Source organism: Euphorbia lathyris, chromosome 2, assembly GCF_963576675.1.
Source record: "Euphorbia lathyris chromosome 2, ddEupLath1.1, whole genome shotgun sequence".
NCBI lineage: Eukaryota > Viridiplantae > Streptophyta > Magnoliopsida > Malpighiales > Euphorbiaceae > Euphorbia > Euphorbia lathyris.
Genome location: NC_088911.1, coordinates 38385202 through 38457290, shown reverse-complemented (window position 1 = coordinate 38457290; position 72089 = coordinate 38385202). Strand labels below are relative to the sequence as shown.

Here is a 72089-nt window from a genome sequence, read left to right as displayed (position 1 = left end):
CTAATATGCTCTCACAATAACTGTATATCTGTACTATGTTTTCTTTCTATACCTATCTAGACTTTAGACTTTCTTGTGGATCTTTTACGATTTTACCAGGTTCAAACCAATGTAAGTGTTCATATACTACAGGGAAGCATAATTGGACCGTTACCTTTATAGACATTCAGTCAACTTTGTTGATAAATTTCATGAAAGTCAGGATACCCAAGAAGAGAGACATGCAGAAATTACAAACCAGCAAGACTGATATAATCTAAACTCATTACCTGGATGGTTTTTCCATGAAATCAAATCCAATGATATCGTCAACACCAAGAGCCTTGAGCTGCAAGATAACATTTGAAAGGTTGCAGCGCTTAATTTCTGGCTTTGTGGAATCCTCAAGTTTCTCGAATTCACTCTCTGGATAGAGTCGAAAGCACTTGCCAGGTCCTTCACGTCCTGCACGTCCACTGCATTAAAATATAACCATTTATCGTCATAAGCAAAATCCTAATTTCAGTAGCCACCAAGCAAAACTCATTCAAACAACAGAGAGAAAAGCACCAATGAGCATAAACAATATGATATGACAACCATCCTATGCATATAAGCTTCAAAGGGAACTGAATAATTAAGACTTTATTTATCCTTTATTGAGTAACTAATCTTATGCTTTCAACCACCTAAGTCCACACAGAAGAATAGGAAGAAAGATTCACATCAAATTATAAAAGAAACAAAAACCTAAGATAATTGAAGCCGATTGAAGATAATGCTCATAGAAGAAAACACCACTCCAGCATGCCACACAATTCCTACAACCTGTCCTATCATAGGTAGTTTAGTTATGGTACAATATGTTTGATAAATAAGGTAGTCAACTACAGAGCACTGAACGCAATGTACTCACAATTCATTCATACACTGAAATCTTCTTGAACATGCTCAACAAACTTTGTTCGACTTAGTCCTTACACACAAAAAAAATGTTTCTTTTTATTCTCCAAGGAATGGTTTGGTGTCTACCTCCTTTGAAGAGCCTGAGCTTTTGATGTTGGAATTATTATCAATGATTCTACTCCTTTGACTGGATCATAGGAACGTGCTTTTACAAATCCAGGATCTATAACATACTTGATTCCAGGAATTGTCACAGATGTCTCAGCAATATTTGTTGCCAAAATTACCTATATAGATCATCAACTGAGTAAATAATAAACTATAGACTAGGAGTATTAATCTTACAATGGAATTTCAAAAGCATCAAGAAATGCAGCATTATAAAAATATCAGAGTGCTCATGGATGTATTATGTCAATGTATGTTCACTTATCTTCATACTTGACAAATAGGCATCAATGGATAAATGGCACATAGCCCTTAATTATGTTCAAATAATGCTCACAGATATCCTGCAATCCATTGCTATTCTCCAACATCACAATAACATAGAAAGTTAAATTCACATTGTCAACTTGACATCATGTTAGGGTAGATATCCAAATTATTGAATAAAACGATTATTTGTATGTCGATGAAGGAACATTTTAAGATATTCTCGTAATAGATTCAGCAAAAGAGGAAGTGCAGAAGCTGCTAACTTTAAGGAAGGCGTACGATTTATACCAAATAAACATTTCCATACTGTCATGGACATCCAGATATAGCATATATTTGTGAATCAGATTATAATATATACCATGTCAACGCCACAGTTACCCCCATCTGAGACTCGATCAACACTTTATGTCAATAAAAATGACAACATTAAGTGCCATTCTATTTGTACACTTATAAAGATCAACTCACGTGCACCATTAAGCTACCTTGCGATGCTCAGGTGGAGCTGGCATGAAAACTTGCATTTGCTGCTCTGATGGAAGAGATGAAAATATGGGGACAGTCAACAACTTTCGGCTGGTTTCAGGTAGTTGTTGAAGCCGCTCAATCACAAGTCTTTCAACAGATTCAATCTCTTCTTGCCCTGTGAGAAATACAAGTATGTCACCAGGGGCCTCCTCCAAGTGAATCTAATAAATCATGGTAAAAAGAAGCATCAGAACTCATTTGACTCAAAAGAGAAAATAAGAACTAATGTGATGAATTACGAACATTATCATCAATTACATATAAAAGTGAGAACTCAACAAGTCATCACAGTTGAGAACATGAAGAATCAAATCAAAGAAAACCAAAGAATGAACAGAACTAGAGTAATCATAGGAAATACTCAAAGAACAACTCAATTAAACTTGAATAAAGCACTACACAACAACCTGAAAGATTGTGATCAAGGCTGCATCAAGATAATCTGGCTCAGCATGAAGAGTATACAGTATATCCACTTGATGTTGGCGTCCTTCAACATGCACAGCTTTGGCACCACCAAAGTACTCGGAAAAAACACGAGCATCCAAGCTGGCGGACATGATGATTAACTTCAGTGGAGGAAATTTTCTGTTGCAACTCTGCCTGAGAAAACTATCATGTCGCACACCATTTTCTCTTTCCTTCAATATCCCATTGTTTACCTTCTCAGTGTCAGTATTGTCATTGTCACTCACAGATGACAATTTCAACCTCGCTTTTTGTACATTTTTAAGCAACCCCAGTAATACATCAGTGTGGACAGTTCTCTCATGAGCTTCATCAATGATGATGACTGAATATCTAGAGAGGTAAGGATCCAATAATGCTTCCCTGTATGTATATGAAGACTGACATCAGTTTTGAACACAATAAAAGATTCACCAAAAAGCCTAAATAGGTATATAAAGAAAACATAGAACAGATATGCAACACATAAATAATGGAAAATCATTTTGCCCATGAATAAATGTTTATGTTTAGCACATAATTTGATAAGTGAATGATACAACAAAACCCTTGATTCCCAACTAGTTAGAGTCTGTTACATAGATTCCTCTTCTCCAATCAGTCTAGTAAAACATACAATCTTTTAAAAGATCCAACAAATAAAGGTAATTGTTAATAACCATAATCGAAGCATGTCTGCGTCTTTTTTCCCTTCCCTTCTTGACTGCAGTTATGTCCATTCTTCACATTTACAAACAAGACTATCCATGGGCTGGTTTGAACATGTCTAAATAACCTTAAAATTCCTTCTCTAACTTTATCCTCAATAGGTGCCATACCTAGCTTTTCTTAGATACAATCACATAATTTGCTACGCCAATTTACCAATCATAATGTATTCTTACTGCCCAACACTTCCATAAAACATATGTTGGCATGATAGTTGTTTATAAACTTTCCTTTCGGTTTTATAGACATATCTCTATCGCATTACACTCCTATTGTACTTTTCCATTTCATTGATCCTGTCATGGAACTAATTGAACTAACAGCTTAAGCTGATAGTTGAAGGCCCAATTCATATTAATATCTTACACACCCCCACATGCGAATGTCAACTGGGCTTGAAGCATGAACAACACAGACTCATCTTACCATGTGTTGAAATTAAATCAACAAATGGGGCCCAAGAATCGAACCCTTGATCACTTGGTTAAAGAGGCTCTGATACCATGTCACAAAACCAAATGAACTAAAAGCTTAAGCAGATAGTTAAAAGGCCCAATTCATATTGCAAGATGCAAGTGCGCGCCTGAGCAACACAAGCCGCACTAAAGAAAAATAAATATATAAAATCATAAATAACAACCACTAACATTATGCAGAAAATACTAAATCATATCCAATTATCCATAATCTTAATCATAAAATACATAAAATAAATTTCAAATCAACTACTAAGTACTAACTCATCCATAATTATAATTCATAATAAAATTATAAATCTATAAGACTAAAGTTCAATCAAATCCTAAGTTAATTAAGTAATAGTCTAATAACTACTTTTCATCAAGACTAAAGTCTCCACCTGTGATTCTTCTAAACTATTCAAAATGAGCAGCATTTTTTGTGTTGTTCTTTGCAATATCTGAAAGATCCTAAGTTGCCCGAATCATTTCGGGACTAAGGCTTTGTTGTTGTTGTTGTTGTATAATTTCAGCTGTAAATCATATAAATAGGAAAGGGTGTAGATGAAAACGTCCTATTTTTAATTTGCTACTAGGCATACCTCCGTCAAGGCACTAGGCTCAGAGAGGCGTAAGCAGGCACGCGCCTCTTGAACAAAGCCTGCCTTTCGGCTTCTCAGGCAACATGCCTGGAGCCTAGAGCCTTTTGAGCCTGAGGCACACCTTTGACAACTATGGGCACCTCTCTGGAGATGCTTGAGTATTTGCATTATCCTTGATGTTTTTCTAAACTTACAATGCCTAAAATTATCACATACGAGATTTAAACCAATTAAAAATCCTAAACTTGACCTTAAAACCATTAATAAAACTATATTGTTTTTAGTAAAATGTATAAGATGGGAATTGTGCAACTAGTGAGAAAATAAACAGCACATTTAGTAAGACATTGCATGACGATAAGTATAACTAACATTACCTTAGTAACAATCCATCAGTCATATACTTTATCTTAGTAGAGCTAGAAGTGGTGTCATCAAATCTAATGGAATATCCAACTCTTTGCCCTAACTGAACCCCACATTCCTCTGCCACACGTTTTGCCACTGTGACAGCTGCAACACGCCTAGGTTGAGTAATCCCAATAACTTTTCCATCCCGACAGAATCCAGCATTAAACAGAAACTGTGGTAATTCTGCAATTACGAAGGCCATAGTTCCAATTTAATTTAGTTTTCGAAATCACATAAAAACAGAGAAAAAAGACCAATAAAAGAAATTGAAACTTACGAGTTGTTTTTCCACTTCCAGTTTCCCCAACAATGATCAAAATGTCATTAGCTTTAACCTCCTCTATAAGCCGTGCCTTAACTAAATAAGAGTGTATAGAAAAAATTAGCATAAGCTTACGTTTAAAACTAAAAAAAAAAAAAAAACAGAGATGGAAAGAGCTTAAAAAACCTGAAGCAATCGGCAAAGACTCCCTCTGCCTCTTAATATTTTCTCTTCTGCATTCAGATGAAAGTCATTAAAAAATCAGAAGAAAATAGAAAATAGAAATTCATAAAAATAAAATAGGAAAAGATGAGGAAGATTGCCTGTCGATAGAGTCGGCGTTTCGAGGTTGATTGGAGAATTTGGAGTGAGGTTTATGGGTTTGAGGAGTGTTTAACGCCATTGACGGCATCTCCTGGGCTCAAAGAGGAAGAGGAATAGTGCAGTGAAGAGAAGTCTACAAAATTCGCCGACAGAATTGCTCCACAAAATAGACCTACTTTTTCTCCCAAGTCACTGCACTATAATTTTCATAAATATTGAGTTTATGTAAATTTCACTAGTTTTAACTTGGTAGGTGATGTTTTCCGATAAAAAAAAAAAAAGAACTTGGTAATTGATGGTTTCTTTTTTTTGACAGAGGTAATCGATGGTTTCAATTCAACTAGTTTTAACTTTTTAATTTTTTTTTTTTTTTTATTTTTTTTTTTGACAAACTACTTGTTTTAACTTGGGGAAAATATTACACCCATGGCCACGGCCACTCAACTTTATCCGTTTTAATATTGTGGCCACTAAACTTCAATTCTTAATGGTATGATCACTGAACTTTACACTTTTTAACACCGGTGACTACTCAATTTTAACTAACTCCTCAAAGTGACCGTTAACAACCTTAAAATGAAAATATTCAAGAATTAAAATTGTTCAAAATGACATTTACCATGAAACCATATTTTTTATTTTCTAAAATCACATTTTTCTTAGCTTTCTCTCTCTAAAAATTCACTCTCTCCTAACAAAACAACACCTAAATGACCTCAAAACGAAAATTTTCAAGAATTAAAATTCCTTAGAATATTATTAACACTTTAATACTTTGGATTTTTTATTTTTAGGCCGTCAATGGTCGTTTTGAGGCGTTGACTGGCCATCGGTGTTAAAAGATGTAAAGTACTGTTAAGAATTGAAGTTCAGTGGTCATAATGTTAAATGGATAAAGTTCAGTAGCCATGGGTGTAATTTACCCTTTTAACTTGGTAAATGCTTTTAAAAACAAATTTGGTAAGTGTTTTCAGCCCGTTACAATTCAACTGTGCTTAAACTTTTTTTTGAAAGGTTAATTACAAATAAATGTGATATGGTTTTATGGATTTGTAGATTCATACATGTAGTAGTTTTCGTTACAAATGTAACCATGTGATTTGCAAAAAAAAATTATTTTTTTTTATTGATTTTGTCAAATTTTACTGATAACAATTTCAAACTGAAAATTTTCAAGAGTTAAATGATAATTTAACCAACTTTAATTCTTCAACTTTTTTAGATTTGACATTGACAATGTCAGTAAAAAATAAAAAATTTGCAAATTATAGGATTGCGTTTATAACTAAAAATACCACAAATATCAATCTGCAAATCCATAAAACCCGTGGAATCTATTTATAATTAACCCTTTTTTAAATTAACCTTCTTCCTTAATTATTTTTTCTCATTACACTCCCACCATCAGGAAGCTTTCAATTTCTTTCATTAGTTTGATAGGCGATCATTCTCATCCCATTCACACACTAGCTCCAACCGTTAAATTAAAAAAAGTCACTAAATTTGGAAAAGAATATGTTTGATGTAAGAATTTTGAATTTTTTTTTAAAAAAAACTATTTAGTTTTAGGTCTAATTTAGCTGAAATCATACTTTAATTTTCGTAAATTATTACTTATTACTGTACAAAAAAATCATTAACTTGAGCAAAAGTAAAATCTTACCTAACTTCTATTTTTGACATAATTTAATGTAAAATGTATCTTAATTTAGGTAAAGTTATTATTTACAAAAAAAAAAAATCATTAACTCGAATTTCACATGAAATATTTAAATTTTATGTAAATTTTTTATTGTTAGACATAATTTACGTGAAGTGTGACTTAATTTACGTATAATTGATATTTTACAAAAAAAAAATTATTAACTTTACGAATAAATCAATTTTCACGTAAATCTTTGAATTTACACAAGTTCTCTATTGTTATACATAATTTATGTAATGTGATACTTAATTTACGTAAATATGATATTTTACTAAAAAAATTTATTAACTTCACGAAACATCAAATTTTACGTAAATCTTCTATCGTTAGACATAATTTACGTAAAACGTGACTTAATTTACGATCCAAGTCACTGTGAATTCTTATGAGTAGTATAGGAAAGACTATGCATATGTAACTTGCTTGATGCTAGCCACTATGGTCCCTAAGCTGCAAAAGCAGTTCATTGACCAACAGGCTTTTTGAGATTATGAGAAATCTCAAGGAGATGTTTTAGGAGCTGGCCCGTTAAGAATGGTTCGTGACGACCAAGGCACTTAATTCATGCAAGATGGCAGTAGGCGCTCATGTTAGTATCCACGTGCTCAAGATGAAAGGATATATTGATATCCTTGAGAAGTTTGAGTCACTCATCTCAAGGGAATTAATTGTTGATCTAATTCATGGGTCTTTACCGGATTCTTTTGAACAATTCATCCTAAATTAGTATAACATGTCTGAGATGGATAAGACTGTTGTTGAGCTTCACGGGATGCTCAAGACAGCTGAACCATCGATAAGAAAAAATAGGAGTCTGGTAACGCTGGTGTAGAGAGGGAATGCTCTATAGATGTGTTAAATGCTAAAAAAACTAAAAAGTTCTCACCCTAAAAGAAGTATATATATTTAATGTTTTATAAATCCAATACTATTTTTTTTAAAAATTATACAGCTTTTATCCTTTTAGTTTACTTTATGAAAAATAATAATTCAAAAGGTTAAAAAAATAAATAATTAATGATGATAAAACACAATTATTTAGAAACGAAAATTCAAATAGATAAATATAGAAAGTAATTAATGACAATAACATAGTTAATTAGAAAAAAATTCAAATAAATAAATAAATAAAAGTCTTTAATATATGCAATTGTTCCACCTAACTTCAATTTGCTATATTCTTGTATTTTTAAAAAGGCTTATTCCTAGGGTTTCTTCTTCTCACACCGCCGCCGCCGCCGCCTATAAGATGAAGATTTTCCTCTTGCCGCCGCCGTCTGTGTCGGATCTCTTGTCGATTTCATGCTCCTGTTGAGAGCCTACTCCTTTTGAGAGTGTTTTTCGGTCTCTGATTTGGTTTTTCCTCTCGCCGCCGCCGCCTGTGTCGGATCTCGTCGCCGCTACCGCCGTCTGCTTTGTGGTTGTTTTATTTCCGATTGATGTTGGGTCTGTTTCGTGGTTGTTTTATTTTAGATTGACGTTGGATCTGTTTCGAGATCGTCTGGCCTGGTTGAGATCGGCGCCGCCGCCTGTTCGTGACCGACCGCCGGATCTGTGAATATTCCGTTCTTAGGGATCTGTGATTTATCTCTAGCTGGCTGTACCGGTTCATCGGATTGATTGTTGAAGATTCACGTTTGTGTAGTTTTCTTATTTGCTGATTTTGACTCGTGGTCGGCTGATTATATGCTGTAATATTGGGATCTTCTTTCTTATGTTGCTGAGATCTGTGAATTCTAATTCAGTTTACCTAAATTTTTCATTGAAGTCCAAAGGAATAACGGGATTCGGCTTCGATGTATTTCGCCCGCTTCCGTGTCTGATGAGGAAATTGTAGTGTTGCTTTGCTAGGAAGAAGGAAGGGGAACAAGAAAGAGAAAGAGGAAAAAAAAATAAGAGTTCAAACTTTGTATTCCTGTATTTTGTTTTGAGTTGAGTTCAATATCAAGCCACTTTTGTGGTGATATGCTACGGAGATAAATTGAAGAAATTCTTAAGTAACTGAAGAAGATAAAGAAAAAAAGAAATAGAATTCAAACTCTGCATTCCTATATTTTGTTTTGATTTGAGTTCATTATCAGGCCACTTTTTGTGGTGATATGTTTTGGTGAATTCCCCTATGAGAATTGGTAAAAAGATATGGATTGGTAAAGAGACGTATAGTCATCGCTGTTCTTTCATCACTCAAGCTGTTCTTTCATCACTCAAGCTCTGAAGTTCCTTTCCTCTTGCTTTGTGGAAGTGGTTTCTTCTCTTGGAATCGATTAGTGGTTTTTTCTTTTTGTTGATCAGAAAAATTTCCAATTTAAGATAAGATAATGGAAGACCAGATCCACCAATTAAAAATTGTTGACGATGGGTTTGAGTTTGAGGCAACAACCACCGAAGGAGAAGCGACCGATTATAAATGGTGCTTGGTTGGATCTCTTGTGACAAACAAACACTTTAATTTTGAAATTTTTAAACATCGAATGGCGAGTATATGGAGATCGGGGAAGGGTTTAACGATTTCTGAAATTGGAGGAAAATTGATTTTATTTAGATTTTATCATCCGTATGATCTGAAATGGGTTAGTGAAAACGGTCCCTGGACTTTTGATAATCAATTGTTGATCTTGTACACTTTGAAGGAGGGGGAAGACCCATCTGCAGCTCAATTGACTCATACAAACTTCTGGGTACAGATTCATGGTCTTACACAAAATTTGTTTACTGAGACAGTGGCACGAGCACTGGGAAATTTCATTGGGTCTTATGTATCTATGGACTCAAAAGCAAAATGGATAAATGAACAGAGCTATCTTCGTGTGCGAGTTAGCGTGGATATCAGACAACCATTATAAAGGGGAAAGAAGGTAAGAAGAGCAGGAGGTGATTGGTTGAACTGTGTTTTTAAATATGAAAAATTACCAATTATATGTTTTATCTGTGGTCTAATTGGACATCTAGATAGACATTGTGAGATCTTTTTTCATAGTAAGGAAGAAGACTTAGTGAGGCCTTGGGATGCTTCTATAAAGGCTCCCTTACGCCGTGCTAGTGTTATGGGAGGAGAAAGATGGTTGAAGGAAGATGCCAGGCCTGAAGGAAATATGGTGTATGGTTTAAATAGAGAAGCTGGTAGTAGTGCAGTAGGACAACAGAAGGAATCAACTCATAGACATAATCTTCGGCATCTATCAAAGAACTTTGGTGTCAGCATTTATGATCAGGAGGTTATGGAAACATCTCCAGTTAATATCCTGCAAGCAGAAACCGGACTAGAAGTAGGAGAGGAAAGGAAAATACGAAGGGGAGAACTTGCCTCATTTCAACCAAAACCAATTGAGAATATTCAGGAGGTAACTATTCAAACTATGGAAGTTGATGATCTATCTCCAAACCAGGAAAAGGACAATGATAATAGGGTGGGTGAGCAAGAACATAATGTTCAAAACAAGGCAAAACAACAAACAGGAAAGGCAGGCCAAAGGGTCTGCCCAGAGCAATGAAAATCTTTAGTTGGAACTGCCAAGGTCTGGGCAACACTAGGACAGTTCCCATTCTGTGTGAGCTCATCAAAGCTCATAGGCCTGCTATTATTTTTTTGTATGAAACTCTGGTTTGTCAATCTCGTATTGAAGCTATCAGGGTACGCATTGGTTTCGAAGGTTGTTTTGTTGTTGATCGGATAGGGAGAAGTGGAGGAATATGTGCTTTTTGGAGGAAGGCTAGTATGTGTTCCTTAAGGTCATTTTCATCAAATTACATTGATTTGACTGTAAATGACCATAGGGATGGAGACTGGCGCCTTACTGGTTTTTATGGGTATCCGGAGAGAGCTAGACGAAGGACTTCTTGGGATTTACTAAGAAGCCTTGCTGCCGCCTCTTCCCTCCTATGGGCTATTTTGGGGGATTTTAATGATTTACTTGTTCATAGTGATAAAAAAAGGGATACATGAGCATCCAGAGTGGTGTTATAAGGGTTTTAGAGATACTTTGACTGATTGTGGCCTTGCTAATATTCCGCTGCAAGGTTATCCGTATACATGGGCCCGACACAGAGGTAAACCAAATGAAATTCAGGAGCAGCTTGATCGAAGCCTATGTACAGATGCGTGGGGGAGACGTTTTCCTGGTAATATTTGTGTTAATTCTATTGCTCCCATTTCAGATCACTCCCCAATAATTTTGCATACGTCAACCGACTCAGCAGTTCCGAGGCAAAAACAGTTCAGATTCGAGCAACGGTGGCTAAGGGATGAGGAGATTCGGGATGTGATTAAGGAGGCATGGGGATCAGACAGGCGAATGGTACTGAGTTCGCGTTTAACACATGTGGCAGAAGCGCTTATGAGATGGGGCAGAAGTAGTGATGTCAATTTTCGTCAGAGAATTAAACATTTACAGACGAAGCTAATACAACTACGTGATGTGGGGGATCCGAATAATAGTGATGAGTATGAGTCGACTCGAGTTGAGTATGTGAGAATTATGGTTCAAGAGGAAGATCACTAGAAACAGAGAGCAAAAGTTTTATGGCTTCAGGAAGGAGATTTGAATACTCGTTTTTACCACTCTTTTGCCAATGGAAGGAGGAAGCAGAATAGTTTAACAGGGCTCAGGAATAATGCAGGAGAATGGATAGATGATAAAGATGGGATGGGGCAGATTGCAATACAGTATTTTGAATCAGTTTTCTCTGACAGTAATAGCGAGTGGAATGAAGTGGTAGATTTAATGCAACCACGCATCACTGTCCAGGACAATGAGCAATTACTACGACCACTTACAAAATAGGAATTCAAGAGAGCATTATTTGATATGCATCCTGATAAGGCTCCAGGACCTGATGGATTTAATCCAGGATTTTATCAAAAATTCTGGGACATAATTGGGGAGGATATCTTCAATGCTGGGTCAACATGGTTTGATCAAGGTATGTTCCCCTCTGAGCTTAACAGTACTATCATCACTCTCATTCCAAAGTGTGAGAATCCTGTTATTATGACTGAACTTCGTCCAATAGCACTGTGTAATGTCATTCTCAGAATTTTCTCAAAAGTCTTAGCAAATAGATTGAAAATACTTTTACCTAGGATTATCTCTGAAAATCAATCAGCTTTTATTAGAGGGAGGTCTATTCATGACAATGTTTTGATCGCATTTGAACTTATTCATAGCATTAACAGTAACGTTGCTAAGAAAGTAGGTAATGTGGCATTAAAAGTTGATATGAGTAAAGCATATGACATGGTGGATTGGAATTATCTGAGAGAATTGATGCTGAAGTTGGGTTTTGCAGATAAATGGGTAAATTTGATAATGCATTGTGTATCTTCTGTGCAATATATGGTTAGAATAAATGATCACTTGGTTGGTCCTGTTTGCCCAAAAAGAGGACTTTGCCAAGGTGATCCACTATCACCGTACTTATTTCTGCTTCGTGTTGCAGAGTTAAGCGAGGGGCGCCTGCGATTTCACATTTGCTCTTTGCTGATGATGCATTTTTATTTTGCCAGGCTACAATTTCTGAAATTAGAATGTTAAAACAATTACTCAGATCATATGAATTAGCTTCGGGGCAAGCTATAAAGTTTCAAAAATCTGGAATCATGTTCAGTAGAAATGTGGCAGAAGACCTGGCTATGGGAATTTTTAGCATTTTGGGTATTACTAGTTCGTTGAATACGGGAAGATATCTAGGTCTGCCATCATTGGTGGGCAGAACAAAATGAGCAATCTTTGCACACTTCAGAGACAGGTTATGGCAACGGCTACAACGCTGGAGAGGGAAAGGAATATCAAAAGCTGGTAAAGCTACACTTATTTGAGCAGCTGGTCAAGCCATCCCAATTTATTTCATGAGTGTATTCCTGCTTCCTATATCGACGGCTGAGGAATTACAACGAATGCTGAATTCATTTTGGTGGGGTAATAAAAAGTCAGGAGGGAGAGGACTGAATTGGATGGCATGGGACAGATTATGTGCGCCAAAATTGATGGGAGGACTGAGTTTCCGAAATTTCACAGCCTTTAATCTTGCTATGTTGGGAAAACAGGGATGGCGGTTATTTACCAATCCATCTTCGCTTGTTAGTAAAGTTTTCAAAGCTAAATATTATCCAAGAGGGGATTTTATGGGAGCCTCATTGGGGCATTCACCAAGTTTTATATGGCGAAGTATCTGGAGTTCTCAACTAATTATTAAAGAAGGAGTCCGGTGGAAAATTGGAAACGGTCAATCTATAAATGTGTGGAGTGAGAGATGGTTGCGTGATGAGGAGGATGGATATATACGAACCCCTATGGTGGAAGGGTTGGAGTATTTGAAAGTTAATGATTTGTTTATCCATAATTCCAGGGATTGGGATGAAGAGCTGTTGGAGGAAATTTTCGAGCATAGAGATATTACGGAAATTCATAAACTGTCTGTTGGTACTTTGAGTATTGAGGATCATTTAGTATGGCAATTCCATTCTTCAGGACGATACACGGTGAAAAGCGCTTATCGACTGGCTACAAAGATGGAAGCAGGAGAGAGATTTCATGTTCAGGGAGTATGGAAAAAATTATGGTATGCTGAAATTCCACACAAGGTCCGGTACTTTGGCTGGCAACTAGCACGCAATTGTCTCCCCACGCGTGTAAATCTTCAATTTCGCGGATTACAGGTATGTAGTAATTGTGTGATATGTAATGAACCGTGGGAGGATGGATGGCATCTTTTTATTGAATGTGCAGGAGCTATAAGAGTGTGGCAGAAGGCGGGACTTCTAGATCGAATTAATACTGAGGCAGCGGTGGCTGAGAACTTGACAGCATGGTTTCATAATATAATTAGAGTAGCCCCGGAACAAATTGTTAAATCATTCTTGATGCACCTCTGGAGCTTGTGGCAAGCTAGAAATACCCGTCTTTGGAAGTATGAGATTCGCACAACAGATCAGATTGTGGCTCAAGCTTGTACTGTGCTTAATGATTGGTCAGAAGCTAATGCCTTGAGGAATCGGACTGGTACGGGAGAACAACAGATCGGAAATACAGCAGTAGGAAATATTTCATCTGCTGATTGCACGGCTTGGCATCCGCCATCGGAATGAGTTCTCTCGTGTTGTGTTGATGCCGCATGTTTTAACGCTGATGGTCGTGCAGGGATGGGAGCAGCAGTACGGGATGCAAATGGGAAGTTTGTAACAGGGAGATGTGCGGGTCTGTTATGTTGTCCGACAACAAGAGAATGTGAGGCCGAAGCTTTATTACAGGCTATGCAATGGCTAGAAGAAGGTGGAATAAGGAATGTGGTCTTCGAATCTGATGTTAAACAAGTGATTGATGCTATAAATTCTACATCTGTTGATGATTCTGAATTTGGGGATAGAATTATTCAAATATGATCGATTCTCACTTCAAATGACTCTTACTCAGTCAAATGGATACGGCGGCAAGCGAATGGGATGGCACATGTGTTAGCACAGTCTTCTCGTTTATCCACTTGCCCTTCTTTTTTTAATTTATTACCGAGTTTTGTTTCTGTTTCATTGTTACAATTTTGCCAAGATTTGGCTCATTAATTTATCGTTATCTTTGATTCAAAAAAAAAAAAAGTCTTTTAAAAAATAAGGCTTAAGAGATTTGGACTCGTCATCTCTTGCAATAAAACATAACCAACTCAACCATCTTAAAATATTGAAACTACATTACAAAAACGGTATAAACTAAATTTAGGATAGGCTAAATTGATAGCCTAGCTATCAACTTCAAAATCGATATTGTTGTGACCTAAGGAAGACGTTCATGCGATATCGTCTCGTAACGCCATCGCTTCAGCCAGCTTGAGTGATATCAATCCATGGGCTATAATAAGTTAGAAACAGGCATTCGTGATTACGTAGAACAACACACATACCAAAACGAGAGCAAGTCTGAAAAATAGTTGCATCTACATTACATTTCACCCGCCCTTCTATTGGTTTTCTCTAGAAATTATGTCTCTACTCATTGTTTTGATCCCCAGTCAGCCCAAATTCAATGCTGGTCTTCTCTCATTGCCACCAATCATATAAAAACTGCATTGAACTTCTTACATCGTCGTTAGGATTCCGGCATGACTTCGACCAAAGCTAAGCATTCCTTTGTGTCCAGATCGACCAGATGATGCGAACCCACGAGGAACAGTGCCTCAAAAACCCGACAACTAGATTTGATCCCTAGGAAAGCTAACGAATCATGGTCAGACAGAAAAGAACCCCTACAAAACTAGGTTGTAAAGACTCAATCACAGTCTCCAACAATTAAGGATTTAATCTCGAACTGTTCAAAGTAGTGCCCCAAAGAACACAAGAGAAACCACTCACAAACTCTTAAGAGTAATATTTTTATTAATATCAAACTTGTGTCTTACATATGAAAAAGTCCACCCTTAAATAGGTAAAGCAAATACAAACAATGACTTAAATTGCCCTTACATATTTTTGATAACAACAATAATACAAGGGCATTTAAGTACTTTATTTAGTCAACCATTAAGACAAAGAAAATCAATACACATAATTTGACAATAATGCAAATGAGAAAACAAGACTCAATTCTCATGGAATTGATTAGGCTCACATGGTTTTTTGGAAGTTGTAATTTTGACCATTGAAAAAAATTAAATCAATTCATATTGAATTGATTTTATTTTCCCCGTAAATCCAAATGGTTAAAATTCATATGGTGATTTTTGACTCAATTTCACCGCTTGTTTTGTTTAGTCCGTGTTCGGTTTCTTTGATGTGTCCGCTTTCCGAATAACCCGAGAGGTACGATAAAGTTAGAGCTTCCTGAATTTCATTTGTGTCATTTTGCTCCGACATATCTAACATTCGCACCACATATGTTTGAAGCTCCTCTTCGAACTTCTTTGCGCGTGCTCGAGTAACAGGTCCATCTGATAAATGTATTCGCTTCGTGTGATGCGAACCCACGAGGAACAGTGCCTTGAAAACCCGACAAGTAGATTTGATCCCTAGGAAAGCTAACGAATCAGGGTCGGATAGAAAAGAACCCTTATAAAACTAGGTTGTAAAGACCCAATCCCAGTCTCCAACAATTAAGGATTTAATCTCGAACTATTCAATGTAGTATCCCAAAGAACATAAGAGAAACCACTCACAACTCTTAAGAGTAATATTTGTATTAATATCAAACTTGTGCCTTACATATGAAAAAGTTCACCCTTAAATAGGTAAAACAAATACAAACAATGACTTAAATTGCCCTTACATATTTTTGATAACAACAATAATACAAGGACATTTAAGTACTTTATTTAGGCAACCATTAAGACAAAGAAAATCAATACACATAATTTCACAATAATGCAAATAAGAAAACAAGACTCAATTCTCATGGAATTGATTAGGTTCACATGGTTTTTTGGAAGTTGTAATTTTGACCATTGAAAAAAAATTAAATCAATTCATATTGAATTGATTTTATTTTCCCCATAAATCCAAATGGTTAAAATTCATATGGTGATTTTTGACTCAATTTCACCGCTTGTTTTGTTTAGTCTGTGTTCGGTTTCTTAGATGTGTCCGCTTTCCGAATAACCCGAGAGGTACGACAAAGTTAGAGCTTCCTGAATTTCATTTGTGTCATTTTGCTCCAACATATCTAACATTTGCACCACATATGTTTGAAGCTCCTCTTCGAACTTCTTTGCGCGTGCTCAAGTAACAGGTCCATCCGGTAAATGTATTGGCTCTGTGTGAGGATCCAGATTTTTAGTCCGGGTTATATCACTAGAGAACCACTGTCGAAACATATGCAGTTTCCGAATTCCCTGCTTCACACGGATCAATAAACCAACCTTCGACATTCTCTCATTCTGCTTTAGGAGTGGGTAACTGAATTGTTACATAACGTTGCTTCGCATATGAAAATCCCACAAAGAGATGTCAACTGTGTTCAACGTCGTTCATACAAAGAAGGCACCCAATCGGAACATTAACATGCTCCCCAATGGGACAAATTCGAGTATGCAGCTTCTTAGTGGCAAATCTTTAAAGGAAAAACTTCAGTTTAGAAGGAAGGACTAAGGTCCATAGATTTATCCATCGTTTTCGACTTTGTACCATGGTACGAGCAGACTCAATAATCTGACACATAGCTTTTGATGAGTACAACTCGTCTTAGAAATGCCAAATGAAACAGACATCCCTATCCGAGAAAGATACCATCATATTGCAAATGATATCTACCTTCGAGAAAGGTAACACAGTTAACTAATAATTAGGTATGTGAACACCGTGATCCGGGTCTTCGGAAAGAGGCTTTAGCTTGCCGACTTGATCGTCCCTGCGCCGGGAATGGTCCCTGCGGATACTCCGACGAGCAAGACAGTCAGAGGTCCAAGAAACTATTCAAAGTCAGAGGTCAAAATGGTTTTTAGTGATTACCTCCTCCTTCCTTCAATGTGAGGTGTGTTTTTATAGAGGTTGCTTGGGCCCAAAGCCCACCTGCCCGAATGGGCCCTCTTTATATCCCGAATCAAGTAGTCCCCCCCATCGAAAAGCCCGGTCGAGTATTTGATGCGAGAATACAGTCGGATGTGTCCGTTCGTCATGCGAGAACATCCGCCTTTGGAAACGCAAAAACGGCCCTTTCACTGCATACGCGTCTCGTTTTTAGTGCCATTATTTATTCGCTTTAAATTACCCGTGCACCGCCAGTATTAATTTCGAATTGACAGATGTGCCGGCGTAATGAATTCTCCCTCAACTATAAATATTTAGGAGGGGAATAGGAAATCTTTTCTTTCAAATTCGTCTGAAAAAGTTCGTGCCGTCACGCTCCACCTCTCTGCAATTGTAACCTTCCATACCTACTTGTTCGTGTTTGCAAGGGTCCGTTGGTTCGCTTGTCGTCTATTTTCCGTCATCGGGAGCTTTTTGCTTGCTGCAGAACTTGTCGTGCCTTTAGTGAGGTTAGTCGCATTATTCTTTCTCTGATTTTTGCGTTTTTCTCGCTTTATTTCGACTTCGGGGTAGGGGTATTATGTCAGAGGAGTCTTCTCGGGGAGCTTTAAGCAGACTGCCGTCGGTCGCCCCAGGTGACTTCACGCTTCGAGAGTCTGCGCGAATCCGTTCAGTCGTGCGAAAGAGGTGAGCTGAAAAGGTGGGTGAAAATAGCGCGGCGGGTGAAGTTCTGAAGAAAAGGAAAATACCCGTTGCTCGCCCGCTCCCCACCGTTGAACGTCCAGCTGGGGGCGTTGCCGCCGGTGTGCTAGAGGTGGTAGTGACTGTTCCGGAAGGTTTAATTACTGTAGAACGTCCTCTTGCCGCAATCTATGAGGAAATGCGTGAAAAAGTGTGGTCGCGAGCCCCTGGTCCTACTGGAAGGGTAAGCGTTTCGAAAAAGTGGAGCGCCTTAGGAGGCTGGAGTCCCTCGTTGTTGAAGATGCTCATAGCATAATTGTCGCGGATGATCTTCCGGCGATTTCTGCGGTGTACCGGCTTGGGGAGCCCTATGAATTAGCGGCGCTAAACGAGGAGACCAGAGCTCACCATGCGGGTAGTGCTAATGAACTCATTATCTACGAAGAGCAATTGGAGTCGGGGATGCGGCTCCCCCTCCTGCCCTTCTTTGTAGAGGTATTAAAAGAATATGACATGTGCCCTGGTCAAATACATCCGAATGGCTGGAGAATGATGGTTGCTTTCTACTCCTTGTGTCGTTCCGCCGGATATCGAGCCACAGGCTTAGTGTTTCGAGAATTTTTCAAGCCGAGCAAAGGGCAAAGATCGCAGCATGTGACTTTCTCTCATCAGAAATTTAGAGTGATGGGTGGTCTGAAGGATAAACTATCGGAATATCGCCACCGCTTCTTTTTGGTGAGGAAGCGTGACGGCGATTTTCCCTTCCGGGTTGTTTGGAACGACGATCCTATGGATTCCAGTCGGTGGCTGAAGACCCGACCTATGCTTCCTTTCGAGGAAAAATGGATTACACATTTAAAAGGTCTCCCGATTGACAAAGATCATAAGCAGGATGTCGACGAGCTGGTTCGCCATTTCCTCTCTGCTGGTTATTACATCTGGAATAAATGACGAATGGCGGATGTCAAAGGGTGGTCGGCGGAGGACTTTGAGAAATGGAAAAAGGGGTATAACTTCAAGGCCGGTGAGCTGGCAGAATTGGAGGCAATCTCCGTGAATGTTGCCGTCGTAGGTGAGGGGCTGGGATTATTCTTCTGTTTGGTCAATTATGCAGTATGTTGTGTTTATTAATTTGTAATCTGATGTTTCCTTTCCATTGTTTTGGTTCATGCAGGTCCAGGAGATCCCCGCGTTAGCATGGATTTCGACCCTAATGAATTCAGCGTTGGTCTGGAGACCGCCGACGAGGCGTTCGGAGGAGCCTCGGGGTCGTTGGTATCGTATTCGTCGCTCGAGGATGCGAACCAAGTGGTACAAAGCATGGGAGGTGTTCTTGCTGCCCGGGAAGGTGCTGTCGAGGAGGTTGATGTCCCTCAGGGGAAACCTGTAACTGTCCCGGCTGTTGAGGAGCCGATGGGAGGGGTGGAGATGATTGAGTTGGGCGAAGAGGGATCTGGTAGTCCCAACCGTGGGATGGTTGCTCGGAAAAGAAAAAGGGACGCTGAAAAAACCGTTGTTGAAGATGTAGCTGGAGAGAGAGATGCTGAGGAAGTAATTGCTAGTGCTAGCGAAGGCGGGGAGAAACTTTCCTCTGATGGTGCCAATCAAATGTCAACGGATGTGACGGATCGGATACGGGATCATCCAGAAATGGTGAAGAGAATGGAGATGAAAATTGCCAAGTTCAAGGAGTATGTGATGGATCTGTCAGTGCATTCTGATATGATGACCTCCGACCTGGCTCGTGCAATGGCCCGCGTGGCCCGGGTTCCTGGTGAGCAACAGCGGATGGATGGTGTTTCAAAAATGAACTTGGGTTTAGAGACCCTATCGGCTCTTGGCGTGGTGAGCTCTATTGTTCGTTTTTATTTGTATCGAGTGCTTCGATTTTTGTTGTGCCTTATCTTTACTTTCATTCTTTCACGCAGTCAATTCAAAATGCAACTCGGGTGTTCGATATGTGTGTTAATGATGAAAACTCTTTTCGCAATATGGAAGCGGGTCTGCGAAGATCTGTCAGAGATCTTGAGGAGGCGAACCAAAAGCTGATAACTGCTCGGGAAATTTTAGATCATCGCGAAGCTGAGATAGTGGTGTTGTCGGAGAAGCTGAAGGTAGAAACTGCCGGCCGGGTGGAACTTTCGCAGCGTTTGAAGAAGGATGTCGAGGAGATCAGCGTGTATCGGTTGTTGCTGAAGATGGCAGTCGGGTGGACTCGTCATGTGGCGAGGATTGTGAAGGAGAAGACGAAACGCTCGGCGGAGCTGGTCGAGGGGAACGAGTCTCTTATGCGACAACTGGAGGCTGCGCGCAAAGAGGCCGCCGATCTTCGTGCTCTGGCAGGTCAACGCGAGGAGAAATTAGTGAAATTAGATCGGATGATGCTGATTACCGCAGCTCACTCTGCGGGTTACAATGTTCCTCCGGAGGTGATCTTCGCTCCGAATATCTACGACAAAGCTGCTCAGGCGAAAGCTGTTGAATTTTGCAGTCGGTTTAAGAAGTAATAGGGAGTTTGCTTTTTTATTTTTTAGATGTAATGATGACTTCGTACACTTTGGATCTTCTTTGGGATATCTTTTTGTATCTAATGATGTTTTATCTGCTTGATGTGATTGTTTGTGCATTGTGCCGTCTTTCATGTCTTTTCCTTGACCTGCTATAAAAAGGGGTCGGATTGCTGTGGTATGAAATGGCAATTTGTGTTTCCTTCTCTGCTCTCTCTTTTTTCTAAGTTTCTTTGGAAAATGTCGCTTCGGGATGTTGTTGATCCTGCTCGGGTGCTCGAAGTTCAGAAAGCCATATCGGCGATGCCGCATCCTTATGTTTATTGCCCTTCGTCCGAGGAGATTGATGCGGAGAGAAAAGTGAGGTACTCGTCCCCTATTTGGCTGAACCGTGATTTGGCTCCGCAGAAGAGAAGAGTGGAGAGTGAGACTTCCATACCGTACACCGGATCCGTTACTGATTCTTGCGAGGTTGCTGTCAGCGCACATTCATCAACGGAAAAGAAAACTTGATCTCATGAAGGCATCGGGTACCTTCTTCCTGACGAGACTGTCGCCCCGGTACTCAACCTGCATCCTTCTTGAATTAAGAGGCTTTTAGCGGATGAGATGGAAAGGGTGTTGAATCTGCCTCATGAGGTGGAGTATCGTCGGGTAGGGCGCCATGCTTCCCCCTCACGTCCTTATGGGCCGACTTTTGTTGACCCTCTCAAACCGCGAAGTGTAGTCTTCCTGGAATTTGCGAGGAAAGGTAGTCTGGGTCCCGTTCCGGCTAATCCTAACCATCGTGTGACTCATGTGGGCAAAGCCTGTCTGTATCATAGGCAAAATGGTCATAACACTGATGAGTGTGTGGACTGGAGAGCGATGTATCAGGACCTGATGGACGAGGAGGAAATACCGAACCCTGACCGTCCGAAACCTTTCTGAGCAGCTTGTTTGTACTGTGTTCGTATAGCCTTTGATTTGTCTTTTATGTATTCCTTGCTTTAGATGAAAGAATCTTATCGGTAGTTGGAGGACTTGTTTCTAATTTCATGTTTGCTCTGTGCTCTTTTTGAATTGCTTTATTTTTGGTGCTCTTTATGAGATGGTGTTCTGAACACTTAGAACTTGTTAAGTGAGTTAGATGATGAGGGAGGCGTTCGATTTGATCGAAGAGCCTGTCCTGTGAGCGTTCCGAATGCTTGGTTGTCGGAGAACACGTTAGGGTTCTTAGTACCTAGAATCGTTAACTAAGTGAGTTAGACGATGAGGGAGACGTTCGATTTGATCGAAGAGCCTGTCTGACGAGCATTCTGAATGCTTGATTGGCGGAGAACACATTAGGGTTCTGAGTGCCTATAATCGTTAACTAAGTGAGTTAGACGATGAGGGAGGCGTTCAATTTGATCGAAGAGCCTATCCGAGGAGCATTTCGAATGCTTGATTGGCGGAGAACACATTAGGGTTCTGGGCGCCTAGAATCGTTAACTAAGTGAGTTAGACGATGAGGGAGGCGTTCGATTTGATCGAAGAGCCTGTCTGACGAGCATTCCGAATGCTTGATTGGCGGAGAAAACATTAGGGTCCTGGGCGCCTAGAATCGTTAACTAAGTGAGTTAGACGATGAGGGAGGCGTTCGATTTGATCGAAGAGCCTATCCGAGGAGCATTTCGAATGCTTGATTGGCGGAGAACACATTAGGGTTCTGGGCGCCTAGAATCGTTAACTAAGTGAGTTAGACGATGATGGAGGCGTTCGATTTGATCGAAGAGCCTGTCTGACGAGCATTCCGAATGCTTGATTGGCGGAGAACACATTAGGGTCCTGGGCGCCTAGAATCGTTAACTAAGTGAGTTAGACGATGAGGGAGGCGTTCGATTTGATCGAAGAGCCTATCCGAGGAGCATTTCGAATGCTTGATATTATTTAATTGACTTATCTATATAATAAAATTTTAATTAACCTATACATTAAAAATAAAAATAAAAGTAATTACAAATGGACGTAAACAATTATTAAAAAAGTATAAGGTACCAACATGGTTTCAAAAAATTTAGAAAAAGTGTCAATTTAGTCCAAACATATAAAATAGTATAATTGAAGCCTATATGTTTATAAAATGGTATCAATTTAGTATTACGAAACGGAAATCGGCATTTCAACATTTGTGAAAGGATGTCAATTTACCCCAAGTCTCATTATCCATGGCTAAATTGATACAATTTCATAAAAATGAGGCTAAAATTGTGTTATTTTGTACGTCGTAGCTAAATTGATATTTCTTTAAAAACCTTTAGGTCATTTTGGTACTTTATATAAAAAAAAGTCTAATATTTCTATTGTTGGTCCAAAATTTCAACTGTACCTCTACATTTTCAAAATTTCCAAATGCATTCAATAATCTTTTATTTCTTAATAGAATGTGTTGGATGTAGAAAATGACAGAAACGCGCTCTCCCACGTGTCAAAGTTGTTGCCACTATTCAAAACTAAGACCATCTAGGCCCCGTCTAGGCGCTCGAAATCAAGAATTTGTCCCGATTTTCTCCAATTAGTCACTCTAGGGGTTTTGTTGGCCCTTAGACGATTTTTAACCGATTGGACTCTGCCTAGCCCGCCTCGACACCATCTAAACTGCCTCGGTGCCGCCTAAAGCGACGATGAACAAAAGCATTTTTTATTGTGAATTTATTTTTGTTTGCATATTTTCAAAGATATATGTTACAGATATACGTGTTTTTCTAAATTAGATAATTTTATATTATTATTTTTAGATAGTATAATACATATTTTAATTGAATTTATATGATAATTTGTTGATTAATAAATAAAAAATAAAAAAATACAAATCCGATTAATCCTATATTGATCCCTGACTAATCCTCAAGAGCCTTACATGTCAAATAAAACTAGCTTTTGACCCGTGCTATGCACGGAATGTACAAAAACTATGTAAAATTTTATTAATAATAAACATTATCATATAAAAATATTATTGAATGTGTATAAGAATTTTATAAAATTTTCTCAGTATTAAAATATCAAATAAAAATATTATTATATTAAATAAATTGAATTATATATATGTATGTTATGTTATTTGAAAACTAAATTGAATTTTAATGATATAATCATTTAATTTTACTATAAGTATATTGGTGTAGTTGCATTTTGCAAACTCCTTTTAATATTATAGTAGTATCATTATAATTCAGCAATGTAAGAAAATGTTTATATATTATATATATATTTTTTTTTTTTTTTTTTTTTTGATGAAAATGAGTACATCATTTCATTGATAAGAAAATTGCAAGTACAACAAGAAAAGTAAGGAATAAAACCTTACACGAGGTTATGCCTAAAGCAAAATTCATATAGGTAAGAAAACGACTACAAAGAGCAAAACAAACCATTACAGGTACTAATAACATAAACATATAGATATACTTCTTGAAACTCCAAATTCGCAGAGAAACATCTGGAATCCAATCTTCATCATTTAAACTCTTCCGAATTTTTGGATCGAAGTCCTTTCTTTTGCAACCACGTAGATGCAGTGATCTACATATAAGATCTATCATTTCTGCTCTTGCTAAATCAGAAAACATTACAAATAAAAAAGATAATAAACAACAGATGCAATTCAAACGGATTAAAAGATCTGGTAAAATATATGAAATCCAAAAACAAAAAAATTATAGAACAAAGAAAAGAAGAAGAAAAAAACAGAACGGTACAAGGAGGAAAAAGGAAGATAATCTTCCTTCTTCCTCCTAAAATAAAAACTACAACTCGAAAGAAAAGAATACTCAATTAACAACAACAATCGATTGATGAATTTGGTGAAGAAACAAGGCCGCGCTACAAAATGGAAGAGAAGAGAAAGAAAGCAGTTATGATGAAGAAGAAAGCAGTTTTATATATTATATTAAATCTGCAATTATAATGTAAGAATATTCTTGAGCTAACAATAGTGTGATTGTTCTACTGGTTTGCTTTATTATTAGGACCTTGATACGGTTTACAATCTAGTTAACAAGTTAATTGTGAAGAAATTCAGCTGCAAACTGATGAAAAAATTCCAGGGAATTGATGAAGAAAATCAGCAGCAAACACATTGAAAATTGCAGCAAATTAATGAAGCAAATCAACAACAAATTGGTGAAGAATATCAGCAGGAACAACATATAAAGAACTACAGCAAATTGATGAAGAATTGCAGGAAATATATGAATAATATCAGCAGTAAATGGATGAAGGCATTCAAGAGAAAATTAGTAAAAGAATTGGCACAAATAGTGAGCAGTATATGACTATATTCTAAAGTCATAAACATGGGAATTTAAGTTGTTTTATGGAAAATATGTTTTGTCCCTCTAAATCTATCCCCTTCCATGTCTCCCTTAATATTTATTAAAGGGATAAGGTACCAAAATAGGCCTATGGGTTTTTAGAGAAGTATCAATTTAGGCTCTACGTACAAAATAGCACTAATATAGGTTTAACGTTTAAAAAGGGTACCAATTTAGGCCTCAATAACGGAACGAGACACGTCATTGATATTACTCCGTTAAGTTCGTGGAGGGAGAAATCAGAACTTAACGGTGTAATATCAATCACGTGTCCAATCCGTCACCCAAGCCTAAATTGGTACCTTTTTTAAACGTTAGGCCTAAATTGATATCTTTTTTTAAACGTTAGGCATATATTGGCACTATTTTATACGTGAAACCTAAATTGATACTTCATTTTAGTACCTTATTCCTTTATTAAATTTTTTTTTTTTTATCAGTAAATCAAATTTGTATATCAGCAAACAGCAACAAACTTTACAGGCCACCATGTCTAAACAAATCAGACAACATCCCACAACAACTAAAAAAAAAAGAATAACACCCACAACCCCTCAATTAATCCCAAATAGCCCAATCAAAATTACAAGGAGGATGAATACTCCCTAATTTGAGTTTCACAAAGAAGCAAATAGACCTGATGATAGCCTCTCCATCAAAAACCACCCCCTGAAAGCAGAGTCTATTTCTTGCAATCCAGATTTGATAAATCGTAACAGCAAAGGCAATTCTACGAGAACAAACAAGGAAAGACTTCCCTTGAGCTCTCCTCCACAACCAACTAATAATACGCCTCCAACCCATATTTACCGTTGCCATCATGCATCGGGTAGCAATGGATCGCCAAATACTAGAAGTGACAGGACACTGGAAGAAAAGATGTTCAATGCTCTCATTACTGTTATTACACATCAAACAAATTGCAGTAGGAATGATACCCATTTTAGCTAACCGCACCTTGACACCAAGCCTCCTATGCAGAGCAAGCCAAAGTATAAAACTACAACGAGGGATAGACCCTCTACCCCAAACTAGTTTGTACCAGGAAACAACCTCCTTCTTAACTCTAAGCAAATTCCAGGCAGATGCAATAGAATAACACCCAGATTTAGTATGAGGCCAAGTAACCTTATCATGAACATTAGTAAGAATCGGGATGCTGCAAATTTTAGCCCAAGCTCTTTCAGTAGAACTATTTGCTGGATCCTGTAAATGCCATATCCCATTCCTACATACATCACAAACTTTGCAATTCTTAGGAATATCAGTATCAATAAAAGTCAAATCAGGGAAAGTGTCAATAACCTCCTTTATTAAATTACACCATTCATCATGCTTTGAAAAAATAAAATGACAAAAAGAGTAATTAATGCTAAACTCATTAATAGGGGTAAATAGGAAAAAATTAGATGGAAAAACTAAAGTGACAAATAATATGAAACAAGAAAAATCTTCTCTCTTTGACAATTATTATGAACCGGAAGAAGTAATGTTTTCCATCGACTTGATGTTGATTGCTCACCTAATGTTTCAGTTCAGAGTCTCTATAAAAACCCATAATACCTTTCTCTACAAGAGAGAAAAACAGGAAAAGACAATGCAAATAATGATATTATTAGTATTAGGTCATGTTCTTTATCACTTAATTTCAGTAACAATTCAGTTCAGTTCAGTTCAGTTCAGCATTCAGTTTCAGCATTCAGTTTCAGTATTCAGTAATTTATTTTTATTTATTATATTATAATTATTTATATATAATTTATTATTATTATTATTTATCTATAATTTATCATTATTTATTATTATTATTATTATTTATAGTTTATCATTATTTATAAATTAGATAAAAGTCAAGAAATTATAGTTTATTAAAGTATATATGGTTTAATAAAAAAAATAAAACTAAAGTATGCATCCATATTTAAAAATTAGGAATTGCATCCATATTATGAATTATTTCTCAAATTTATCCAATTTATCAATGTTGGGGATAAAATTCCACCATTTTAGACGTTAGAGGTAAAATTACTTCTGACCCAAAACGTTATTTTTGCACTTAAAAGTTAACAGTTTGTATTCATATGAAGATTTGTATTTAATTTCATAGGCTTTAAATTATATATAAATTTGTGTTTGTATGTAATTTGTATTTTTAATTTAAATTAGACTTATTTTTATTTAATTTCATAGGCTTTTATCGAGCCAATATTTTATCATCCCGGGCTTTTATTTGATATTCAATTTAGTTTTATCTTTAATAATATATTTATTTATTATTGATATTATTAAATTTATTAGAACCATTATTATTATTATAAGTTCATTAATGTCCAATATTATCATGAAAATTATTTTAAAGTCTAATATCATCATTATTGTTAAGTTCGGTTAAGTTCGGTAGTATTCAATTAAGTTCAGTAGCATTCAGTTAAGTTCAGTATTAAGTAGTATTCAGTTAAATTCAGTTTAGTATTCAGCAGTATTCAGTTCAATTCAGTTCAGTTCAATTCAATTCAATTCAATTCAATTCAGTTCAGTTTTTTTCAGCGATAAAGAATTGAGCCTTAGTAGCCAGTATAAGTTGTATTGTCTCTGTTGCATATGCCACACAAGGCACTGCCATTTTCTACACTGCACCTTATGTTCCTAAGTTACTATACTATATATATATATATTGAGCCATGTAAATGTTTATAATATTAGTAGAGTGGATTGACATGAAAAATGAATGAATAAATGCAGCATCGGCATGTTATGGATATAAAAGTGAAGGAGTGATGATAGCAGCAGCAGCAAGTGATGCATTTTAGAATAACAAGGCACCGTGTGGTAAAAATATAGGGTGACTTGTACTGGCTCTGGAATAACAAGGCATTATGTTAATTAGTATTCTATTTGTTGTTTGTTAAGGCAATCTTAAGCATATGACCCGGGGATTGCAGGTTATATGATTCATCAAACACAAGACCCTTTACTCAGCATTCTAACAATCAAAGGTTAAGAAGGTCATATACTTTTTAAAAGATTTTTCACCTCTGATTCTAGTCCTCCCAATTTAGACATATCCTATTATCAAATACAAACAACAGTTATACTGATTTTTACAAGTCAAATATGATGAATAAATGTTCTAAGAATCATATGTTCTAGACATAAACTTTTTCATACATAATGATTCTATCATTAAAACCCATCCAAAAAGTTCATTAAACCAAGAACCATGGCTGATTGTATAAACTAGTCCATCACATATATTTATATTGCTAATCGTATTCCATAACAAGAACTTGAAATATTTTCAAGAACTTTTATTACCACATATAATAGTTGGTCATGATTGTTGGTCAAGAACTTGAAAATAAAAGAATTGCAAATCCTTTCAGGCCATGGTAATTAGAACAAAGATACAAGTTTGTGTTGCAATTCAATCTTTAAAACTAAAATTGATTAGAACGGAGGAATGAACAAAATTAAAAATAAAAGAATTGCAAATCATGTGAGGCCATGAAATTTAGAACAGAGACACAAGTTTGTGTTGCAATTGAATCTTCAAAACAAAAATTGGTTTCAATCACTAGTTTTGTTTTCCCTTACTATTAAAGTTGAATTGGAGTCAGGGAAAATGCACTCGTTTATTTGGATTTTTTCAAAATACAAACAACATATTTTCAATTGAAGTTGAATTGGAAAATAATCAAATTGGAAACAACCAATATCAGATTAAAGTCGAATTGGAAGAAAGTATCCTTAGTTTCCAATATTCCAACGTCTAATATTACAATAGCAGATGTATGTACCTCTGTTTCTGCTCTAAAAATCAACAATTTCTTTCCAAAGTACAACTATTCCTCCTTTCAGATAAGAATAATAATCAAACTGAGAGAGACAACTGAGCCATGGAGAGATACGTAAACAACAGAAATGAGCAATATAACAGAATAAAAAGAAGAAGACGAGAACTGATAGAGATGATTCTTACGAATATGGCAACTGTTTAAACAAATTTCATCCAAATCCAGAGCCTCATGACTGGCTAAAGACTTAAGATGATTTTAATCTCCATCATAGGATTCTAATAAGGTCTAAATCTGACGGTGACTGGCCGAATTCATTTGGCCAATCCGAATCTTAATATACTAAAATACAAAAATAGGCATCAAAGTGAAAAAAAAAAACAGAAAATACAGCATTAAAAATAGCACTACTATACTGAACATTGCTGAAAAAAAAAGCAAAAACAAATGAAGTAAATAACAGTTTAAAGAAGAAAGAAGTAAATTGAATTTCACAATTGATCCATTAAAGACCCTCATTTTCTGTTATACTTTTAATTTAATCACAATCTGCATTTGATCTTTTTTCTCATCTGATGAGTGACACGGGATATCCATATCAATTCTCATCTGAGACCAAAGTCTTGAAATCAGTTCCTGCTTATAATAGATCATCGTATTTCCCTGCCTGTATAATCAGACCTTCCTTAATAACCTGCAGATACAGAAGACGATAACCATTACAACCACCAAACTTTAATCCTGATGTGGAAGATAAAGCTCCAAGTTGATGGAGATTAATATTTTCCTATATATAAACCTGCATTAAACCTTATCATCAACAATTATTGTAGCAGAAGTTTTAAGTAGAAAGAATCAACAAATTAAGAGAAAATCTGATTTATTATTCATCTTATATATATATATAGCTCATCCTCATTTTCTGCCAAGCGTTCCTTTTAAATTTTCAAAAAAAATCTAAAATTGACATGTAAGTTAAAACTCTAATATAATGACACGTAAGCTAAAACTCTAATATTGTGTCAAGTGTTACTTTTGTTCCAACTTTTATATAGATAATAGATAATAGATACAAAAACAAATAATTAGAAACTTTTGAAAATTCACGCAACAATTAAAGTTTGAGGTTATTGAATGAAATTAGACAATAATAGAAGATTATTGAATATAATTAAATAAAAATAGTCATTTGAAAATTAAATTTTTGGATCAAAGTAAGGGCAACAAATGCATTAAACCAAAAGAAAACCTTTATCAGGTCTCGTTTATTTAACAGAAAATATTCTGCAAAAAAAATATTTTACTGATTTTCCGATTTTGTTTTTTCTAGTCCATAGAAAAAATTATGAAAAAAAAGCGAGAAAAATGTTTTACCAATTTAAAGAGTAACACACTATCCTAAGTTTTTATAACTCTACTTTGTTCCCTTTTACCCATTTAAAAATAGTAGTCAAACACCGCATGATATTTTATTTCCCAACACAAAATTTTCGTTTGCTTAGTATTTTTCAAAACACGATATTCTCCGACTAACAAACAGAGTCTTAGAATGAATTAAATATGTAAAACACGTTTAAGAGCTTTCTCACAAGTCATAACTGTGTGAATACATTCTGATAGATAATGGAGAACTGGCGATGTTACACAAAATTGATCTGAATGAAATGTTAGACAAGCTTTGTAGCAGCTAAAAATATCACATCTCTAAAAAGATACTAAGAAGAAATAATCAGGTCATACAACAAGTTGTTAATCATTATCACCAGCTCAAAGGTTGCTACATGAAATAGATGCTGCTCTGCTGGATCAAAATGTAACAGTCCACTGTCTAAACTGGACATAACATATCTCCAATTCGGAAACAATTCTAGGATCACAACATAATCATTACATGCCCGTGCCCATAGCGGTTGGAGAACGGGTGATAGAAGCACTGTCTAAGGCTTGTTTATTACTACACTTCCAGCAGATGCCTGGTTTGCTGCACGGTTACTTCCAAAATTCTTTCTATTCGATTCCCTTGCGATTCTTGAACCAAACTGCATGCATAAAATCACATGTTTTAGTAGTATATTTGAATTTGAACATGGAACTTTGCAGTTCAGAATCATTCCATTCTTCTTCCAATTCATAGCCAAAATCAAAGGAAGTTTTGCTGTTCGGTGATGATTTAATGTAGGATTTATACGGACCATATTGATTGAACAAACATAAACAGAAAAAGAACAGACCTGGATTGCTCTTTTAGGAAGAACTGCTGCTTCATGTAAACCAAGCATTTGTGCAACCTTCAAGACAGACAACACAAAAATCACTATTTAATCAACACCCACCACAGTACATGAGAAATATCAAACCCTGCTTAATAACAAGATATTGAAATCTTAACTCACATATTAGACTCTTACAGTTCTTTTCAATCAAATGAGCAGTAAATTTCAGCATTCATATAGTAGTTACAGTGCATATGGATCCTAGTGACAACCATCCTAGTAGCTACATTGAATAAGACACAGTAAATAGAGAAGAAAAGAAATTAGACCAACCTCTCTCAGGATCTTCTTATCACCTATTCCGCTTGGTTGATTAAGATTGGCCACTTTCCATAAGGGAATATCAAGAAGAGTCCTAATAACATCTTCATCCAAGAAAGGAAATCTAGCCTGGTGACAATGATTAGGCAGTTAGTATGCAATATAAGGGAAGTAGAAAAGTAGTAGTTATTATCAGCAATACCTCCTTCCCATTATCAGCAATGCATCTATCATCTCTCCCCATATTTCGTTTCCATATTCTTTGCACGTCCAATTTCATCTCTTCATGGAGCCCAAGCCAACTGATAATAGTATATCAATAACCATAATATACCAAAATGAACACTTTTTGCTCAGTAGAAGATGCTATGCATACCAAAACCAAAGATAACAGAATGATATATAATCACAAACAAACGTCCCAAAGTACATTTCCGTTGTCAACAGCCATCAGTTTAGAAGACTCGCAACAAATTTATAAGCATATTTCAAATAAAAGTTTGACTAAATCAAGAGTTTTCTCAATTATTTTTCCGTTGGTCATGAAGTAGATGAATTTCTTCCATTGGCATTGTTTATGTTTCAAGTCGGTTAAGCTACCAGTGTTACTGCAGCAGTTACTGTTTATACAACAACAACAACAACAAAGCCTTAGTCCCGAAATGATTCAGGGTCGGCTAACATGAACCGTCATACGAAACCGTGAAATCAAGTCGTGTCAGCGACATAAATTCTCTCCCTCCACTACGTCCTATCCACTACCATATTTTTCTCAATCCCCAATAAACTCTCAATCACCATCTTCCAAGTTTGCTTAGGCCTTCCCCTACCCCTCACCATTGCATCCCTTTGACACTCTTCAATCCTTCTAACCGGCACATCATGCGCTCTTTGTCTTACATGGCCAAACCACCTTAGTCTGTTTTCTCTCGTTTTATTCTCAATAGATGTAACCCCTACTTTTGTCCTAATTATTTCATTACTCACCCGATCCTTTCTCGTATGACCACACATCCATCGCAACTACGCATCTATTAGGCATGCCGGGGTCGCAAAGGAAACCCGTAGCACTCTTCCACTTCGACCAACCATATTTAATCCTATGAGCAACATCTCCATCCACTTCTCCATCCGTTTTAATAATAGACCCTAAATAACGGAAGTAATCCGAGCCCTGGACAATCCTCCCATCCAGGGTTTCTCATCTTTTACAACATATTTCAGCCTTCTAATGGAAACACAAATAGAATAAAAAATACAGATTTGTTATATGAGGCAGAAAAATTAAAGAAAATAGCACATGATACACATGACATTTTAATTTAAGGACCATGCAAAAGGCAAATGAAAACTTTGATACCAGAACTACATTATAAAAACTATTAACTATATGGAAGTTTAATGCACTAATGTTAAAACCATACCCTCCACTTCTATATTTTGTTCTATGCCTTCCATAACCAGCACACTGCTCGTCAGCACCAGAGCCAACTAGGACAATTTTGGCCTCGGACTTGTACCCACAGCATTGTAGATTTTCTTCATTGTAACAGTTGATTCGTTTATAGACCTGACCATACCCACTTGCAGCCAGCCATAAAGCAACTCCTATGTTCAGGTCCTAAAACATTATGTGAATAAAGGGTTTCCTTAAATCAGTATAATACCAGAGGAAGGCATTTTAAAATGTTTATAATCTTAAATTGCATGCTGATTTTCCTTCCAACCAGACTTATGCTCAGAACTTGCACAAGGTATCAAAAGAACCATTAAGGTTCAACATTTCCTATATGCATATCACGAAGTGTTCAAAATCTGAAGAGTCTGTTTCGGAGACCAGCTATAGGAACTCTTGAAGTTATATAATGGAGAATCGAAATATAAATCCCCCAAATCAGATTAACACAACAATACTCACACTAACACACAGACACACAGAATTGAGAAATACTGATATCAATTGAAGATGAAGTAGAAGATAAAATACAGAAACTAGGAAAGGAAGAACATACAATGTAAATGAATTGAGCTAAAACCCAATCCCCTTCTCTACCAAAGGCAGAGCCTCTGCTCAAAGGCAGCTAAACAGAAATTACCCAAAATATTCAATCATCCTCCCTTTTAAATCTACCCCTCTATATATAATCCCAAAACTCCCTCTCTCCTGTAACCAACCTCCACAACCCTCCAAATCACATGTTCCCTATTTCCCAAATTGCCCTCTATATTGCCTATTAGCATATTCTCTATCATTATATGCCTCCAGCTGCTGAGTCTCTTGTGGACCTCTACTAATACTAAAATAATTAAAACTACTTACCATATATGTATTTGAAGGGGTAATTAGAGTCATAACATGCTTCATTTCCAAAGTTAACTTTGACAGATCAGCATCAATCTCTACAAGCTTCCACCTACAATGCCACAGAAAAACTGAATTTAATGCAAAGGATAACACAAAAGAAAGATCATTCAGAAACATATTAACAACAAAATCATCAAAACTTGTTACACCCAAAAGATTGCAACTCTCTATTTTTTTACTGCACGAGGCCCTCGTTGTCTCCCAGGTTTAGCGGGAACCATGAACATAGATCTTTATTCTTTTGTTGGTGTAAAGATATTGATTTTATTTTTTTTCTCATCCAACTTACATTGTCTGTTCCCTAAATTCCAATACACAATCACATATCCTTGGCATGAAAACTCGAAGATTTTATTCTTAGTTTGCAAAGAAGCAAGACATCCAACATCTGACCTAAGAGAAACAAAAAAATTCAGTCTGTACCTTCTCAATGGTGCAATTCTTGCAAGTTCTTCAACTCCTGCCCTGGCTGAGATTCTATCAGGAGCCAACTGACCATCAAAGCTTACATTAAGCAAATCTATTCCATCTGCCAAATAAATTTTTAGGACAATTAGATCATCCATAAGATTACACTTTGAGGGGTTATCTTTGATTTCAGGTCAACTTAAACATAATAGAAAGAAAAAAAATGCAAAAACTTCAAGTTGGAAACATTGCCAAGGCTTCCTATAATTCCAGCACAACGTATTTGAATTAGGCCTTCAATATTTTGCTTTGTTTTGACTTTAGTTTTCCTCCTACTTATTTCAAGTTTGCCATACAAATGCATTAAACGCCCTATTTTAGGCATTTCTGTTTCAGTTATTAGTATTTAACGCCTTAAAGAAAGAGAATGTTTTATATTGCAGTTCACTAATATTTTCCTCTAAAGAAATGCATATCTAGCTGATCTCTAATACACATTAAACAATCACAATACGAATTGGATATTTTAGGATCTAAATTAAGTTCACGGTGCGTCAAAAGGAGTAGCCCACCAGACCAACCTAAATGATATTGCTCTACCTGAGTCTACGATTCCAAAAAAATAGGAGCTAACCAATTTACATGGACAGCCACAAAGTCAATATTGTCCAATGAATAGCATTGCCTATCTGTATCCATTTACAGGTACAAGTAAATGATCTTAGAATATACAAAACTCAAAAGCACTTCATCTACTTCAGTCAACCACTACAACAAGAAACAAGCCCAAGCATTCCACACAATTGAGGACAAAGCTAACGATGCTAACAGTGAGAGAAAATCACAAAATGAAGGGTGCAAGATCTATCTTTGAAAAGCAAAAAAACAGGCCTATGTGCCAAAAAAATTTACCAATAAATAAGAGCCCTAGTTTCAGCTCTAAGGGGGCAAAAGAATTAGCACATGTTATGACTTTTACATACTATGAGCTCCAAGTGAATTTAAAAGATAACTCAAGGCTTTTGTATTTAAACGTTGATAATAAAATTTGATTTAAACACATAAAAGGAAATAAAGTGAATGGAAAGTGAAAACATGAATTTAGTCAAAATACTTGCACCTGGGATCTAGGCACTCATTCAGTAAAGCTGCAAGTATCATAGAATCCAATCCACCAGAAAACAGAACTGCAACTGGAACAAGTTGTTCTTGGCTGTTGTCAGATGTTCCTGCCTATGCATCCAAATCCATATAATTCATTAAATTATTGAAAGTGTATGTAACTTTGCATAATTATTATGAAAGCTACACGAAGTTGATTACAGATTGCACATAACTTAAATCTCTGCTTGTGTCATTCAACAATTTTTATGCAAAAATTGCATTTGGTCACTTCTATACTGGCAATTATCCCAATATATACTGGCAATTATCCCAATATGTTCTTTAAAATTCGACCTAACTTGAAATCACACCTCAGGTCAAGTAAAATATAAATGATCTGTTGATCAAAATAAAAGAACAAACATAGATTTTGCATATTTGTAAGAACTTCAACTGAATTCAATTCAATCAGAAATTGGAATGCAAACCTGATAAATTTTATACATCGATGTGCGCAAAATCACAGATTTCCTTAGTGCAGTTAATAAATTCTGAGCTGGCAATGAAACTAAGCTTTGCTCAGGCCCTACAAAATCAAAGAAAATTTAGATCAAAAGATCCTCAGGTCGTGATAATAAAAACATCAATTCGAACTAGAACTCATTTTCATAAGTCAAAATGAAGCATTTAATAACTCAAGTGTGTAAATAACATAGCAGCATTAGAACCTGATCTAATGGAGTTGCATCTGAAAAAGCTGAACACATACTATAATCTTCAAATAAAGTCGTACCACATGAAAAATGCAAGTCTTCTGGTTTAGGTTCTACATAAACTCTCTCCCATTTGATCAGATCCAATAGCATGGTATTAACCCATTCATGTTTTTTCACTTCACCAAAAAGGCATCCATTCAGTTCTGAAGAAGTAATTGATAAGCTGTAAACTCCACATGAAAGCTCCTCGAATAGATGATTGTTGGTGCCATCTTCAACTTCAGAACCTGCATCCAGTTTATGACATGATTAGATGACTGTCACTATTATAGCTAAATTTAACTTCAGAACCTGCATCCAATTATAAAGCAAATTCGCAGCTCCCTACTAGTGTTTTTGGTTGGAGGAAAATATGAAATGAAGGAAGAGTGTGGATTTCCAATGTCATCTCCAACCAAATACGCCACAAGTGTCTTGATTTAAATTATCATCGTGCAATGCATACATACTCCAGATTCTAAAATGATATTCCTATTATACACATTCTTCGTACAACATGTTGTCATCCTAGTGGATGCACTCTACTACTCCAGTAATGTACATGGAGAAACCATTCGAAACAATAAAGAATTTAACCTGACAAAACATTATTGATTTTAAGGAACCAGAATCAGACGAAGGCCGTCAAGAGTTTTGATTTTACTGATTAATGCAAATAATTCAGCCAAGTTGGAAAAAAATAAGGCTTAAAGCACTTTTTGGCTCCTGATCTATCTAAAATTTGTGCATTTGGCCCCTAACCTATTATTTGGTCATATTTGGCCCCTGACCTATCAAATTAGATAAAATTCAACCCATATTGAATGGAAAATTAACAGCAGTCACCAATACAAAAACGACACATGACACATAAATAAAATTAATTTTCAACTGGAGAAAATTAATTTTATTTATGTGTCATGTGTCATTTTTGTATTAGTTACTGCCATTAATTTTCCAAAAGAGTTAATTTTCCATTCAATATGGGTTGGATTTTATCTAATTTGATAGGTTAGGGGCCAAATATGACCAAATAATAGGTCAGGGGCCAAATGCACAAATTTTGGATAGGTCAGGGGCCAAAAAGTGCTTTAAGCCAAAAAAAAATAAAGCAATGTCTTTAAGGGAAAACATTATTCCAAATGATGCAAATAAAGTGCTCGGCCACCCAAAGAACCACAAAAGAAATTGCAATAAGAGGGATCAAGTTAACAAAAGCTCTACCAAGCCTTATATACCAGAACTCTGACCAACAGAAGAAAATGGTGATACTGAAGATAGCAGAAACTGAGGGTCCTCCCGAGTTGGCCAATGAACGAGAAGGCTTCGCCTACCAAACGCATCCCGACCAAACCATAGGGTTTTTGAACTATCCTATGAATGGTAAAGGAAACAAAAATTCAGGGAGGAAACACACCTAAAATAACTAATACAACACAAATTCTGATCAAAACTAATAGAAAAGTAGCACACTAAGTTACCTGCCAATAGATGACAGCCCAAGGACCCTTGAGCGTCGAAAGAACATCCAGAACAGAACTTTTTCTCCCACTACTAGAGCATACACCAGTATGTTCACCGGAACAGCATGAACAGCACCTTTCCAGAGTTTGCAAAAGAATCTCACCATCATTTCTATCATTCTCGACATGAATTCCTCCAAATATTTCACCTTTAAAAAGATCACAACATTAAATAAAGAATTCAAAAACTACCAAACAAGTTCATTTACCATAACAAAAACATAAATACCATTATAAATAAGAATATTCCTAGAAGAATCGATGAATGGCTGAGTAATGGGAGTTAGTCCTCTAAGTTGCAAAGTGGCGCCAATGAAGTGCAGTTGGCCAGCAGAATCTGGAACTCCATTTTCAAAATCCAGCAAACTCGCGGCGTCGGCGTCCTCAATTAGAGAGACTAGTTCGTGCTCCTTGGCATAAATTATGACCTTCGTGCTACCCAAACTATAGGGACCACGTCTCCGGAGAGCAAATTTAAGATCATCGACTGAAAATACAAAATTTGAACTGCTCACAGACTCAGTCGTCGGAGCTGGAGACTGAAGAAGGTTAGACGATAATTCAACGCAAACGCCAGAGATGATCAGGCCGATTCCACACATTTTCTTTTCTTTTCCTTTACTACCTGGGTTTCCCTCAATCTGGAACGGCGAACCTGCTTCAGTCTGGATTCTATCGACCATAAACCTTCATGAGGGTTTAGCGAGTAAATATTTAAATAAATTGTTTTAAATCTAAAACCAATCATTGCTTCCATAGCATAGTGGTAGTGCGTTCGCTTCGTAAGCGAAAGGTCGCGAGTTCGATCCTCGCTGGGAGCTATTTAATATTTTATAATTCCAATTCGTTATTTTTGGTCAAAGCGATGATTGAAGTTTCGTACTTGAATTAATGCTATTAAAACTATCTTTAACGATCTGAAAATGAAAATTTTCAATAATTAAAATGGAACTACATTTTTTATTTTCGAAAATCATCTTTTTTGGAACTTTCTCTCTCTAAACATTAACTTTCTCTCTTTACTAAACATAATCTAAATAATCTCAAAATAAAAAAGTTAAAGAATTAAAGTTGCTTAGAATATTAGTAGTTCTTAAAATATGTTATTTTTAAAGTCGTCAATAGTGATTTTAATAGTATCAATTGAAAAAGTCCTTATTTTGCTAAAGTTGAAAACCTCAATCCTCGTTTTGACAAAAAGTAAACATCAATCCTTTATCTGAAAATTAGTAAAACCACAAAGGTTTTATTTGAAATTTATCCTTATATTTAAGCATCTAATCAATTTTCTCTCTTTTTCTTTTTTTCTTTTCTTTTGGGTTACATTTTATTTATTTATTTTACCAATAAACTTGCATGATCATAATCGTTGATACAAAAATGATAAATATATAATTTAGTCTTTAGTTCTCGGGAGACTGCAAACTCAATATGGTTCATTTTGTTGTTTTAAGATTTTAAAATAAGAATTCGTTTTGTAGTTATTAGTTCAATTTAATATTTTTGGTTATCAAATTTGTCTGGGTTGTTTGGATTTACATATACATAACAACTTCCTTAATTTAATGATATTAGTTTCCGGTACAACTTCATTACTCCATAACATTTTATAATTCTAATTCATTGTACTACTTACAAATATAATCAAAAGTTAGTGTCTATACAACATATGAGTAAAATCTTTTCATACCTCCGAGTATTCTATTTAAACATCTAACCAATTTTCTCCTCTTTTTCTTATTTTTTTTTCTTTTGGGTTACATCTTATTTATCTATTTTACCAATAAACTTGCATGATCATAATCGTTGATGAGAAGATGACAAATATATAATTTAGTTTTCGGGAGACTACAAACTCAATATGGTTCATTTTGTTGGTTTAAGATTTTAAAATAAGAATTCGTTTTGTAGCTATTAGTTCAATTTAATATTTTATCACCAAATTTGTTTGGGTTTACATATACATAACAATTTCCTTAATTTAATGATATTAGTTTCCGGTGGAACTTCATCACTCCATCATCAATTGATTTTTTTTCTGTTGTTTCGTTATATAACGAATTTCTATGGTTTTGAATTTTTACATATCTGAGATCGAATGTTCTTACATTTCTTGAAACTTACAGTTTTTTATCTTAATAAATTTTGCATCTCCGTAATTATCTAAACTCTTCAACTTTTTGGATTGTCTTCGACTCATTGGTGGAGAATGAATCCTAATTAATTACAATGAGATTAGTTTCAATATAATTTTTTTATTAAAAAAATCAGGGATTTTCATTCCCCCTCTTTTTTTTTTACAATCCATATCTATTTTTATATCTATTGTATGCTCCTTTTGTTTTAATTTAATTTATTGTCTTGGTTGAAATACAAGGGATTGCTTGTAAAATTTAATCTCTTCCACAAATTTTATATTAAATCGTGCACTACTTTTGGTTTGTTTTGATTATGATTTTTATGTTTCTCTATGGAGTGAATAAAAGCTTTTGGGTTATTATGATTGGAGGTATATATATTAATTAATCATTTTGGTATATCAGTCATTAGATTTTGACAATCTGTATTATAATTTGCACGAATATGGAGCTCTACTTTATAAATCTCAAAGTTGGCCTATAGGTTGAAAGGATTGGCAAAGTTCTCTCTCGATGGGTCGGTAAGTTCTCTCATGAGAATTGTTATTTGTACGTGAGGATTGACATATTGTTGGAGAAATTTTTGACATTTGCAGCATTAGAGGTGAAATAACTTACATTCTCTCTCAATAATCCATTGCTAATACTCTCAAATGCACTAGAATGTAAATCAAGTTAAATCAAACATCGGACATTTGCAGCGCGGATATGATATACTATTAATACAAATCTATGACAATTGAAAAAATAATAAAAAAAAAAAAGTAAGAGAACAAAATGTAGTATTTAAAATTAATTTTAGACAAACAAAACATACGATAAGATAGACACATTCGAATAATTAAATGGAATGAGCTCAAAATTACTCATCCATCTTAAAACGATCTACTGCACTGTTTTGTAAACTGGCGTTTTAATATTTGTATCTCCTTTAATTTGTTAAAAAGATTTCTCGTATAACTAATACAACTTATTGCATAAGTTAACGTTATAGTAACAACTACGACTTTGATTTTAAATGCTCTACAACTATGTCAACATTCTCAATATTTTTATTTTGATAATGATAATAATTTATTTCAACCTCAACAATATAAAATTTATTTGTAATTTTCATTACAATCGTGATCAATATTAAAAATAAAAGTTTATGCTTAATTACTTTCTTAAAAGAATTATATAAAACATAATAATTATTATCACTAAAAAACATTGTTCAAAATAATTAATATAAAAATATTAAGTTAACCCACGCAACACGCAGATATGCAACTAGTGTTAAGAGAATACTCAAACCCCATCGTAGAGGTAAATTCTAAATTTTTTTTAGATTTCCACTCATATTTATTACTCTTTGTTTTTCAATTCGTTCCCTATATTTTCATTTTATAATTAATAGGCAGAAGGCTTCTCAAGGCGTCTGGTTTTTTATAATTTGTTCCATTAAGTTTTTGATCTTTTCTTTGGAAACATTAAGCCACTTGTAAACACTAGGGTTGGAGGACCGATGAAGAAAATCTTTCGATAAAGGATCTGAATCAGTCGATTTAAATGAACGAAAATCTGTAAGAAAATAAACGAGGAGTGGTAATTAGACGGGCAGGGTAACTCGGGTTGGTCGGACGGGATGATGTAATAAATAAATAAATCGTCTTTATCAATGTAAAAATATTTTTATAAATTAGATAGGTGCAAAATAAATTATAAACCACTTTTGGTTTGTGATTTTTTTGGCAATTTGAGGTCTAAACATATAACGGATAAATAATGGTTAGAAGAACTTGACATGTGTCAACGTATTCTATGTAGTGAGAGCGTTCCAACGGTATATTACAAACCTGAATCGGACAAGTGACAAATGAGAAATTAATGTTTGAAGTGAGCCACTTAAAACGGTTTTGGGAAGAAAAATGAACAAATATAGACCTTCTAATCCCACGTAGGAAAGAAATGAAAATGTGAGAGAGTTTATAAGCATATGACTTTTACAAGCCCTTAACCACCTACTAGAGGAAATGCTCTCTCATGCGTAAATAACTGTCGGGTTAGGGGTGCACTCGCACGACTTGGGCGACCCAAATGCCACACCAAAATAGAGCCCTTTGAGCCGGCCAATTTTATTCTTTTTCCTAAAAATCTATTTCCAAATTTTTATTTTTCTTTTCATTTTAGAAAAATACCGATCTGAGGGACCCGCTATTTTTGTCACGGGCCCGGGGATGCCCGAGCCCCACCGCTTGGCCTTTGCGCCTAGCTGGACGTAAAGGCCTGGGCCTTACACCTGCTGGGCATAAGGCCCAAATCCCGCTGGGCTTTGCACTTGGTTGGGCGTAAAGCCCAACTAGGGGCTTGGGCGTAAACGGCATCGGGCCCGGTACATATAAAATGGCACGGAGCCCGAGATAGAAAAAGATCGAATTTTTGGACACCATAACTGTTGCCGATTTTTTTCTACACCCGAAACCCATTAAAACTTGACTAAACACGACTGAAAACACGTTCTAACGACTGATTTAGATCCGAAGTACCCGCTAAGGTACTAATCCGAGGACTAGACCCTTTAATTCTGCTTTTTATTATTTTAATTCATTAAATTAATTTTCTGTTGTTATTTGGTAAATATTTGGTTTTAAATTTAAAATAAAAAACTTCGTTTTATAGTCCTAATACGAACCGTGACCCGATTTAGGGGTAGTTCGGGATTAAAACGTCGTAGATCTATTATTTGAAAGTGTATTAATCGATATTTAAAATCCAAAACTTCATTTTTATATTCCGTTACATGAACTGTGAGCCAATTTGGGTAGTTTGGGATTAAAATGACGAAATAAGTGGGTGTTTGGCCTTTTCTGATTTTTTATAAAAGTAGGGACTGTTTTGGATCTTTTCCCTATCTTAGTCTTATATTTAACAAAAATGAGTTTTTGACTTAAATAGTATATATTATAGGTTTTGTTATTATATATGTTTTTGCTCTTTTGATGTGTTATACGATATATATAGTATGTTTTATGGTTTTGATATATATTTTATATGTATAAATATCTCTCGTATTTTGTGAAATTTTATATATTGGTATAGTTATAGGTTTTATGACATAAATATAGGTATAGGATATATTATATACTTTATTTTTTTTTTGTAATTTATATAGTTTATAGGTTGGTTCCTTCTATGCTTACTTTGTCTTTGACAAATAAGCATAGCCTAACCCTATATAGAATTATATATGTATTATATAAGGTAAATAATTATAAGGTCCCTATGTTTTTACCTAATACACTACTTAGTCTCTATGTTTTTAGAAATAATTATATAGTCCCTCAGTTTTTGTTTTTGTTAACTCTTTAGTCCTTATGCTTGGGTCAATGGTCAAACTATACTAAATAAATTTTAAAATACCAAAATTACCCTTTACTTTATATTTTAATAATAAAACATCTATTTTTTCTATTTTCTATTTTTTTTCTCTTTTTTACTACATAATTACAATCTCTCCAATATAAAGTAATTGATTTATTAATTTTTATACAATTATAGAACTTTAATTTAATAACGTAAAATCTATTGACTAAAAAAATAAATAAAAAGTATTTTAAAAATTATTAAATAGAAGTAAGACTATCATTGTAAAAACGTTTTACAATTCTAATAAATTTTACGAATGAAGAAAAAAAATATGATTTTTAAAAAATTATAAAAAATTTATAATAATATTTAATGTTAGTTTAAAGATATTATATCAAAAAAATAATTACCATTTAAGAAAATTAATAATATATTTTTTCAAGTATATTAATTTCGGTGTATATGTAGTTCAAAATTTTTATTAAAACTAATTAAATTAAATTTGAAACTAAAAGATTAATTTTTTAATGTATATAACTAGGGGCAATTTTGGACTTTCATTTACAAAAAGAGATGGAAGGACTAAAGAATTGATTACGATAAAACTTAAGGACCTTATAATAACAAGATGGACTTATTAGCGTATTAAGTAAAAACGTAAGGATCTTATAATTATTTACCCTATTATATATATACGCATATATATTGTGGGTATTGAATTTTCACATTTAGTAGTGTATAACTACATTTTTACCCCTATTCATGTTTCATTGTATCATTTAGGGCATATGGTCATATTTTATCACTTAGTTATGTAGGGTTATATTATATAGTTCATACATGGTTATTTTTATTGTTTACAGTATATACTATATATAGTAGTTACTTTTTAATATATATATAAATTATTTTTATTATATGAATATATGTATTTATACGTAAATATTTTAGGTTAAATGGTTTTTGGTTCATTGTATGACATATTGTGGTTATCCTTTGGTGAATTAAATGGGGCAGTAGAGGTTTAATTTTAGGGTTAATACACATATCTGGCCTTGTATTATCACGAAAAAACAGATATGCCCTTATATAAAATAAACTCATAAATATATCCTGGAATTTTTTAAAAACCTACAAATATATCCTAATCTAACAGACTTATGACGTGGAGTAAACGGCGTGCACAACCAGAGACAAAAAAACACCATGTCCACTGTTCTCCATTGTCAAAATTGATTTTTGATTTACAATCTCACTTCCTCTTTCCAACTCTCTAATTCTTTTTTTCTTTTTTTTTTGTCAAACTCTCTGGTCTTCTTACTCTTTTCTCCTATCCATTTCAACCTTCAATGGCCCTTTCTCTTATCAGTCTGATTTCCCTCTACGGTTACTATCTCCGTTACTGCTACACCTTCTCCAACCTCTCTAAACAATCAATCCAAATCGACGATGAAACCGCACTCCATTTCTGGGGCCCTAAAGATCCTCATCCCCGTAAACCGTCTCTCGACTTTGGCCCCGCCGCTCTCTGGCAATGGCGCAAACAGGTATAATCGATCACTTTTAGCTACAAGGATGCCATAATCTTACAATTGTCGTCCCCGTCTTCTCTCTGAGCAAGAAAAACCCCTCTCTGTGTTTCCATTTTGTCTTCGGCTTTGGTTGAGAAGACGATAACTTCTTCATCAACATCAACAGAGAGAAGAGTCAATTTGTATTGGGTGTCAATTCCTCCTGTTCGTTCCTTCCTTAAACAAAGGTACTTCTTCTCCTTCCTTTTGATTGCAATTTTGTCTGTTGCTGTTGTTTTTTTTTTATTCTAATTCTAATTGTAATCTTAATTCTATTTTAATCTGCAAAGGTATGTGATATCTATCTCCTGCAGACTTGGTTTTGAAAAAAAAAATGAAAGGATTGGAGAGTTGGAAAGAAGTGGGACTGTAAATCAAAAACCAATTTTCACAATGAAGAACTGTGGACATGGTGTTTTTTTTTTATCTCTGGTTGTGCACGCCGTTTATCAGTCTGTTAAATTAGGGTATATATGTAGGTTTTTGAAAAATTACAGGGTATATTTATGAGTTTATTTTATATAAGGACATATCTGTTTTTCCGTGATAATACAAGGGCAATTATGTGTATTAACCCTTAATTTTAAGGAGGGGAATTAGATCATAAAAATAAGGAGGTTTTAATTTGGTTTTCCAACTAAAAACATCCCAAATGTTTTCTAACAATTAAAATGTTTTGATTTCGTTTTTTTCTTACACGATTTCCAAAAACCTCACACTTTAACACTCTAATCCGTTCCAACGGCAAATTTAGGCGAACATGTAAATAAAATGAGATTTTTTTAATTAAAGCTTTTGAATGTCTTTCCAATGTAAATACAATGTTTTGAGCTAATTTTCTTTCTTAAATGATTTTTTTACAAAATAATCAACTTGTATGTCTAATCACGTTTTTCGTTTGAATTTAAGTGTTTTTAACTTCACATTTTAAAAGCGCCTAAGTTGTTCCAACGACGACTTAAGTAAAAAAACATGTAAATAAATGGGGTTTTTAAAACACGCTTAAATCGTTCCAACGACGATTTCGGCGTGAGCTTGTAAATAAAAATTTTGGGAGAGAGAGATTAGAGTTAGACTTTGATGTATATAGCTTAGGTATATATCCATTTGTTGTAGTTTACTTTCTCGATGTACGCTTCTACTTCTCTTCCCCTTCTCACGCACACTAATTCATTTAAATGGGTGATTCTCTTAAAATAAAATGGTTTTCCATCAAATGCCCAAAACAGTTTTCAAAACGAGAAAGAAAAGGTTTCAAATGAATTTAAAACTTAAAGAAATATACGATTAGACGGATAGCGTCTAGTAGTGCTAAGTAGGAGGCTGGTGGTTCAAAACCGGGCGATGTCGAGGTGCTTAGCAGACTTTCTCCGGAAAGGAGCTAGCCTTCTCGGTTCGTACTCAATTTTTCGAACCCAACCGGTCTCCCGCAAGGAATCTAGTGTTCATTTCTCATTCGTGGGTGGTGACTCTTCCAACTCCGAGCTCCGGTCCTGCCGAGTATCTTGATTCCCAGATTGGTTGCTTTCAGCTCCAAACACATCGTTGTCGTCAATGGTATCATCCCTTTAGGTTCACCGGGCAAGGTTTGATACCTACACCACCAATCTTTTATTTTTTATCATATTAAGCTCCTCGTAGCAAAAAAAAAGTCAGCTTTAGACGTAAAACTCGATTAACAAAGTGTTGTTTTTTTCACTTGCATTTGAATTTTGCACTTTTTGTATAGTTTGGAAGTAGTTTTTTTTTTATGTGTAATGTAGTTATAAGAAAATTGTAAAAACTTTATTTCAAACTGTAAAAAAAATATAATTAATTTCAAACTCATATAATGTTATGAGAATGTGTACACTTCGCTGCCAATACCCGATTAGGTCTTTAGACTGTGTACACAAGTCATGTTCCTCACTGAACATGATCTTCAAATATCGAAACCACCCGTCTGGACAACTCTCGATGAATACTAAACATTTTTCTATTAAACCATCAAACAGATCAAAATTCATCCAAAATCCAACCAAACTTAATTAAATCCAACCAGGGACCAGCTCGGCGAGCTGGCCTATGAGAATCAGCTTTTTAGCTGATTCTCGACCCCACGTCTTCACGATCGCGCCCCCACTCTTCCACCTGTATTGGGAAACAAGTTAGATTAGGTTTAGGGACAAAACTACAACTGTAAATAGAACATTCTATCATTGTATTCAATATCTTTAGTTTGTGTAAAAAAAACCTAACCCTACCTTGAAGAATCCTCCTCCTTCCTCCGTCTGCCATTTGAAGAACACCAACTTCCACGCTCCAAGAAGATTATTCAAGCCTTCCATCCTTCAAGTCCTAGGAAGACGTCTGTACTGGTCGACAGGTTCTCTGAAAGGGATTTCTTCTCTTTTATATCTATTTGCCTCTGATCCATTCTCTGAATCCTAGGCTAATTCTATCTTCGTGACAACATTATCTTCATCTTTAATATTAATCTAAGTTTTATTTTATTCAATTGATTGTTATTTCTTTTCTGCTTATGGTTTGCCTTTTTGGGTTAACTCATTCAAATATCCAAATATCGTCTAGGCACATATTGCGAGTCGAATTTGACTAAGTCAAAGACCTATAGGATTGACAATCTTATAGCTGATAAGACCCAAATGTCACGACCCAACCCAGGCCATGACCGACGAATAAATTAAGTTAACTTTAATCTATGCTAGCCTTAATTTTTGAACTAATAGAAATTCCAAAATTTACTAACAGAATATCAAAGTCATCTCAATTACATCAATAAATCTTAAAAGAATCAAATGTGCAAGTCTAAACCTCAATAATCAAAATTCTCTAACGGACAAAATAAAACTAAATTCTTAAGCAGTCTCCTTCAACATCAATCCAAGGGTTACCTCACGAATAGGGACCTTAATCTGAAAAAGAAAGATTCAACGTGGTATGAGATTTTCGTCTATACGAGCGAAAACCTCAGTGAGCAGTAGCTATATCACACAGTAGAAAAGGAACAGGCATATAGGCTGATACTTTTAAATTATGACAAATATAGTTCAAAATATAGTATTTCAAAATCAGTTAAACAAAAGGGTCAATATTAGATAATCAAATCAAAATACTGGTAATCAATTGTTAAATATAATACTGAAGCCTTTCAAAATATCAAATATTAGAATAATCAGAAAATAAGACAAAAACTTTAAAACACATGGTACAGTGTAACAGAGTGGTGATACTGCACGCCACCAGGGCCAGATAAATGGTAAGCGCGCTACCAATAATAGATACAGATAACAGATAATTGCCTTCACCGATCTTATGCATAATTCTAATGCTGACACAACTGACGACAAACTGACAACTGACAACCTGACTCAAAGACAAATGAAAAGTCCTAATGTTATGAAGATCGGTGAGAGGCGAGATAACAGATACAGATATACTGAGCACTTGTACCAGTTTGAAAACATATAGTATATATATATAAATCAGAAAATCATAACTGATTGAACGAATTATCAGATTTCTAAAATTGAAGTAATAACTGCGATAAATCGCGTATCAGAAAGTACAAATCATATCAAATCAAATTTTAATAATTTCATTGTAACCGATAATAAAACAAATCAAATATAAAGGTCTGTTCTCAGAATATACGCTCTAATACTAAGGATGTTCACTAAACAGAAGGTTCAAAATCTACGCTTTTATAAAAGGAAACATATAATCAAATGTCAATTTTTTTGATAAACACTTTAAATTCTGATATGTCAATCAAGCGGTATCGTGTACTATAATTACCACTCACCTGGAATTTAAGCAGACGCAAAACTCCAAAAGCTCGTCTCTCAATCAATCGAAGGTCAGAGTTTCCTATTGATTCAATAAAAAGGAGAATGAAATAACTAAACTTGAGCTCATCTAACTAATGGGTACAATTAACATCTAAGGGAAAAAGTAATTAAATATATATATATATATAGGAAGAGAAAAAGTAAGAATTTAAATAACCTTCTGGAACACAACTATAGAGTATGCGAAATTGATATATTGCAAACGTTTTAAATAGATGAACTAACAAACAGAGAAATTAATTTTCCAATAACTGAATGTTTAAGTATATGAAAATTTTAAAAAAAAAATCAAAAGAAAAGAAAACTCATAATGGATATATCATATAAATGAGGAAGAGTACAAAATTAAAGATGAAGAGAATGAAGTCTTTAACTATTGAAACTATATAATATTGTTTCAAATCAAATCAAATAATGATAAGTAGTCAAAGGTTGCAGAGATGAAAATTGAAAACATAATTAAAAGTCATTGCATCATGACAAGTAGCTAAGTAGCTCATAAGATTGTTTATCTCTGCACCTTCCACCATCAAAATATAATATATATAAAGTTCAAGATTCCTAAACATAAAGTATCCTTCTAAATTTTTCGGAAAAAAAACCTCAATGGAAAAAGACTTACTTGTATAATTGAATAATCCTTCACAAGAGACTCAAATCAATCCATCAAAACCATAGATGAAAGTTTTAGAGAAAAGCGGCGGCCAACAGTTTCTTTGAAAGCAAATAATAGTAAGTAGGGTTTTTTTTATAAGCTAGTGGTCCCTGATTTCTAACAAACGAATCTTTTAAATAAAAAAAAATAGTATATTTAAATAGCATTTTTTTTTCAATGCAGTATATTTTTTTTAAACCGAAAATTACTACAAGATAAATACTTTAATTAAGGGAATAATAATAATATATATACATATATATATGTATATATATATAGGCCAGGTCATTACACCAAATTCCTGAGCCTCTGAGCTAGTTTCGGCCTTACAAGGGAATCACGCGCTAGGAACCATAGAAGGATAAGTCGGTTTAATCGCCTTAGGTATAAGTGACTCGGATTAAGGTAACAATTGAATGATAAATTTGGACTGGAATTGATATTATCGTATCACCCCATCTTATTCAAGGTTAATTTACAAGATCACTTAGGAGTAGATTTAACTTAATTAGGAGTAGTTTAACTTAAAAACATCAATCCCAAACCCCTCATAGCATAAATAATATTAGAATCCTAGTAGTTTGGTACTTGAGGTATAAATCATGTGGATTTGATACCTGGACTTGTCCAGATTTATTACTTGATAACGACGAGGTACACTTATCCCCTAGTGAGTTCTCGGGCGACCGTTCGGGGGCGCATTAACCTCCCTTTAAAAAAAAGGTAACAAGATCAATTTTAAGACCTAGAAAGGCATTTTTGGGATGAAACACGAGTTGGTGTTCTTTATAGGGCATATTTGTAGATGTATGACTCTTCCTTTATGAAATTTAACTATTTTGAGTCTTTCAGTGAAATGCAGAAGAAAACAGTTTTCATATTTACCACATTTCTTATATTCAATCAATAGAAAAATACAAAATTTAATGCTAAAGAAATTGCGGTTATTTGAGAAAGATAAATGAATTTTGGTAGTATACTGCCTTTGATTTCTTTATACTTTACTTTTACAATTGAGAAGGAATCCTCCTTCTCAGTTTTTTCTGAAATTCCCCTCGCGTATGTGTGTGTGCTTTCAATGTGCAATTTCCTCTTTTGTGGCTTCTATCACTTTTTTCTCTATTTTTTCTGTACGTTGTGTCTTTATCCCCACAATATGGACCCCTCCTTCTTTTTATAGTAAATATGAACTTTTCAGAAACTCTATACTACCCATGTCCCCTTTATTTGGTCATGAATTAATGACTCCACCTCCTTACTATTGGGGACATATCCTTTTTTAGACCAAACACTTATTCTTGCTGGACAAGGCATAGGGCTAAAGCTTTTTTAGTTTTTCAGATTAGAGCTTGGTGGGCCTGATAGGTGAGGACTGGTCCCTAGTGGGCTTGCTAGCCCTAGATTGGGCCACAACGGGCTTGCTCGCCCAATATTGGGTCCTATTGCGCATATTACCCTAAAGTTGTTATATATATCAGTCCACAATTTTATTTTGAAACTTATACTGATTTAAAAAGGAGATTCCAAACTAAATGTGGGCTTCGACCTTGCTTTTTAAAACTTCAAAGAAGACGGTCACCCCTATTGGCACTCCGACATTAAAGAGTTAATTTTTTAGGGTTAGGGACATTTCATTTTTTCAATACTTGTCATGTATTTTCCCTTTGTAAAGCAAATGTAATTGCAATCAATTGTAATGCCCTATAATCATGAATAAAGGAATTTTTTTAGTTGCAATTCAATTTATTTATTTTAGAAATATTTAGAAATAACCTTATTATGAATGTAAGTTTATACATAAGAATCATTTTTCATTTTTTAAGTCAACTTTAAAATGTGACTCTAATTTGTACTTTTCATTCAGAATATAATATATTTATATACGTAAAATAAATGGTCAGAGCTAAAGACAATAATTGATTAAAACAGAAATTAATTAACACATTATAACTCGAACCATAATGAATCTTGATTATGTTGGAATACATAAAATTTATCTCTAATATAATTTATAGTAAATCTCCAATTATATTTCAATTTTTATAAATCACGCTTTAAATATATGTTAGTAATCGTGCCAAAATTTATTAGAACGTAATAAGTTGAAATAAATATAATTTCCTGATAAACTATATATGAGCCGGAATCGCATATTCAAACGTATTTCACGAATTCGTTGGTATTTTCAAACACAACTTATTATTATAATAAAAACTTTAAAAAGAAACCTAAACAAAAATAGGTATCTACAAGTAGATTTATTAATAATGGTTAATGTTATGATTTGAGAAACTGGTTATGATTCATATGGACTCTTTTAATGAAAAAAACGTATATATATTTATGCATCACCAAATTCGTAAGTTATATAATTAAATAATAATTGTAACTAATTGAATAAAAATCTAGATATTATAAATATATATTTATATGTTATGTGTGAGCGTTAAATATAAATGATAAATGAAAATGAAATGTAATTTATGTAAAAAGAAAAAAAATGAAGAATTCATTGAATCATGTGAACATGTGCCTTTTCATTTTACAGTTAACTTACATTCTCTGTATCTTGCACTCATTAATTAATAAATTAATTATTGACTTGTAAATTATTTTGATATTTTTCTTATTTTGATGTTTGGGCTATAGAGTCATTATCATTAATCGGTAATAGTTATCAAGAAATGAGGTGAAAATTATTACATGTCAATATTTTGCCTTTTGTTATTGATTATAATATATTTATCATACAGCCTTATTTGGTTGTTTTTTTAGAAATTTTTTATAATATTTATAAACATTAATTAAATCCATTCGTATTTTACCTATATGGAGATGTGCATTATGAACCAGACTCGTATTAATGTATTTTCTTTAAGAAAATAATAAACGTTTATTAACAAAAAATTAATTAAAAATATACCTAAGCCTTCACTTATAAAATTATACTATTTAAAGGTTAAATGCAAAGAAAATTAAATATATGTAATTATTGATATTATATTATGTATTATATGATACAAATAGGGGCGAAATAGGAAGAATATATCAAATTATTATAATTATCATACTAAAAGATAACATCTTCTAATCTTATAGTTATCATATTAAATTGTAATATTTTTTTTGTATCACACAAGATTTCTTGCCTTTTATGGATGTCTTAATTATCATACTAAAAATAACATATTTTTTATCTTATAATTATTATAGCAAATCGTAACAGATTTTCTGTATCACATAAGATTTTTTTTCCTTTTGTGGATGTCTTAAATGTTTCATTCCTAGTATAAAAACCCATATAGAAGCATTTTCTATGAAAGAAACATAAAACAAAGAAAACAAAACAAATGGCTAGCATAGGAGAGGAAGAGCTCTTCCAAATGGTGAGAGAATACTACGAATCTGATGATTCAAATAACATCCCTGAATCTCATCCACCAATATTACGTTCTCCACCTGCCCATTAACGTACATTACAGGTAATTAATTTTTTAAAATTTATTAATAGCTCATTTGTCTTATATATATATATATATATATAATTTATTGGGTTAATTTTATTATATGGGCAGAATATTCTTTTGGAGACAACTGCTTTTGAGACTGAGATTCTAGAAAAGTTATGGTCTATATTAGAAACATGGGAGAACCCAATACTCTCAAGAAATTGGTGGTCCAGCGACTCCAACTAGATGGTTACAAAGCTTCTCTTTGTAAACTAACATCTTGGAATTCCCCTTCTGGCCCAGTTAAATGTTAGTTTTTTTATATGGTTAATATATAAACAGACACTTAATTACCAACATTAGGTGTGTGATTAGTTCTAACATAAGTTGACAGTGATAAAAAGGTAAAACTAGACAAGTTTAAGTTTTTATTTATGCAAGCTTTATACACACATATATATATATAATGATGAATATTAATTGGTGGGGTTAAGTGTAGGTGATTATGAGTACATAGAAGTGATGAACCAATCAACTAGATTGATAATAGAAATGGAATTTAAGTCACAATTTTAGGTGGCAAGGCCTACGAAGATCTATAAAGAGCTAATGAGCAATCTTCCTTCAGTGTTTGTTGGAAAGGAAGAAAGACTAAACAAGATGATATCTCTATTATGCTCAGCTGCTAAAGATTCATTTAAAGAGAATGGTCTGCACATTCCTCCATGGAGAACAACCAAGTTCATGAAGTCTAAATGGGCGTCCGAGAATTACGAGAAAATCTCCAGTTTGGAGTTGGAAAATATGGCTAAAAACAAAAACTTTGTTTAGAAGAATGTATGGTAAATGTTTTATGTGTTAGATATCATAGTCGTATGCCCGTCCGTTGCACGAGTGAACTAAATTTCTAATGTTTTTTTATATCTTGTTATTTAAATGATTAATTCAACTTCATTTCCAACATTTGAATAATGTCGCGAGCATTTTCTAATAATTTACATTTTGCTCGAAAACAAATCAAACATGATAGTTCACCCAATTCCACGTAATATACAATCAATAATATAAATGAGTAGCAATTAATAATTTAAGAATACAAATTAAAAAAACAGACTGTATAATAATTTTAAGAAAATGAAAAAAACATACATCTTTAGTTTCAAAAGCGTATATATATGTCATTTCAATGCCAAAAAGGTCTATTTGATCCATGTGATTCAATATATTCACTAACTTTTAAACCATTCAGCACAAAATAGCAAAACATGATTTTCATTTCTTTTCCTAAAAAAACGTATATCATTAGAGACTAATAAAAGTAAATGATTTATTTTAAGAGTATCCCAAATAATTCAAAAACCTAATCAATCTATTGTAGTTGCATCTTAATTAGTTTGTAATAAAAAGAGAGAAAAATTCTTTAAAATTGAGAATATCTATTTGGAATGAGGAATAAAATACCTTGAAGAAGTAAGATTAGAAATGCAAGAGAAAAATGAGACAACAGAGGTTGTGTCGTGTTTAGATCAAATCTAACACTTCCTTTTATTATATGGTCAAAATTGATATAATATTCTCTTTCAACCTACTTCAACCAAAATAGGAGGGGATAAAATTCCTTAAAATGTTTACATTACCTATTTTCCAATAAATACATAATTGAGGTTCAATTTAGCAAACAAAATGTAAGTACTTCACTAAACCTTTAAATATAATTTCACCGTATTTCATAACTAAGTAATTTTGAAAAAAAAAGTAAGCTCAAAACTCTAGTTTGCACTTAGTTCTCTAAATAAATAAATTATTATAGAGGGAATAAAAGAGAGAGAAATATATGATTCACCAACGCCACTAGTTGTCATAGTTGTCCTGATTGATGATTTCAACCCTCGATTAATCTTCACTCTAAGGACTAGGTGAATCCAAAAGGAAGGTCATAAAAAAGCGAGTACAAAATGAATAAAAAAAGTCACAAAAAACACCAAAAAAGGTACTGAATCACATCGTTTATAAGATTTACACTCCGATGAAGTAATTCATATAACCTGAAACATTAATTTGATAATAGTTAAAAGCAAAAATGGAGGTCACACCTTGAGCTCCCTCTGTTGGTCCCTTGTTTAATTGCAAGTATAGTTCCAAGAGGGGGGTTAGGAACTATTTAAACTTTTTGCAATTTAGGCAGACTTCTTTTTCTAAAGAAAAAGGTTTAAACAGCGGCGCTGAGTAAACAGTAAGATACTGGCTTAGTCAACAGGTGACTAGGTCAGTTTCTTAGCTTGAGTCAGGAGATAACACTTAGAGTCTATTCCTGAGCTCAGACGTTCAACGCGCACAACTCAACTTGACCTTTTTACTTGGTCAGTTTTGATTATTTAAAGCAAGCAATATAAATAAGGAGTTAAGGTAAGAAATACTTCACTCAGCAGATTTATCCAGGTTCGGCTTCTTCTAAGCCTACGTCCTGTCCCCGGAACACGTTCCGAGATTTCAAATACTCTACTGAGCTCTTTAAAGGTAGAGCCTTAAACCTTTTACAATATCAGCAATTGAGTATGACAAGAGTACCTTCCTCTATACTTCTACTCAATCCTAATCTCTCGCTGAGTACTTAAAACCGAGTACTCAGCCTCTCCTTTCTATCTCTAGAAATGATAAGTGTTTTGTCCTAATACAAAGATGTGCTAAGACACTTTAGACGATTTACAATCACTCTAGACTTTTACACAGATATGAGAAATGTAGTGTAAGAATTTGCTTTGCTTCTTGCTTGCAGAACTTGTGTAGAAATTTGGTCAGCGTAACTGCTTGATCAAGTTCTGTATCTTGTGAAGCTTGTGATGGCACTATTTATAGAGATGTCTGGGTCGTCGGTCATTTCGATTCGAAATAACCGTTGGAGGGAAACGGCTATGTGTCGTTGTCATCCTGACTTGTACAGAGCTCTCGGCCAATCACAATCGTGTATCTTCTGTCCTCGGTCAGCTCAACAGATGGTCTCTCCTTTTATGGTAAAGTCAACTTGACAGCATACTGTGTCGTCTGAACTTTGCTAAAAGAGGAAACACTTTGTCTGGAAGTTTTCCTTTGCCAGCTGCTGTCTTGTACGCTTTGTCGAGACTACTCAGCAGCTTCATCTTGAAGTTGTTCCCGAAGGTCTTCTAGATCCTTCCGATTGCTGAGTTGCGTTTTGAACAAAAACGGCAACGTCTTGACATACGCGGGCCGAGTGTACTGAGTTGTTTGACTTGGGCCTTGGCTTCCGTAATGGGCTTGGGCCTTTCGATTCTTATGTCTTATAATATTTTAACTCATCATTGAACAAACACATTAGTAGAATTAAATCAAAGCATTTAAACTTAGTGTGTTTAGAATATGTATATATATTATACTTAAACAATTTTGTCAAATCAAAATTATGTGGAAAGGTGTTTCAACAAACTCCCCCATTTTGATGTTGGCAAAACTATTCAGCAAGGAACTCAGTATGAGCTCCCCCATGATAGTTGACCTAATGTACTTTAGCAAACTCCCCCGTAAGTGTTGAGCTACTAACTTAGTTTTACTTAAAACATTTAAGGATTTAAATGAGTAAGTCTAAGGTCAGTTTTTAGGTATAGGTCAGCTATATCACATATTCTATTTACTCAGTGTTAAGCGAAAGTTTTAGACATATAGAGCGCGCTGAGTAATTTGTTGTTCAATGAGTTCTTATCAGAATGTTTCATAAGTACATAGGTTAATGTCAAACATATTATCAGCATATCATTTAGTCAATAACTATTATACAAATGAAGATACATAATAACTCAGTACTTAATAGCATATATCATGACTCAGTATTGGAATAAGCAAAGCAAGTATGATATATATTGAAAGAAGTCAGCAAGTACATAGTAAAAGAAATAAACTAGACAAATAGATTACACTGATATGGCCTAAGTTATGCTAGCCTATCTATTTCTTCTTCTTGCCTTGTGACTGACTTCGCTCATACTGACGTCGCTCATGCTGAGCTCTGGCAGCTTGCGCTTTCTCCCCCGTTTTGTCAACTTCAGGGAGCTTGAACGCATCGGTTAAGACAGCACGAGAAAGTTCTTGTGAAAGCTCTTTTAGTTTGTCAGCACTTTCATTTACGCCATCAAAGATGGCAACTCCATCAGCTGATACTTTGACTAGTACGCAAAGATCAGCAACACTGAGCATATTTACACTGAAAGCTTGAGCTTTTGCTTGCCAGATGAGAGCTTCAGAGAGGCCAGCAAAGACTTGGTGGAAAGTTTTCAAGAGAGCTGAGTCATAATGATGACGCTGGATATTATTATGACGGATGTGATTGAAGGATTGTTGTGCGAGAGATAGCAACTCATTCTGCTTCAACGTGTCAGTATCCATCTCTTGTTTGTTGAGGTTAAGTAGCCTGATGGCCTCACCGATTTGCTCGACTGAGCACTGACTATAGGACACCATTTGCTCATTTGTCTTAAGTTGCTCAGTATGAAGCTGAGCAAAAAGCATCTTGAGTTCTGAGGAAGTGGCGTAGTCAGTGTTCACAGTAGACAACTTCTGAACTTACTGATGGAGAGAGTTCAGATGTTGAATTGTTGACAGTTGTATCTCTGCCAACTTGGCAAGTGAATCCTGCTTAGCTTGTTGGGGTTGGAATGACAAGACGACATTCAGCAGATCCTTGAGTCCTTTGACTTCGTTGAGAAGTAGAGTGACCTGGGAGAGCTGAGTTGTCTCAGGAATTGAAGATCCAGCAGCAGGCGAAGCGGAATGTTGAAGATCGTGGATGAGTGCTTGCACTGAGTCAATGAGCTTTTTGCCGGACTCAGTGGCATCCCGATGTACATCAGTATGACCAGAAGAAAGTGGAGTGAAAGGAGTACCCTGGTCAGTGACTGGATGAGTTGGCTCAATCTGCACTTGAGTTGAAGGAATTGTTGATTGATTAGCAGAGATGTTGTTGATGGAAGACATAACCCGAACACTGTCTGTGTTGACAGCAGAAAGAGGGGGAGTCAGCACCATGCTTGAGGAGATAGCATGGACAGTGGTTGGTTCAACGTGACTTGTTGAAGTGGTATGGTCGGCATGTTCCTGTTGAGAAGAAATAGAGGCTTGTTTTTCCAACGACGTTGTAGTAGAGGAAGTTGATGGCCGTTTGAAAAACTTTAGTTGAACAGTAGAAGGGTCCTTTGTTGTCTTAGAGAGGACAAGTTCAGGAATAGATGGTGATTGCACAGGAAGTTCACTGACCATCACTTCACTGGCCTTAACCAGCTTTCTCCTTCTACGTGGTGGAGTGGTATGATGAGCAGGTTCTTCTGAGTGAGTAGGAGTAGGTTCCTTTTCCTCAGTATGGGTCTGGTCAGCTTGATCAATTTGCTCAACTTGCTCAACTCCAGCAGCTAACTCAGTGTCAGTTTGCACATTTCCACCAGCTAACCCAGTGTTAGCATCCTCAGCTTCAATTTCGCTGGCAGTTTCTTCTGAATCCTCAGCGTCATCCCGACCGTTGGTTTCTTCTTCTTCCTCTTCCTCCTCAGAACTATCTCCGTCAAGTTCTTCCTCAACTTGGGAGATGAAGTGGTCATCTAACTGGACTCAGTTTTCGTAGCATCAATACCTTGGCATTGAGTGAAATGAGAATCACCCGGTACAATGAAGTCGGTCGGTATAACGTCCAGAGGTGCCAGTGTTGAAGTCTTGTGCTTCTTCTGAGGTAGTTCAGCAGCTTCCTCAGTTCCAGGCTCATCTTGCCTGGTTCTCTTTTCAGCTGACTTTCCAGCTGACCTCTGCCTCTTTGCAGGAGACTCAACATTTGGTGACTCAGTAGATTTTCTCTTGCGAGAAGCTGGAGCCTTAGTTCTTCTCCCTTTCTTAGGCTCAGCAACAGTTTCCTCAGTTTGGCCAGCTTAGCCAGCAGCAGCAGCAGCAGCTTTTCCTTTCTTCAAGGGTTGCCCAAATTTCATTGCCCTCAGCGAGGCAGCTGTGATCTCAGTTCCTTTGAAGGATTCCTCGCCTTCGAGATCAATCTTGTGGTCAAGAAGAATTCGAGTTATGAGTGACCCAAGCCTCAGCGTACCCGTGCTGCGTAGGAACCCAGCAACTAAGAAGACCGGTATGTTGATGGGGGTGTACGTCAGCATGTGCCATATGAAGCACCGTTCAAAGTTTGTTGCTGATATAGTGCAGTTGATCTTTGGGTAAATAAAATAGCTCAGCAGTTAGTGAGCCATCTTCTGGTGCTGTCCCATTGAAGATGCTGAGATCTCTCCTGAGTGACCCTCAGGTTTGCAGAAGGTATGGACGTAGTTGGTTTTGTCCTGATCTCCTGACTTCCTCAGCCTTACTCCCTCAGTTTTGAGCTGGAGGAGATTTCCTATGTACAGAGGGTTGATGAAGATGGTTTTTCCTCTTACTTCAGTGCTTAGGTAGTCGGTGGAGTCACTGGCAACCTTGAGGTTGTGGTAAAACTCCCGTACCAGGTTAGGATATGTCTCATCTCTGACCGAAAACAGCCCAGTCCATTCGTTCTTGGAGATCCATTCGGCAAATGGTTGTTCATGTTGTACGAAATGTTCAGAGACCCATCTGGAGGGCTCAACCTTCCATTCGCGGACATTTTCGAAGACCTTGGAGTATGTCCTGATCTTAACAGCTTTCCCTTTTCCAGAAGTTTGGCCAGTTTTACCCTTGCTCGGTGTAGAGGGGTTTTGTGAAGGTTCATCGGAGCTGGACTTTTGGTGGCCGGCACCGGAGACGTTGAAAGATAACTTAGTCATTCTTCGAAGATGGAGGAATTAGAGGAATTTGAGAGAAAAGAAGTTCTAAGTGATTTCTTTGCCTTAAGAATTGATTAAGCGTAAAGAGTAAAAGATGGGGAAATACCCATAATTTATAGACGAAATGAACGGTGTGGATCTTAATCGAATCCATATGTCAGTTTTGCCTTAGGATCATGTACCGACAACGATCCTGGCATTTATGACATATTACGGCGAATACGTCATCCTAGGCTATACGCGTGCTTTGCATTTATGCTAACGGATTAATCACTCAGTATTTAGAATATCAAGTGTTTGATATTCTGAGTGGTCAGTGCAGTATTTAAGGATGATTTTAAGTTCAAGTTCTAAACTAAGTTTCTCAGCGTGCAAGTTTACTCAGTATTATATATTCAGTCAGTTTCGATGAGTTACTCAGCAAACAATAAATCATTCAGCATGTAATTCACTCAGCATTCATATTCATTTAGCACAGGAATTTACTGAAGAGGATTAAACATACCAATTGCTTCTCTCAGTATGCTGAACTGCTCACGGGCCAGTGGCTTCGTGAAGATATCCGCAAGCTGTTCGTCCGTTGGGACAAAGGTCAGCTTGATCTCACCCTTGAGTACATGGTCTCTAATGAAGTGATGTCTGATGCTGACATGCTTCATTCTGCTGTGTTGAATTGGGTTCTTGGAAAGATCAATTGCACTTTTGTTGTCACATTTGACTTCAATTGTCTTCGTTTGAACACCATAATCTTCAAGTTGTTACTTGATCCATAGGACTTGAGCAACACAATGACCAGCAGCAATGTACTCAGCTTCAGTGGTGGACAAGGCTACTGACGCCTGCTTTTTGCTGAACCAGGATACAAGACAGCTTCCTAAGAAGTGGCATCCTCAAGAGGTGCTTTTTCGTTCCAGCTTATCTCGTCCATAGTCAGCGTCAGTGTATCCGATGAGTGTAAAATCATGAGTATTTGGATACCACAAACCTGCGTTCACTGAGCTTTGCAAATATCTAAGGATTCTTTTTACAGCAATGTAATGAGATTCCTTAGGGTTAGATTGATATCTAGCACAGTAGCATACTGAAAACTGAATGTCCGGTCTGCTGGCTGTTAAGTAAAGTAGAGAGCCTATCATACCTCGATATAACTTGCTGTCTACTGACTTACCATTCTCATCAGCGCAGAGGACAGTGTCAGTGCCCATAGGAGTGGATATTGGCTTGCAATTTTCCAAGTCATATTTCTTTAAGATCTCCTTGGCATATTTGGCTTGACCGATGAAGATGCCATTCTTTCCTTGTTTAATTTGAAGACCAAGGAAGAAGTTGAGTTCTCCCATCATAGACATTTCAAACTCAGTCTGCATTTGTTTGCTAAACTCCTTGCACATTGATTCGTTAGTTGCACCAAATATTATAACATCAACATAAATTTGGGCCAGCAGGGTATCTTTAGCCTTTTTCTTAATGAATAAGGTTGTATCAGTTTTACCCCTGACGTAATTTCTAGTCAGCAGGAAACTGGTCAGCCTCTCATACCAAGCACGTGGTGCTTGCTTGAGGCCGTACAGAGCCTTTTTGAGTTTGTAAACATGGTTTGGGAACTTAGGGTCCTCAAAACCTGGAGGTTGATTTACATAAACCTCCTCGTTTATAACTCCATTAAGAAATGCACTTTTGACATCCATTTGGAATAATTTAAAATTCATGTAAGATGCATATGCACATAATATTCTAATTGCCTCTAGCCTTGCCACTGGGGCAAAGGTCTCACCGTAGTCTATACCTTTTTGCTGACTGTAGCCCTGAGCTACAAGCCTTGCTTTGTTCCTGACTACGTTTCCTTGTTCGTCCATCTTGTTCCTGAAGACCCATCTTGTTCCGATGGTATTTTGACTCTTTGGATGAGGCACTAACTCCCATACATCATTTCTTCGAAATTGATCGAGCTCCTCTTGCATTGCGTTCATCCAGAATTCATCGTACTCAGCTTCAGCGAAATTCTTCGATTCTTGTACTGAGACGAAAGCAACATTGCTGAGGTACTTCCTGAGTTGATTCCTCGTCATCAGGGTATTCCCAGTAGAATCAAGGATTGCACTTTCGGAGTGCCCTCTTGGAATCCTTATTTCTTTGAGTAGATTTATGTCTTGTGTTGTTCCTGTTTCAACAATCTCTGTAGAAGTAGATGGGTCAGTAAAAGTAATCTTAGGTTCACTCTTACTCTTGGTCAGCCTTTTCGTGAATGACTCAGTAGCTGGTTCTGGGTCAGCGATGGTTACTGAGTTTGGATCATCTTCGGTCAGCGGCTGGTATCTACCTGCAGGGTCAGTTTCATCGAACTCTACATGTATTGACTCTTCTAAAACTTGAGTTCGCTTATTAAAAACTCTGTATGCTTTGCTGTTTGTTGAGTAGCCCAAAAAGATAGCCTCGTCAGCTTTTGAATCAAACTTTGCTAAGCTATCTTTGGTATTTAAAATAAAACATCTACAGCCAAAGGCACGAAAGTATCCAATATTGTGCTTTCGTCCTTTCCAAAGTTCATAGGGGGTTTTCTTGAGTATAGGTCTAACTAGAGCCCTATTAAGAATGTAGCATGCTGTGTTAACAGTCTCTCCCCAAAAATACTTTGGAAGCCTATGCTCATCCAGCATTGTCCTGGCTATTTCAACCAGAGTTCTGTTCTTCCTTTCTACAACCCCATTTTGCTGAGGTGTTCTAGGAGCAGAAAAATTGTGGTCAATGCCGTTGGCTTCACAGAATTCAACAAACTTTTGGTTTTTGAACTCTCCACCGTTATCACTACGGATATGAGCTAATTTTAGGTCTTTTTCATTTTCAATTTTTCTAACCAAATTTGAAAATGTCTCAAAAGTCTCATCCTTGCTGGTCAGCAAGATGACCCACGTATACCGAGAGAAGTCATCTATAATGACCAAGGAAAATCTTCTTCCACCCAGACTCAGCGGCTGGACTAGACCAAAGAGATCCAAGTGTAGCAACTCTAACGGACGTTTAGTTGAGACAATGTTTTTACTGTGAAAAGATTGTTTGGTTTGTTTTCCAGCTTGGCAAGCGTGGCATAATTGATCTTTTTGAAATTTAAGTTCGGGCAGTCCCTCAACCAATTGCTTTCTTGCTAGTTTGGCCAGGAGGTCCATGCTTACATGACCAAGTCTCCTGTGCCATAGCCAGGAATTTTCTTCCTTTGTTACTAAGCACACAGTTTTTGAAAACTTTTTCTCTAAGTCTAGCATAAAGACATTATCTATCCGAGGGGCAGTTAAAATTAACTCATTTGTTTTACCCTCGTATATTTTACATCCGGTAGCATCAAATATAACTTTTCTCCCATTGTCACATAGCTGAGCTACGCTGAGTAAGTTATATTTGAGTCCGCTGACTAGGGAGACAGATTCAATAGTAGGATTACCTCCGATAGTTCCTGAGCCTACTATCTTACCCTTCTTGTTGTCTCCAAAACTTACGCTCCCTCCTCGTTTACGTTCAAACGTGATGAACTGAGTTTCATCACCCGTCATATGCCTTGAGCATGCGCTGTCAATATACCACATCTTTGACTTCTCGGCACATCTCAGGCTTACCTGCATTGTAACTAGTTACTTTTAGGTACCCAATTCTTTTTGGGTCCTGACTTGTTAGGTGCAACAGGTATAGCATCATACTTTATTTTATGGCGGCATACATGGACAGTATGGCCATTCTTTCCACAGAAGTCACAACTGACCTTCTGTTTAGGATTTTTTACTGACTTGTCAGCACCCCAGTGCTGAGCGTGCCAACACACCTTAGTGGTGTGTCCTAACTTCCCACAAAAGTCACACTGGACTTTTCACTGGGGATTCCATCTCTGCCGAGTACCTTGGTACTGAGTTCTCAAAGGAATGTTATTTTTATTTGGAACCTTTAGTTGGTTCTGGATGGTTGTGACGTCCTTCCTCAATTTCTTTGAAACTGTCTGGACTTCAGAGACATACTCATGCATGATCTTCATGTTATCATGCAGAGTCGAATTGTCCTGAAGAAGGTATCTGAGGTCACTCAGTTTGACCTCTTCCACTTCGTCACAGCGCCTGCTGAGTGCTCTAACTTTCTTATTACACTTCTTGACAAGTGTATAGAGATCACTCAGGGCATTAACCATATCGTTTCTGAGCTGGGGAAGAGAAATTACCTCATTTGATTGTTCCTCATCATCTGATGCGATGGATGGGTCAGCATGCTCAAAGACGCATGGCTCAGCAAGTTCGTCAGCCATGAAGCATATCTTCGCTGACTCGGTGACCTCAGTTTCTGTGGATGAAGACTCATCGATGTCGCTCCAAGTAGCCACCATTGCTTTCTTCCCACTTTTCTTGTCTTTCCTCAGCGTGGGGCAGTTTGACTTAATGTGGCCAGTTTGATGGCACTCAAAGCATGTAATGGGCTTTGAGCTGTCCTTTCTGTATTTGCTGTCACTTGAGTCAGCCTTATACTTATCAAACTTTCTGTAAGGCTTTTTAGAGTATTTGTCACTCTTCTTGAATAGCCTTTTCATCTTCCTTGTGAACATAGCCATCTCCTCATCATCAGTTGAACTCCCATCAGTGGAGTCAGCTTTCATGACAAGTGACTTCTGCTTCTTGTCTTCAGATTTTTCCTTCACCTCAAAGTTTTTCATGGATATCTCATGGGTCAGCAATGAACCGATGAGTTCGTCATATTTGTAGGTGGTTAAATCCTGAGCTTCCTCAACTGCTGTCTTCTTTGCTTGCCAGTCCTTCGGAAGACTCCTGAGTATCTTTTTGACTTGTTCTTCCTCAGTGAAGATTTTCCCAAGTCTCTTGAGCTCATTTATGATGTTGGTGAACCTTGCGTTCATGTTTGAAATGCCCTCATCATTGTTCATCTCGAATAGCTCGTACAGTCTCATCTACTGATTCACCTTGGATTCTTTCACTTTATTTGTTCCCTCGTAGGTGACTTCCAGCTTTTTCCAGATCTCTTGTGCCGACTCGCAACCTGAGATTTTGTTATATTCTACAGCATCGAGCGCACAGTGAAGCATATTGATAGCCGAAGCATGGTTTTGAAGCTTCTTAAGATCATCCTCTGTCCATTTGGCCTCAGCTTTTATAACTGTTTGGCCAGCCACAACCTCGACAGGTACAAACGGGCCTTGGACTATAGATAGCCAGGCACTCATGTTTGTAGCCTGAATGAAGTTCTTCATCCTATTCTTCCAGAAGGTATAGTTTGACCCGAAGAATAGGGGAGGCCTAGTAATGGACAGCCCCTCATGCAGTATTTGAGTTGTTTGGTTTCCAGGGAGAAACCGAGTGCTGTTTTCGCCCATGGTAGGGATCAGCTCAAGGTTGTTAGACCTTTTAAAGTGAGCTTTTAAGCTCTGATACCACTTGTTGGTCCCTTGTTTAATTGCAAGTATAGTTCCAAGGGGGGGGGGGTTAGGAACTATTTAAACTTTTTGCAATTTAGGCAGACTTCTTTTTCTAAAGAAAAAGGTTTGAACAGCGGCGCTGAGTAAATAGTAAGATACTGGCTTAGTCAACAGGTGACTAGGTCAGTTTCTTAGCTTGAGTTAGGAGATAGCACTTAGAGTCTATTCCTGAGCTCAGACGTTCAACGCGCACAACTCAACTTGACCTCTTTACTTGGTCAGTTTTGATTATTTAAAGCAAGCAATATAAATAAGGAGTTAAGGTAAGAAATACTTCACTCAGCAGATTTATCCAGGTTCGGCTTCTTCTAAGCCTACGTCCTGTCCCCGGAACACGTTCCGAGATTTCAAATACTCTACTGAGCTCTTTAAAGGTAGAGCCTCAAACCTTTTACAATATCAGCAATTGAGTATGACAAGAGTACCTTCCTCTATACTTCTACTCAATCCTAATCTCTCGTTGAGTACTTAAAACCGAGTACTCAGCCTCTCCTTTCTATCTCTAGAAATGATAAGTGTTTTGTCCTAATACAAAGATGTGCTAAGACACTTTAGACGATTTACAATCACTCTAGACTTTTACACAGATATGAGAAATGTAGTGTAAGAATTTGCTTTACTTCTTGCTTGCAGAACTTGTGTAGAAATTTGGTCAGCGTAACTGCTTGATCAAGTTTTGTATCTTGTGAAGCTTGTGATGGCACTATTTATAGAGACGTCTGGGTCGTCGGTCATTTCGAATTTCGAAATAACCGTTGGAGGGAAACGGCTATGTGTCGTTGTCATCCTGACTTGTACAGAGCTCTCGGCCAATCACAATCGTGTATCTTCTGTCCTCGGTCAGCTCAGCAGATGGTCTCTCCTTTTATGGTAAAGTCAACTTGACAGCATACTGTGTCGTCTGAACTTTGCTAAAAGAGGAAACACTTTGTCTGGAAGTTTTCCTTTGCCAGCTGCTGTCTTGTACGCTTTGTCGAGACTACTCAGCATCTTCATCTTGAAGTTGTTCCCGAAGGTCTTCTAGATCCTTCTGATTGCTGAGTTGCGTTTTGAACAAAAACGGCAACGTCTTGACATACGCGGGCCGAGTGTACTGAGTTGTTTGACTTGGGCCTTGGCTTCCGTAATGGGCTTGGGCCTTTCGATTCTTATGTCTTATAATATTTTAACTCATCATTGAACAAACACATTAGTAGAATTAAATCAAAGCATTTAAACTTAGTGTGTTTAGAATATGTATATATATTATACTTAAACAATTTTGTCAAATCAAAATTATGTGGAAAGGTGTTTCAACACCCTCAACATAGAAATGGAGAGAATCTTGAAATTGGCAACAAATCCAATAGAGATTGAAAATCCATAAAAATTGGAAAAAATTAAAAAATGCTCATTTTTAACCAACTTCAATTATTATTTTCACCCCATCTATTCTTCGGATCAAATTACACATTTTGAAAGAACATAATGAAAAATATCATCCGAGCTTAGAGCATGTGCATGGCTAGCAATAGTCAAAGGCCCACATGTTCCCTCTGAAATAGTGAAAGGGGTAAAGGTTGTTAAATCAGAAGATAAGTTGACTAGTGAAGATCTTAAAAGGCTTCAAACAAATGCTCTGGCTATAAACATGCTTCATTGTGCGTTAGATGCTGTAGAGTACAACAAAATTTTAGGTTGTGAATCTGCTTAGGAGATTCAGCACAAGTTGGAGATTACGTACGAAGGAACCAACAAAGGAATTGAACTTTAGTTGACAATTCGATACACTCTGTAACAAAATGGTATTGCCGAGAGGAGGAACAAAACTCTTCTCGATATGGTTAGGTCGATGATGGTAAAAGATAACTCACCCATTTCATTTTAGGGAGATGCATTGCTCACAGTAACTTACGTCCTAAACCGAGTTCCCTCCAAATCTGTAATTTCGACTCCATATGAGCTATGGACCGATTGCAAGCATGTTATAAATTATTTAAAACATTAGGTTGCACCATTTTCTCCCACGATACCTCGTGCAAGTTTGCGAAACTAGGGCCATGGGCTAAGAAATGTATCTCTATAAGATACCCAAAAATATCAAAAGGATATGTTTTAGTGGGAGAAAACGAAGATGGAAAAGTCACATAATTTGAAACATGAGATGTCGTTTTTCTAGAAAATGAGTTTTTGAAATCAGGCGATGTTGACCAAGATAGCACTCTCTATGAGGAATTGGAGCCTAATAGACCACTCGATTTGAGTGGGAGAATTTCTGAAGAACCTGATAACATTCAAACCACTCAGGAATTTGAGGAACAAGATCATGTCAATGTACCTCAAAACATTATGAATACTCTAGATCCAAATGAAAGTGGGAGTGTTATTCCCCATTATTATGACAATATGGAACTTAGTCCAAGTGGGAGCATACCAAGTTATGATGAATATGTGAAATTCATCTATCAAGCTTCAAAATCGCGGTGTGCTAAAAGACATAAAGTTGATCACCGAAGATTCAGTGTCAAAGGCTCAGCTCTTTTAGTAACTCTTGGTGATGATGTAAAACCGAGGAATATTTAACAGGCTCACTCTTGTCTTAAAAAGGAAAAATGGATTAGGGCAATGGAAGAAGAAATGAATTCCATGTAGGTCAACATTTTTTTTTTTTTGCAATTGGATGACTTACCCAAGGGTGGAAGGGAAATTAGGAACAATTGGGTTCTTAAGATTAAGCAAAAGGCTGATGGCAGTATCAAAAGATATAAGGCTCATTTGGTCGCTAAGGGCTATATGCAATGGGAAGGAATAGACTTTAAGGAGACTTTTTTCCCCTATTGTGAGATTTACATCCATAATGCTCATACTCGCAATTCTGGCGAGTTTGGACCCGGAGTTACATCAAACAGATGTTAAGACTACTTTTCTCAATAGAGAATTGGAAGGAGAAAGTTACATGCAACAACCTGTAGGTTTCATTCAAGAAGGCTATGAACAAAAGGTTTGCAAATTGATCAAATCCATCTATAGGCCTCAAACATTCTTCAAGGAAATGGTACCTTCATTTTCATAATGAGATGACATCGAATGGCTTCAATCAAATTGAAGAAGACCTCTGTGTCTATATCAATCGCTAAACAAATTTATCATTATATCATTTATGTCGATGTTATCCTAATTGCAGGAAATGATAAGACTTGTGTAAATCAAACCAAAGCTTGGTTCGGTTCAAGTTTTGAGATGAAAGATATGAGAGAAGCAGCGTATATCCTTGGGGTTCAGATCATATAAGATCACTCTAAGAAATTATTGGCCTTGTCTTAAGAGACTTATATCAACAAAGTGTTTGAGCAATTCAATATGCGAGACTGCAAACCCCATAGATAGCTCGATGAGCAAAGATGATGTTCTAAGCTCAAAGACGTGCCCTAAAACACAATAAGAAATCCAGAAAATGAAAAATGTTCCTTATACAAATGCAGTTGGTAGCCTTATGTATGCAATGTTATGCACTAGGCCTGATATTTGCCATGATGTCAGGATGGTAAGTAGATATCAATCTAACCCAAAACAAGCTCATTGGTCTAATGTGAAGAAAATACTGAGGTATCTCAAAGGAACGACAGACTATTCTCTAGGTTACCAAGGAAAGAGTCTTCCACTTAGAGGGTTCACAGATGTAGACTGGATATGAGACTTGGATGAGAGAAAATCCATGTCTGGCTACGTCTTTTTGCTCGGAAATGGAGCAATTTCTTGGAGTAGTAAAAAATAAACATGTATAGCCTTATCCACCATGGAAGTTGAGTACGTGTCTTACTCATTTGCAGCCTAGGAGGTTGTTTGGTTAAATAGATTTTTGAATCACCCAAACGTTGTTACTGTAAGCTCTCCTATAATAATTAGTAGTGATAACCAATATGTTATTGCTTTTTTCTAAGGATCAAAGGTTGCATAGAAAAGTGAAGCATGTTAAGATAAAATATCACTTTGTTAGAGATTTAGTTACACACAAAGAAGTTTATATGATATGAAATATGTTTTGACTCATGACATGGTTGCTGACTTTCTAACAAAACATGTCAAGAGAAATGTTTTTGTGAAACATATTAGGTCACAGGGATTGCTTAGGACCTAAACATATTTCTGTTACATGTAATTTTTGGAACATGTATTTTGAATTCAATAAAGTATCTTTGAATTACTACACGTATGTAAATATTGTATGTTAATGTTTGGAATTGAGCATGTCGGATAAGGAAGTAGCTCACTCACACGAGTATTTACCCTTATTTTGTCAATTGTGGTGACAAAGATAAGGACTAGATGAATTTTTGAGTAAATGAGAACTTGCTTAATAATCGACGCCATCTTCTAGTAACAATGAATTCGAGTTCTTTAGATTGAAGGATATAGATATACATACAAGTTGATAAATATGTATAAAAAATATTATTTATATCAATTAAGTCTTTTAATGAAATCTTTTGTTTGAGATAGCCGAAGGTAGTCATTTAGTGAGAGAGACTAAGGTTAGATGTTGTGGAACATTGAAACTGAAACCTTCGAATGTGTAGCTTTGAGCATATACATGTGCTTCCTTAAGATGGAAAGATTCGAACACTATAACATATGTTTTCCATACATTGTGTGCTTAGTAACCAAGAGATGGAAAAAGGACAAACTCACCTTTTTCGAGACTCACTTCGTAAATCATGTTTTTCTCGAAACGTTATCTTTGATACCCTTAACTAGTTCAAGAAGTGTAATTCATTTTGGCTATGTTAGAAGGATGCTCTCAAGAGCTAGGTGTTAATCCAGCTCAAAAAGGGGCCGACTAGGCAAATAAAATGAATTATAATGGAAAGAACGCAGTAAGAGAGAAAGACTTTATTAGGTTCACACCTTGTAGTTCTATGTTTCGCGAATCTGGATAGTTGTACATGTGTGCATGTTTGAAAATAGATAAACTCCTAAGATGGTAATGGTTATAGTGGATGTGATATAAATTATAGGATAAAGCATACTTTTTCTTAATTGCACACGCAATTCGAGAGGTTATATATCTCCAAAAAGTATACATCATATGAGTTTATGATTGTACAGCGTGTGGGAAGTCAACACAGTGTGTGGGTGTGAAGGGGACAAGATCGAGTGAATTTCAGTAGTCAATGAAGACATCTGAGTCAATTGTCTCCTGGTCATTTTGACTCCCACACGGTGTGTGGGATGCCTGACTCGAGCACCACTTAGCGTGTGAGGGGTAAATTTGTGCCATGGTTTGTCCTTTAAAGCAAGTCTAGAAAATACCTCATTGAACTTGATTGCACAAGTTAGCATATCATAAGTAGAATTCCATCGAGTTTTGCATTAAAAAATCAACCTCCTCTCTTTAAGATTGAATTGTTGGACAAGCTCGACAAATTTCTTCAATCGTTGCTCACTTCCATTGAGGTAATCCACGATATCATGAACATTCTTAATGATAGATTTGGCTTGTATGAAACCATGTTGCACCATAATGCTCAAGATATGTGCAGAAGAACGAACGTGAAACAATCCTCCGGCACAAACCAACTTCTTAATAAGTGAGAAAGTGTCCTTCATAATTTGTATGCAAGAATCATTTGCAGATGCATTGTCCATTGAAACCATGAAAACCTAAAAATAAACAAACAAACGGTAAATATTATCATAAAAGTAACAATCAACTATACTATAAGGCTAAAAATATTATTGAAAGAAAATAAATACTTACTTTGTTCTCAATGCCCCACTATTTTAAACATTTTAAAATGCAATTTGCTACGTTCTTTCCTTTTCGAGGAGGAGGTATATGGACAAAACTCAAGACTCGCTTTTGTAGCTTTCAATTACGGTCAACAAAATGACCCGTAAGAACCATGTACTCAATCCTTTACGCATTCGCATGCCACAAATCAGTAGTTAATGAAATTCTATCTATATCTTTCAAAAGGTATTTCAATTTCTTTTTCTCTACCTCATAAACCTTTTCAATATTATTTTTTATAGTATTGCGTGAAATAGATGTCCATTGGGGTATTCCCCTCTTTAATATCATGTTAAAAGTTGGGTGTTCCACAGCTGAGAATGAAAATTTAGTCACAGCTAACTAAATTGCCATCCCTTCTCTAAATATGAACTTATCAAAACTACCATTATGTAAAACACTAATAAATCTACAATTTTGTGCCTCCACACTTGAATCAGTTGGCAAAAAGTTAATTAAATTTTGTTGCTTTAATTTTAATTTTTTTGTGCACAATTCTTCAAATGTCTTTTGAAATGACTTGTAGTGCCCGTTTTTAAAACACTAAAAGAGGCTTTATAATGCTTACATTTAGTCTTCCAATCCCCACCTACAAGTGTAAGATCCTCTAAATCTTTACACACTTCATATTTTTTTGCTCTCTTAAAAGGATGAGCTGGATCTTTACCATTGATCTTCTTATGGGAGTCATCTTGAGTTTCCACTAATACATTTTCTTCCTCCATTTCATCCAGCATTTCATCATCAACGCATACAAAAAAAATTCCTCTATAATAGGTGTAGAAGAACAATAAGGTGTTAATGATGGTGGTACACAACTAGAGTTAATATCTGTGCAAAAAATAGGGTTTATGAAAAACAGGAGCAAGAGCAAAAGTACACAAAGGAAACATATATAGGAAACATATATATGAATGAAAAGAAAACAAAACAAAAACATGAGCAGGAACAAAAGCATATATACATGATAATAAGGTCCAATTATTGGATTTCAACATCACAACTTATTAACTTTAGGGATAAGTACAAAAAAATGCTTGTGGTTTTACTGATTTGCAAACGCAAAACTGTGGTTTTTTTTACAAACAGAGGTATGTGTTAAACGCCGTTAGCAAACACATACCAAATTGACTAACGGTGTTAAAATTCGAAGAGAAAAGAGTTAATTTGGTCCTTATATTTATTTATTTCATAAATTAACCCCCCTAATTATCTAATTATCACAAATAAACCCCAAAATAAAAAATCAAAATAAAAAATACCATCTTCTCCATCTCTTTTTAATTTTTTATTTTCCTTCTTCTTTCTCTCTCTTCTCTCTCTCCGCTCTGTTAATTTCTCCCGCTGTTTATTTTGTCTTAGAAAGATACAAAGAAGAGGAAGATGGAGGAGGCCGGAAATAGTGGTGAAATCTCAATGCAAGACCACCATCGGTCTCTCCTTGATCCTCTAAACAAATCTGACCTCGTTGATCTTATCTCCAGATTACACTACACGAAATATGACATTTTATGACGATTTTTTTTCTACGAACATAATTTCGTCACTAATAATCCCTTAAACATGACAAATTTTACCTTTCGTCATAGTTTCTATTTTTCTCATGACAATTTTTTCAAACGTCGGCATTGTTCTATCCTTTCGTCACTATAAGATATATTTTATGACGATAAGCAAAATATCGTAACCTATAGGTTTGGAGGAAAAATTTAGTAGAATAAATTTGGAAGGAAAAAAATTTCACGACGAAATTAGAATAATTGGTGACGAATCTGTCGTCGTTGTAAGAAATATTTTTTATGATACTTTGT

The 72089-nt window shown here is 35.7% G+C and overlaps 2 protein-coding genes, 1 long non-coding RNA gene and 1 other non-coding gene across 5 annotated transcripts in view; 1 reads left to right on the top strand and 3 right to left on the bottom strand.

Moving 5' to 3' along the window:
* LOC136217845 (pre-mRNA-splicing factor ATP-dependent RNA helicase DEAH10) overlaps positions 1-5280 on the bottom strand; it is a 7437-nt gene extending 2157 nt beyond the window's left edge. The window contains exons 1-8 of the mRNA XM_066004515.1: positions 5087-5280; positions 4950-4996; positions 4779-4859; positions 4468-4684; positions 2262-2685; positions 1812-2015; positions 1012-1172; positions 270-455 (exon numbers count right to left, since the gene is read on the bottom strand). Of these exons, the coding sequence (XP_065860587.1) occupies positions 270-455; positions 1012-1172; positions 1812-2015; positions 2262-2685; positions 4468-4684; positions 4779-4859; positions 4950-4996; positions 5087-5175 (1409 nt within the window). The 5' untranslated portion in view covers positions 5176-5280. The remainder of the gene's footprint in view (positions 1-269; positions 456-1011; positions 1173-1811; positions 2016-2261; positions 2686-4467; positions 4685-4778; positions 4860-4949; positions 4997-5086) is intronic.
* Positions 5281-30150: 24870 nt separating this feature from the next.
* Positions 30151-37886, bottom strand: LOC136217844 (uncharacterized). Of its 2 annotated transcripts, none has more exons than XM_066004513.1 (13): positions 37474-37886; positions 37203-37393; positions 36960-37095; positions 35760-35969; positions 35455-35552; positions 34981-35095; positions 33878-33983; positions 33410-33503; positions 32514-32710; positions 31292-31391; positions 31102-31218; positions 30787-30843; positions 30151-30594 (listed from the first exon to the last, which is right to left on the bottom strand). In XM_066004513.1, exons 1-13 carry the CDS (start codon positions 37844-37846, stop codon positions 30493-30495), a joined length of 1896 nt encoding a protein of 631 aa, XP_065860585.1. In that variant the 5' UTR covers positions 37847-37886; the 3' UTR covers positions 30151-30492. The 2 variants fall into 2 exon arrangements, with proteins under 2 accessions (XP_065860585.1, XP_065860586.1); XM_066004514.1 differs by having other exon boundaries at positions 36960-37090; positions 37474-37606.
* A 107-nt stretch (positions 37887-37993) lies between these two features.
* TRNAT-CGU (transfer RNA threonine (anticodon CGU)) lies at positions 37994-38065 on the top strand. The gene has a single exon. It is a non-coding gene; the product is annotated as a tRNA-Thr (tRNA).
* Positions 38066-46097: 8032 nt separating this feature from the next.
* LOC136220527 (uncharacterized) lies at positions 46098-48900 on the bottom strand. Its single transcript, XR_010684552.1, has 4 exons — positions 48775-48900; positions 48107-48171; positions 46545-47216; positions 46098-46431 (listed from the first exon to the last, which is right to left on the bottom strand). It is a non-coding gene; the product is annotated as an uncharacterized lncRNA (long non-coding RNA).
* Positions 48901-72089: the final 23189 nt, after the last annotated feature.

What these genes read in the sequence shown, in the direction of transcription:
- LOC136217844 (XM_066004513.1), bottom strand. Translation starts at nt 37,846, where the DNA reads ATGTGTGGAATCGGCCTGATCATCTCTGGCGTTTGCGTTGAATTATCG. An exon ending in CGATGTATAAAATTTATCAG is followed by an intron (nt 35,096 to 35,454) that starts GTTTGCATTCCA and finishes TTGGATGCATAG; the next exon opens with GCAGGAACATCTGACAACAG. An exon ending in TTGCTGATAATGGGAAGGAG is followed by an intron (nt 31,219 to 31,291) that starts GTATTGCTGATA and finishes CATTGTCACCAG; the next exon opens with GCTAGATTTCCTTTCTTGGA.